The 72089-nt window shown below is 38.2% G+C and overlaps 2 protein-coding genes and 1 pseudogene across 2 annotated transcripts; 1 reads left to right on the forward strand and 2 right to left on the reverse strand.

The window, feature by feature from the left end:
• Window positions 1-6699: 6699 nt before the first annotated feature.
• Window positions 6700-10521, forward strand: LOC113283977. The gene is made up of 3 exons (XM_026533359.1): window positions 6700-6846; window positions 7891-10009; window positions 10139-10521. Exons 2-3 carry the CDS (start codon window positions 8010-8012, stop codon window positions 10341-10343), a joined length of 2205 nt encoding a protein of 734 aa, XP_026389144.1. The 5' UTR covers window positions 6700-6846; window positions 7891-8009; the 3' UTR covers window positions 10344-10521.
• Window positions 10522-10671: 150 nt separating this feature from the next.
• On the reverse strand, window positions 10672-14025 carry LOC113283976 (probably inactive leucine-rich repeat receptor-like protein kinase At3g28040). Its single transcript, XM_026533358.1, has 2 exons — window positions 12331-14025; window positions 10672-12233 (listed from the first exon to the last, which is right to left on the reverse strand). Exons 1-2 carry the CDS (start codon window positions 13818-13820, stop codon window positions 10754-10756), a joined length of 2970 nt encoding a protein of 989 aa, XP_026389143.1. The 5' UTR covers window positions 13821-14025; the 3' UTR covers window positions 10672-10753.
• Window positions 14026-18063: 4038 nt separating this feature from the next.
• Window positions 18064-54589, reverse strand: LOC113280336 (annotated as a pseudogene).
• Window positions 54590-72089: the final 17500 nt, after the last annotated feature.

Here is a 72089-nt window from a genome sequence, read left to right on the forward strand (position 1 = left end):
GTTCATGATCAAAGATATTTAACTTTCCAACTAAGGTGTTTCCGGAAAGTGTTCCATGATGGCGTGTTTCTTAGACTTGTATCTTCCTGGTAATGATCAAAGAATTTTCATCACAGTGTCTATTTGGGAGAATAATCTCCCCTAACGCATAGCATGCATTAAAAATTCCAGATATTTTTGATTAAACTCATCAAACGAATCTTTATCATACATACAAATATTTTCCCCTTCAGAATTTAGGTTTTGAAGCCTAGCTTCTTTTTCTGAGATATCTCATTCGAATACGATTTCTAAGATATCCCAAGCATCTTTAGACTTAGTGAACGAAGTCATATGGTGCTGAAGATCTTGGCTTATGGCGTGCATAATAGCATTTAATCCTTCAAAATTATGCTTTGCAACACTTATCCCGGTTTCACTATATTCTTCTTAATCTTTCTAAACAATGTTTCCGTCTACAACAGATGTCCGAGGATTGTATCCTATAACCACAAGTTTCCATGTCACGGGATTGTAGAAAGAAACGCATAGAAATCTTCCACCATAAGTATTTTGTGCCATCAAAGGCTGGAGGTACGTTTATTGAGATTGCACTCTTGTCCATATAGTCAAATTGCTTCAAACACAAACTTATTAGTTCTTTTGAGTGTTTGCCTTCTCTGATACCAATTGAAAATACGGGGGTACCAAAATACACCACGAACCTTTTCTTAGGCAATCTGTATTGACTAAATTTAAATACAATTCCGAGTGTTACAACTTAATGAATCTCAATCAGGAATTATATGAAGAGCTTATATCTCTTTCTTTCACAATCAGAATGTAAACAAAGACAAGTCCGTGAACCTGATTATTCCGTGAGAGTACTTGGATGATTCCAAAGTGAAAAATAGAGGGTCTAACAACCACACCCAATATTTCCCTTAGCAATCTGTATGGACAAACTCCAATATACTTTTAAGAGAATCAACTAGACAGTCAGACTCAATCTTAATGAAAGTATATCAAAGAGTTATATCTCACTTTCTCGATTCAATACTTACTCAAATAAATAGAAATCTACGAGTCTAATTGAATACACGAGAAATCACTTGAACGGTACCAAAGACCAATGTTCAAGGATCAATCAATTTCAATCAACAACCAAAGGTTGGATTTCTCAATTGATCGATTCAACACACAACCTGTGATATTTCAGTTATATAACAAAATATAATGCGGAAAATAAATAACACAGACACCAGAAGTTTTGTTAACGAGGAAACCGCAAATGCAGAAAAACCCCGGTACCTAGTCGCTACAGAAACTAGCCTACTACAAACTAACTTCGGTCTGGACTGTAGTTGAACCCCAATCAATCTCACACTAATCCAAGATACAGTTGCGCTCCTTGCATCTCTGATCCCAGCAGGATATTACGTACTTGATTCCCTTAGCTGATCTCACCCACAACTAACAGTTTCTACGACCCAAAGTCGAAGACTTTAATAAACAAATCTATATCACACAGAAATGTCTACGGTAATAGATAAATCTGTCTCCCACATAAACACCTACAAGTTTTTGTTCCGTCTTTTGATAAATCAAGGTGAACATGAACTAATTGATAACCCGGACTTATATTCCCGAAGAACAGCCTAGAATTATCAATCACCTCACAATAATCTTAATCGACTAGCGAAAGAAGATATTGCGGAATCACAAACGATGAGATGAAGATGTTTATGACTTCTTTTATATCTTGTCCATCAGAGAAATTAATCTCAAGCCAATCTTATAATTGTACTCAAACACGATAGAAATAGTAAGATCAGATCACGCGACTAAAGAGAAAATAGTTGGGTCTGGCTTCACAATCCCAATGAAGTCTTCAAGTCGTTAACCTACAGGGTCTCGATAGAAACCTAAGGTTAAAGGAGAATCTACTCTATATAATACAACTAGTATCACACAGAAGGTGTGGGGATTAGGTTTCCCAGTTGCTAGAGTTCTCCTTTATATAGTCTTTCAAATCAGGGTTTGCAATCTAAGTTACCTTGGTAACAAAGCATTCAATATTCACCGTTATATGAAAACCTGATTAGATTCAAGCTAATATCTTTCAATCGTTAGATCGAACTTAGCTTGCCAAACACAAATAAAATGCACGTTTATTTAGGTTTGTGTAACCGTACCCAAACATGTACACTTAGTTGGTTCAACAGTAGTTAACCAAATGGTTAGCCATATGATCACTTTCATATCAACCATATTCATTTTCACCATAACTAGTTCAAATGACTCAAGAGAACTAGTTAGAGAGTTGTTCAATTGCTTAGATCTCATAGAATTATACAAGACACAATTGAAGAAAAAACTATTTGATTCACTCGAATCAATTCATGAACTTTATAGCCACGGTTTGCAAGTATGCATTCCTTAGTTTATATAAGTTTAAGTTCACGAATAATCGTTTTTAGAAACTAACCCACTTAAGTACGCATACTGGTACGCGGACTTAAGTACCCGGAATAAGTTTGTTTTCAGTTCACAAACTCCAGCAGAAATTCACGGGATGTGAACTTCCGACAGTACGTGTACTGGTACGCGGACTTCAGTTCCGGTTTTCATGGGCAGCAAAGTACGCATACTTTGGTTCAAGGAATAAGGACATACACATGTATGAGTTATCACACAATGTTTATATCCTTTCAAGGTTATATGTTAAACTCTCATTTCAATTATTGAAATATTCTTAGAGGATGTTATATAGTTGTTGTTCATAAGCTATTTTTTGTCAAAGCGATTTTCAAGTAATTAAAACTAATATGACATTGTCACTCGTAAAGATGAACTTGGCCAAAGCGAAAGCTTACTAACACATATTTCGAGAAATAGATAAGCGAGATAAACTCCGCTCGAAATAGGAAATGTGTATAATCATCGTCTATATAGCAATACGACTTTTGTCTCAAGATAGGAGATAGAGTGATAGACTTTTGAGTGATAGATAAGTTTAAGTCTCCACATACCTTTTTGTCGATGAAGTTCCACCAGTTCCTTGAGTAGTTCTTCGTCTTTGTATGATGATCGCCATGGATTCTAGAGCTCAAATACACTTTCTATCCTAGTCCGAGACTTAGCTATGAGTAGAATAGAAATAAAGACTTATAGTTTTGGCAACTAAACTTGACAACAATCTTGTGATAGCAACGCTTGCGAGTTCGACCGAGCAGTGATCTAACACAAAGATCAATCAAATCATATCTAACAATTTCTATGGAATTATCTACTTGAATTGATTTTACGTACAACCTGAATTATAAAGATAAACAATATAATGCGGAAAAGAAATAACACAAACACCAGAAATTTTGTTGATGAGGAAATGCAAATGCATAAAAACCTTAAGATCTAGTCCAGATTTGAACATCAAACTGTATTGAGCCGCTACAGACTCTAGCCTACTATCAAAATTTCGGACTGGAATGTAGTTGGGACCATCACAACGATTCAGTTTCAGTTGCGCTCCTTACGCCTCTTGAATCCCAGCAGGACTCCACGCAATTGATTCCCTTACCTGACGTCTTTTATAGCCTAAGAGTTGCTTCAACTTAATTGAAGGCTTTAAACCAATCTGCCTTCCAATGATAAGCCTATATGTGATTTTGTTCTGAGCAAAGGTCAAGGTGAGGCTAGAAATGCAAGACTTTTAGAGGATGGAAATATCAGTGGGGGTTTTCAAATAATTGTATTTGAAGAATGGTGTGATCCAGTAACTACACATGCACCTTATTTAAAATTACCCACTTCGCTTGACATTCCATAAAATGTCATACGAGAAGAAGTAGAGTTTCAATACTTGCCACTTAGTGAAGAGACAGCCAGAATGGAACCTGGAATACAACATATTCAAAATGAAAATATTGAGATTCCAATAAGAAGATCCTCAAGAACATGAAAATCTGCAATACCCTCAGACTATGAAGTGTAACTTCAAAAATGTGACTATGACATCGGAGTTGAGGATGATCCATTGGTGTTTTCACAAGCTGTTAATGGTGGTAAATCCAAACTTTGGATCAAATCCATGAAAGACAAAATGGATTCCATGGCTAGCAATCAAGTTTGGGACCTTGTAGAATTACCCAAAGGAGTTAAACCTATTGGTTGTAAATGGATCTTTAAGACCAAAAGAGACTCCAAAGGTAATGTTAAAAGATACAAGGCTATACTAGTATCTAAGGAATTTACTCAAAGAGAGGGTATTGATTACCATAAGACTTTCTCTCCAGTTTCAAAGAAAGACTCATTTCGAATAATCGTGGCACTAATAGCTCATTTCAACTTAGAGTTACAACAAATGGATGCGAAAACTTCATTCCTCAATGGAAGTCTAGATGAAGAAGTGTACATGGTGCAAACTCAAGGTTTCTCTGTAAGTCAAAGTGATCATCTAGTTTCCAAATTAAGAAAATCAATAGATGGGCTTAAACAAGCGTCATGCTAATGGTATATAAAATTCCATAATGTGATTTCTTCACTTGGTTTCGTAGAAAATATTGTGGATCAATGTATATACCTCAAGGTCGGTGGGACAAAAATAATCTTTCTTATCCTATATGTTGATGATATTTTTTTGGGTAGTAACGATCTGGGACTGTTACATGAAGTTAAACAGTTTCTTTCACAAAACTTTTAAAAGAAGGATATGGGTGAGGCCTGTTATGTTATTGGAATTGAGATTCATAGAGACGGGTCCCAGGAGACATTATGACTATCTCAAAAGGCCCACATAAAAAAAAGTTGTGGGACAGTTCCAAATACAGAATTATGCACCTAGTATATCAATTATTCAAAAGGGAGATAAGTTATGTTCTGTAATGATCTAGAAAGACAAGTGATGGAAACCATTCCATATGCATCGATCGTTGGAAGCTTAGTGTATGACAAGTCTCTACAAGACTTGACATTGCTTTCGCAGTTGGAACGTTGAGAATATTTCAGAGTAACCTTGGTGAAACCAGGGTTTGTAGAATATTACGAAGCAGTTTCACAAGCTATATGGTTACAAAATTTTATCACAGGGATAAGATTGTGGATTCTATTTCTAAGCCGTTAATGTTGTAATGCGATAATTCAGCTGCACGTTTTCTACTCCAACATCAATAAAAGTGGGAGTAAGAATTAGCATATCGATATCAAGTAGCTTTTGTCAGAAAATGTGTCTAGTTAAATCACGTGACTAAGGAGCACATTAACACTGAATTTACAATTGTAGATCCATTGACAAAAGATTATATCCTCAGTTATAGGGATCTAGTTAAGCATATGGGTCTGATCAACCTTTGATGTGTATTATGTATTGTGCGTTTAAACACTTTCTGAATTATGTGACTTGCGGCATTTAGGAATACAATTTCTATATTTTCCATTCAATTTGTATACATAAAGTCTTGGAAATTTAGAAATGTCTTATTGGAGATAACAGTTGGACCTGAATAAGTAATCGGTACTTACTCATAAAGCCATTATGATGGAGCTATTTGTAAAAAAAAATAATGTTATCATGATACATGGAAGGAATTTCTCACTAATAGAGTTTTAACCGCCATGATTCGTACACTAGTTTTATTTGCGGGTTCATCCTATTGAGAACTATCACTGGCCATATAAAGAATATTCCAAGTTCACTTGCTTATAAAATGAAGGGAAATGCCTGTTATGAGACAAATTTGTGTCACCTGGGCCAAGTGGGAGAATGTTGGAAAACAGTGGTGTGTCTCCTGTGTCACATCATCATATGAAGCGGTTTCATCTGAACGACATGTCTCTACGCCTAGGTTTGTGTCTTTTCCCTTGAAAATTGGTGTCTTTTGGAATTAGTTCTCATGCATGTTGACTCTTGATGGAAGAGTTATTTAAGTAGATACAAAAGGGTCCCTACTCTCACTGAAAAATAATCTCTACATTCTGTACCATCAAACAGAGAGATACAAGGAAAAGTAAGAGAGTAGACAGATCCTGTAGTAATTACTGTTACTTCGTTTTTGTGTGCTCTACTGATCATGGAAGCGACTGAAATTCGTTCTTCTTTGGGTCTTCTATATTGGTTCTTTCAATCATTAAAATAAAATCAACGATGACCAGAGATATTGATCCATCTTATTTCCACATAAAGATCGAATTCTAACAGAGTTACCATGATATTGGGAGATTTTATTTGAAACTTTTTGTGAAGATACTGATAACATCAATCATCGTGATAGAGACAAAAGGTCGCTTACTGTTATTAAGTACATTTACTAACATCAAATGTAGAATATAAGTATTCTCTACGTATGTTTTCATCTTTATTCATTAAATATTTTGGGACAAGAACTCTACCGGAAGCTTGAGACGACTTTTGTTGTGAGCCATTGTCGCTCAACGACCTTCTCTTCGCCGCCCAACTAAATCTGTGTCCGGTGGCCCAGGTTATCTCGCGTGACACCTCCTACAGTTCAATTTACAAACATTTATTTTTGTTGGCTTGGTTACCCATTTCTCTTGTTTTCTTTTTTTGTTTTGTTTGTTTAGCTGATAGCCCATATAGGGCTATTAGGTTTGCGCATCCAATTCAATCCATTTTTGTTGTTTGTTCGTTTCATTCCATGGTGTGCGCAAAATCCAGAGGAATTGCCCTAGACTCTAGAGGATAAAAATGTAATTTCGACGTGTCATTATCCCAACTAGTGCCCGCTAATAAGAAAGTCGAGGAAAAAAAAATACTGGTAACAGAATCCTCTTCTTCTTCTTCAGTGAGTCAATTTTGAAACCCTAAATCCCAACTCCAACCATCAATTTCTCCCATTCTACAATACATCTGTAAGTCTTCAAACCCATTAGAATTGATTCATTCTGTGATCTCTACATAGTTTTAACTGGATTGATTGATTTATTTGAGTTTTCTCTATAAAACTTAGAAGATTTCTTCTTCTAATCTTTGTTGGATATTCTTGATTTTGTTGCCAATAACCTTGAATATTTACTTTACTTAAATAGTTATGAATTATATGTAGCATTTTATCCAATTTTCATTAAAGTTGATCAAATTACAGTGATTTTTTCATGCTGAAGATTTGACCCAGCAGTAAGTATGTTTCAAAGAGTTTAATTTTAGATGTGGGGTTTGATATATCTTTTTATGGTTCTCATTAATTTGTTCTAGGAGAGTATTAGGCATTGATAGTTCCGATATTGTTACAATCCATATGGTTTAATGACAGAACTAGTGTATTCTTTAGCTGTGCAATGTTAGTACCTAGTAATAAGTTTTCCTTGGATTTTGTGGAGTGGTGGAACTTGGATTGCAATACGCGTAGGAAGCCAATGTAGAAAACTTTTCGAAGTTGTGGATAGTTGATATAAGAATCTTGCTAGTTACCTTAACACAATGTAGTGTATCACAAAAGTGTTTAAATCTTGACTTTAGAAATATTTCTTCAGAATTAGAAAGTCGGACAAACTCTCTTCATAAGATTTGAGTCTGCTTTTCTCGAGGCCAAATGGTTCTTTCCTTAGTTTGTTTGTATTTCAGGAGTTTCATTGAGTGATGATTATGTCTTTTGAAAAAGATGACTGTAATATGTTTATGTCATATACCTAGTCTATTCATTATACAGATCCTCTAATCTATAGTGGTTTTCAGTCTTTGTTGAATTTATGGATAAGAGTTCGCTCGCTGGACCTCCACAACAAATGAATCTTTCAATTGTTGCCTACTGTTCTAAGACATGTTGCATTTGTATGAGTAACCATGTTGGATACTTCGCAAAGTATTTTGTTTATATTGTTAGAAATCAAGCTTGATTAACTTTTGCTAAAGATTTTCCGTGAATATTGAACCATTACAGCTTGATCATTTTGCAGGTATAAGCAGTCGAAAGTGATTTACATGTTATACGAGTAGACGGATCTGCTCATGTTTAACAAGTGGAACATTTGTTCACCTGTATGCATCTCTTTCAGGATTAGTTTTTAGTTTATTCATGGGTACCCCATCCGGGAAAAATATAAGTATGACAGGATCAAGTGACCAGGATGGGAGTACTGTTAATGATGCCCCTTTGTGGAGACATGTGGTGAAGTTAGATAAATCTCCTGGTGGAGGAGGGAATAGATCTTTCAGATGCAACTTCTGCAATATTGTATATAATGGGTCATACTCGAGAGTGAAGGCGCATTTACTTAAGGTTAAAGGGCAAGGGATCAGAATCTGTCCAAAAGTTGATTATGAGTCGCTTAAAAGTTTGCACAAGGAGCACGCAAGCTCAGATCAAAAGAAACTTGTCTCTACAAGCACTTCCAGTATATATGAATCTCCGTTGCCTATATCAAGTCATTTTATGCAAGTGAAAAAGAGAAAGACGGAAGATGAAGAAATTTCTCCTACGATATTTGATTCTGCCGGTAGAGATGAATTAGATAAGAAAGCTGCTAAGTTGTTCTACTCTAGTGCCCTGCCATTTAACTTAGCCAGATCACCTTATTGGAGAGACTTTGTTGCATCTGTTGCTAACAGCAATTGCAAAGGCTATTCCCCTCCAAGTTACGATCAATTGCGGTTTAATCTACTGAAAGATGAAAAGACACGCATAGAAAGAATGCTCGACAAGGTAAAATCATCTTGGGACCAGACAGGGGTTTCTATTTTGTGTGATGGCTGGACAGATCGAAATCAGGGATCCCTTGTTAATTTTATGGCAGTATCTTCGAATGGGCAGTTCTTTTTGAAGGCCGTCGATGCTTCCGGAAAGGGGGAGGACTCAAAGTTTTTGTCTCAGCTCTTAGCGGAGGTGATAAATCAGGTTGGTCCTAGTAGAGTTGTTCAGATTATAACCGACAATGCCTCTGTTTGTAAAGCAGCATCTTTAAGTCTAGAGGCAATGTATCCTCATGTTTTTTGGACTCCTTGTGTAGTTCATACTCTGAATCTTGGACTTAAAAATATATGTAACCCTGAATACAGCATAGGAAACACCAAAAGATATGAAGTGCTTAAGTGGATCCCTGATATTGAGAGCGATCTTGAGAATATTCGAGATTTTATAGTTAGCAACGAATATTCTTCATCATTTTACAACAAGTATGGTCAGCTGAGGTTGTTAAAGGTTCCTGAAACAAGGTTTGCTACAACAATTGTGTTAGCGAAGAGGGTTAAGGAGGTCAAGGATGCCTTAATGAAATTGGTATATGATATTGATTGGGAAATTTACAGTACTAGCGACAAGGAAAAAGCTCAAATTTTCTCTACTAGGATAAAAGACGACTCATGGTGGGGAAAAGTCGATTATCTTATAGAGTTTACAGAACCAATAGTTAATATGATGGTGATTGCAGATACAAATGAAGCCATTCTACACAGAGTTTGGGAAATGTGGGGACTTATGTTGGAACAAATACAATCCATAATTTTCAGGAATGAGAAAAAGGATACTCTTGTTGATAACTCTGACTTTTGTAACACAGTTCAGTCTGTTTTGGTTGAGAGATGGGATAAAAATGATACCGCTTTGCTATGCTTGGCGTACTCACTTAACCCAAAATATTACAGCCATGCATGGCTTAAAGGTGAGTGGGGCACACGTCAATGCTTAGCACCCCATCAGGATCCAGAAATAGCTGATAAGAGGATACTTTGTTTCAGGCGACTTTATGATAATCCTTACCTACTGAGACAAATCCAGAATGAATATGGAAAATTTGCGACGGGATCTGCACCTTTTGATCAGATGGAAGCTTTGCAATTAAGAGATGATATTGATCCAATATCATGGTGGGCTAACTTTGGATCTGGTACACCTCTCCTACAATCCCTTGCATTAAGGCTTCTTTCACAGCCAGCTTCATCCTCATGCTGCGGAAGAAATTGGAAGACATACTCAATGATTTACGATATTAAGAGTAAATCTGCTTCAGCTCGGTCTGAAGATCTAGTGTATGTTCACTCAAACCTGAGGCTCATGTCCCATAGGACAGAAGATTATACGTAAGTTTAGTGATCTCTCTCTCTCCATGTCAGTTGAATTCATGAATTTCTTTTGATATTGTTTTCAATATTAACCTATCCAAACATAGGAAGTTAAAGATACTGACTGCTTTTTGTATGGAATTATAGCAAAGGACCGACGAAGTTTTGGGACATAGTGGGGGAGGACAGTGATCTAGAAGGGCAGCCAGAACTTGATTTGGCCAATTTGTCTCTAGATGACCCGGTTCTGGAGCCAATGATGTTTGATGAGGAAGAAGATAATGGGATGGAAATGTTGAATCCAATTGGGACATCGGGTTCATTTGTTGCAGGAGATGAAGAAACAGATTAATGATGGACGCTTAGAAATTTGAACATCTAAATACATATGTTTTTCCAGCTTGCAATATACTTATATGATTTTTGTACTATGCTGCAACAAGCGCTGTTACTAACTGTATAAAAATGACCACGATGAAAGATCTGCAAGGGTTTAATAATTTATACAAGATCATCCTCAGGGTTTGAAGTTCAATTCTTTCTCTTTTTTTCTTTTTGTAGCGACTCAAACTGAAGTATTGCAGGAAATCTTAGTCATGCTGTGTTCAGAGAATCAAATTTTCAGCGTTGGTTGGAGCTAAATCACTTACACGGGAACTTTTTCATCGAAAAATACAATGGCGAATGCATTACAGTAAGATACAAAAAAATTAGACAGCTTTTTAATAACACATTGTTACTACAGCTCTTGGTTTGTTTTCCTCAGAATGCTTCCATGTGCTGTGGGATTGGGGTCTTAATAACTTGTAATATTTGCACCACATCTGACATTGATGGTCTGCTAGAAGGTATCTGAGATGTGCAAACTAAACCCAATTTGAGAACTGGCAAGACTTCTTCCTCTGGATACTCATTCATACTCGGATCAACGCAGTCCAGCATATTCCCTTGTTCAAGAAGAACTCTAACATGGTCACTGAGCACTACTACGTCATCTTCTCCGTACTCTACTGGTCTTCTCCCTGTCACAAGCTCTAAAATCATCACACCAAATCCATAAATGTCGCTTTTCTCATTGATTCTTATGCTTTGACAGGCTAACTCTGGCGCCACGTAGCCTAATGCACTCTGAAATCTACTACTTATTACGTGCTTATCGAGCTTTGTAAGTAATCTTGCTAGTCCAAAATCTGATAGTTTTGCATTGTAATTCTCGTCCAGCAAGATGTTGCTCGGTTTCACATTGTAGTGTATTAGCGGCTGATGGAAAGCTTCATGCAGGTGAGCAAGTCCCTTTGCAGTTCCTAGAGCAATCTTGAATCTATTGGCCCATGATAGACAAGGACTAGATGGAGATCTCTCATGAAGTTTCGAGTGCAAGCTTCCGTTTGGAGCGTAATCAGCTATCAGAAGCTGCAAGCGAGGTGTCCAATAATAACCCTTCACTGTCATCAGGTTTGGGTGCTTCATTTTTCCTAAAATTCGAACTTCTCTATCGAAATCTTCTGGATTTTGAAGTATATTTGATGTCACCAGCTTCTTTATGGCCACACTCCTTCCTTGTCCACCTATTGAAGCCTTGTAAACTGTCCCAAACACTCCTCTTCCGATCTCAGAAGCTTTGTTAAGTAGTGTTTCAGCATTATGGTCCCAGTCTTCAGATGATTTCGAGTCGAACAGAACAAGTTTACCAGCTGAACTAATATCTGATGCTTGAGAACTTGAGCACATACTTTCCAGCGCAGTATCAACAAATGCTAGCCTTCTTCTCATAGAAACATTAAGTAGAGTTATCACAACAACACCAAGAATAATCAGTAGAGCAGCGGATATCGCAATTATGGCAGAAACACTGAAGAATCTATGTTGCCGGGATTGTGCAGACTCAGAAAATCTTGGTCTCGAGTTACCAGCACCACCCATTTGATTGTTGTAAGAATTTGGGTCAAGGACTAATGGCTTTGAGACATTCATCCTACAAGGTCCCTTCAACAGTGGTGAACATATTCCCAAGTTACCTTGCAGTGAACTTCTCCCTAGATTCGTGAAAATTCCACCGGTAGGAAGCCTTCCAGTAAGCCTGTTATATGAAACATTCACTGCAACAAGATTGTCTAAGCCCCCGAGCTCTTGTGGAATTTCACCGGTTAATTCGTTTAGTTCCAAGTTGAGAACTGCAAGCTTCTTCAGCTTCGACAACGTCTTTGGAATTGAACCCTGCAAGCTATTGTTTGACAAGCTCCTGCAAGTAACGGTGCAATTCATTTGTGTAAATCGGCATTTCACAATTAAGTTAAACTATTGAAGAATGTGCAGTGAAGGTTTAGCAAAAGACTTACAGCAAGTAGAGCGACGAACAATTCCCAATTTCTTCAGGTATTGAACCTGTCATAGAGTTTCCATCCAGCTGCAGGATGGCTAAATTTTTGGATTGACATAACTCTTCAGGAATTGACCCATATAACGCATTGTTACGCAGGTCCAACATGGATAAATCGGGAAAGTAACCTTGTTTAAGAGCCAATGTTGAATGAAGCTCATTCCAAGACATGTTCAAGTACTGCAAATGTGAAGATAGACCAATCTCAACAGGAATAACTCCTGTTAACTTGTTCTGCGAAAGATCCAGTGCTAGAATAGAATCGAACATTCGGCTTGAACCAGGTGGAATTGAACCAGTTAATTTGTTCCGCGACAAGTAGACTTCCGTCAATCCCAGCTCAAACAGACTCTTCGGAATGCTCCCAGAAAGTTGATTATCTGATAAACTCAAGTAATTCAGCGATTGAAGATCACCCAACGACGCAGGTATGTTTCCACTGAAAGCATTGCTGGAAAAATCCAAGTATTGAAGGCTGTACATGTTACTAATCCACTTCGGGAAACCGCCCGTTAGCTTATTATTCGATAAGCTGAAAAATGTAGCAGATTTGAGCCTTTGAAGTAAGGTTGGAACACCTCCAGTGAAGAGATTATTGCTGAAATCCAAATGAGTTAAATGTGGACATAACCCGAAATCTCCAGGTAAAGAACCAGAGAACTGATTTCCCTGCAAATGCACTTCTTTCAAGATGTGAAGAACATAAACACCATTCGGGATGAACCCTGAAAATCCATTGTTTGAAAGATCTAATGTTCTCAACTTCTTCAGCATCCAAATCCCATTAGCAAACTCCACACTACCAGAGAGATGATTGTTGGAGAAATTGAGATTCGCCAAGGACACACATTTTTGAAGAGAGTAAGGAATTAAACCTTCAAGAAGATTATCACTCAATGAAATGTAATTCAAAGAAAGACAACCATTTTGAAACAAAGCATCCGGGATTTCCCCGGTTAACGAATTACCCGAAAAATCAAGAAACTTGAATGAACTCAGATTGAACTCCGCAGGAATTCTCCCAGAAAACTTGTTATTACTAAGATCAAGATTTTGAAGAGAAGCAATATGAGAAAGTTGAGGACTAATATTACCAGTGAAGTTATTATGAGCTAGAGATAGAGATTGCAAATTCTCCAACTTCTCTAATCCTCTATTCAACTTTCCTGATAACCCTAAGTTATCTAATGAGACACCAATGACTTTACTATTTGTTGAATCATCACATTTAATGTAGTTCCATGAACATGGGTTCACATCATCTTCATTCCAAGATATAAGATTTGAAAATGGGTCATGGAGATCTGATTTGAGTACTATTAAACCCAATACATCATCATTGAGTTTTAATGAGACTTCACTGTTATAACTTGTTGATTGTTGCAATAAAGCCATTAATGTAAATGAGATGAAGAACAGTTGCAGACCCATTGCAGCAGGTAACTTCATTTTGCTCGCTCTCACTCTGTGTGTGTTATCCTGCCATGAATGGATGAAGAACAGCAGTGAAGTGATAATAAGTATATACTACTAATAGTCCTACAACAAGAAGACACGGTAACCAAATAATTCTAGTTGTGATGGCCGTTAAATATTACATACTGTTTGTACTGTACTTGTTCAAGAATAACTGTGAATCTGTGACCACTAGCGATTGAGAAATCTATTGACCAAACTAACCTTAAATTTCTGTAACTATATTTACTCCACTTCCATTTAATAAATACACGGATAGTTCCACTTCTTAGACTTTGACAGTTAAGTGTGTGTTCTTGGAGTGATTTTATGACCACCACGAAAAACCCAGATTTTCGGTCGCAAATTCTTTTTAAGGACGTGGCATTAAGTTGGTTCTGAAAGAAAACAGTTCAATTAATCCATGGTAAAAATCTCGAGATTTCTCTAAGTGGATTAATCATTTCTGTAAATTCTAACTTGTTACTTGTATAAACTACAACTTAGATATATTTTTCCAACAATCAGTAATCACCTGTACCTACTGCAGTTTTAGCAGCATTGCTGCACAGTTACTCTTATACAGTTCCAACTTTGTACTTCTACTGTTCCACGTATTGACTTGCCAGCATAAGTATCCAGGAACAGGCCATGGTAAAAATGTCAAAGGCAGGAAATATGTCACTGCTGCATATCTCTTGATCTAATGAGGGTCAAATGGGTATTTCCAGTATACGACGACAACCGACGTGCATGAAATCGAATCTTATCTTGTTTAGAGGTTTTTTTTCATTTTTTTTTTTGCATCACCTCAATCTTATAGGAAGCATTTAGTGTTGGAGACAGAAACAAGAATAGGACCAAGTTGGCTCACAACCCATTTCCAAGAACTTAATTTGTCTCACAATTTCGCTGGCTGTAGCTTGACCGTGCATCCCTTGGTTTGTCATCCACATTACTTATCCTTTGTCCCATTGGTGCCTTATCATTTTCTTCATCTGTTTTTACCATTTGAGAATTTTCTAAAAATAGATGAATAAAAATGTAAAAATTTCTGTATTTTTGATCATTATTTAAGGTGGTTCATGGACTAGTTTTTTTTTCTTTTTTACTACTGCTACTGCTTTACATGTGAACTCTGACTTTATATAAAATCCGTCCAATATTTGTCTCATTTTGCAACAGCTACTGTTCAACTTTTTAAATGTTCCACTACTTTTGGATTTCATTGTTCATCAAGATCTTAGCAAAATTAGTTCTTATAATTGATTCAGAACCAACTATAATAAACACAAGGGACATTTCTTGCCCACTGAATTTTATACAATATGGTTTAGTTTTCAACCAGTCGGCAATCCGTGCAGCAAAACAATTACTCAAAGGTACCATTATGATTGTACCTTGTTATAACCCCGTGAACCGTCGGCAAACTTTTAACCCATTATTGGTATTAGTTCAGTTTTAACCGCCTGCAAACTGAGGTTGTTCTTTCTTTTCCCTGATGGCCATCGAAACTTATGATGCTAATATTGACAAGCAATTATTTTAGTGATAATAATAAATCATATGTAAGTGAACTTTAACAATAATATTTCTTATAATACTCAAGAACTTTTTGCAAGATCAGTCGGAGTTGCTAATTTAATCGAGAGGACAAACAAATATCAAAACTGACACTCCTCCACCCCTTTCTGTAATTTTTTAAACTTTATTTTTATTTTTGATTATTTTTATCATTAAGATGCATGCAACAGAATATAGAACTGCAAGAAGAACGTGAAACTTTTATACAACACTGAAACAAATGTTTACCATTTTTCTGTTTTTGAAGCATAAGAAAATATGAGTTTAACACTGAAAATCTACCGTCAGCTCTAATCCGGATTGAAAAACGACTGTAAATCAGAATGTTCTCAGTCATTCTCGCTAGAAACCACAAGGAAGTTACGTGTTTTCTTGCTTTAACACGATCAGCAGCGGTGTCATCTTGTCCTAGCTTATGTCCTTGCTTATATTTCCATGATTCCATTCTGTCTTCCAAAAGTACGTCGTTATCATGACATGAGTGACTGACCGCTAAGAAAGAAAGAAAGAAAAAAAAATGAAGTTTTGATTCACGTGATTTGAGGACGATAGGACGATCATTTGTTTCCGTGAAGAAGAAGAAGAAGCCCCATGGTATAATTTCTTTTTGTTCACTTCTTGTGATTTTCTTTTGGATCCTTTCCCTTGCAACTATTTCACTTTACGAATAGTTCTCTACCATGCACTGCAGCAGTAGTACCATGTTGCATATAGAGTATTCCCCTCTTAAACCCTAGTCCTATAAGCTTATCTCTATGATATTTAGGCTCAGCGAGTCCGTTAGAAACAACTCTGAAGGTCAGATCAGCTTTAGCCAACCTCTCTCGAAGTGACCTGAATAAAGGGGTATATGAGGTATGAGGTCCTTTAATTCATAGGCTTCTCGTGTGTCTTGACTAGATCTGCTGTTGTGGTGTCATGTGTGTGATATTGGAAAAATGAGACCCACTTTAATATTCTCTCAAGGTGGGAATGTAAAGGAAGTACTGTGTTGGGATGGAAGGGAAATGTATAGACAAATTTGGGTGGTGGTGTGGTGGTGTTGGATTTTTTGGATTAAATTTTGCTGGATGATGTTCATGTCTTCTCATTATCATCCTTGTGATGTGATGATCAACCTCCAAACACACATGCATGATATGTACAGGACAACTTTCTCCCATTCTTCATCTTTGATGCATGGGACCACCACTTATTTAGCCATCTTCTTCTGTGGCGGTGGTGGACCTAGTTACTGTGTGCTCCGAAGAACATGACCTCCCAGTAAACCGGTTCTGTGAAGCTAGAGTTACAGTGTCGTTGGTTCTATAAACTTTGCAATGTGTTTGGATTTTCTTTGAAGCAATACAATTGGTTTTGGAATCGACGTCGAAACTGAAAGTCACGGTTTCATTCGCTGTAGAGGGGAAACTCCGGATATCATGAAAGCATTGGATGTTTTCTTGAGCTGTTACCATGCATGTCCAGAAGGCGTCGAGTAGGTCCGGAACAAACGATATTAAGAAGCAGAAACAAAGAAAGAGACAAAGGATGCAAATAATTTCTCATCTCCACGATGGGTTTGTCCCCCCAACTCAGCTAGCCGAACAACGGACTGAAACGGGCAATTTTTATAGCGCTTAATGGTTTTTGGATGTAGCTAGGCATGCATTATTTCCTCATGAAGGACAGAAAGGCATTGGCAGCAGTTTGGGCCTTCCAAAACACTTTCGGTAGGTGAACTTTGATTATCTCATGAGCAATGCTAGATCTGGATTCCATGAAGCCCAGGGCCAACGTAATTTGCTAGTTATGCGATGTGTATGCCTTTTTGATTTTATCTAACCATGGCTTCACATAGACCTGCACAAGCTAAAGACCGACCAGAATAGTCGACCAACACAAGAACTTTCAATGTTGTTAAGAGCTAGCTTGCTTCATAAAGTCACCCTAAACCGATAAGGTCTAAGTCTAATCTTGAGTCACCGGTGAATCATTTTATGGACAAGAAAGAGCCTGAAAGTGTATGAGCTGTTTGAATGCCGGTGTTTCAGCAAAGGAGACTGATGAGACTCCTCTTGTGGGATGCAGGGCAAGACTACCATATATCGCAAGAAGCAGTGACCAAGATCTTTGGCAAGAGGCAGATTGCGAAGAGGTGAAGAAAATGAGCAAGATAAAGATGTCAGGAGTCATATGATAATGATAGTTGCATTTCGGACGGGATTCACAACGGCCAGATTTCTTTAATTGGTTTCTCGAATTTGTGACATTTCCGGTGTTCACAAGATCACTGAACCACGACGTTGTTGTGAGTCTAAGCCGTGCATAACAGAGTTGGATCCATGCGTTGCAATTCGGACTAGTATCATCTGACTTCAGGAGATGTGCTCCTTGGATTGCTTAATTGGACTGCTGATTCAAACCTATCCATATATTGTAGATCATCCCTCATAAGAGTTACATTATGCAATTACATTATATCCAAAATTTTGATTAGTTTTGCTAATTTCATGATAATTATCTTGCTGAAAAATATTCTATTCGGGTAAACATATAATAAGAGCTAGAGCCAACATGGCATAGTATGATTATTACCGTGTTGTGCCATACTGTGTATTGATTTTGACTAAAAAGCACAACACGCCTTAAATTCCGCACGACACAAAGCATGCTAGACATGATTATCCATCAACAACAAATCCGTCCGCTCACCACTCAAAATAGCAGCTTGCACGGCAGCACCATATGTCACAACTTGGTCTGGATCAACGCTTCTGCTGAGTTTCTTCCCATCAAAGAAATCCTGCAATAGAGATTGAACTTTTTGGATTTTAGAGGATCCACCAACTAGCACAACTTCATGGACACTGCTCTTGTCCATCTCAGAATCCTCCAAACAATTCTCAACAATTTCAATACATCTCCTGAACAAATCCATGTTCAAATCTTCGAACTCCGTACGAGTAATGGACGTATGAAAATCGACATCTTCATACAAAGAATCAATCTCCATGGTTGTCTGAGTAGTAGATGAGAGGGTCCTCTTTGACCTCTCACATGAAGTCTTCAACTTCCTAAGAGCACTTGGGTTTTCGCTAATGTCCTTGTTATGTTTTCTCCTCAACTCTTGAACAAAGTGATCAACCATCCTACCATCGAAATCATCTCCTCCGAAATGGGTATCTCCAGCTGCAGCCCTGACTTCAAAAACACCGTCTTCAATGGTGAGAGCTAGAAGATGATATTTGGGTGAAATACTTCCACACTTGAAACTGTGGAGTAGAGTTCTTATTTATACTCAAAAGGTATTGTGAAGCAGTTACATAAGTTGTTACAGACTCTATTCAAAAACAGACCGTAAATATAGCCTAAGAATACTTCATAGTTGATTGCTCTGACTGACTCAATGAGACCCGGTGATAGTGCTTATCTTGTTATTGTTAACAAGGTGCAGCTGAGTCAGTATGCTTATTAACACCCTCCCTCAAGTTGAGCTGGAGTTTACGGATGTTCAACTTGTCACGCAAAAGTTGAAACCTAACGGAAGGCAGGCCCTTAGTAAATAAGTCTGCTATTTGATCCCTTGAACTAATGAAGTGCACCTGCAGTTGTTTGCGACTCGTTCACGGACAAAGTGATAGTCGATCTCAATATGCTTTGTCCGTGCATGGAAGATAGGGTTTGCTGTCAGATAAGTGGCCCCCAGATTGTCACACCATAAGGAAGGCACAGAAGTATGAACCCCTAATTCACGCAACAGAGACTGAATCCAAATAAGCTCTGAAGTTGCAATAGCAATGCCACGATACTCTGATTCAGTGCTTGACTTCGAAACTGTCTTTTGTTTCCTGGCACTCCAAGAAATAAGATTCCCCCCAAAGTAGATACAGTAGCCACTAGTGGAACGCCTATCATCCAAATTACCTGCCCAATCTGCATCCGAATAAGCATTGAGAGAATAGTTCAAGGCTGGTGAGAAAAACAAGCCGTAGTCAATTGTGTGCTTCAAATAGCGTAAGATTCGTTTAAAAAGTTCCCAATGCTCCAGATAAGGCTCATGCATAAACTGATAGGCTTTGTTAACAGCCACTGCTATGTCAGGCCGGGTGATGTGCAGATATTGCAAGGCTCCCACAACTCTTCTGTAAAGAGTGGGATCAGCAAACAACTCAGCACCATGGCGACGAATTTGGAGGTTAGTAGCCAGTGCAGTGCAAACCGGCTTAACCACATCTAGTTTAGTGCGATGGAGTAAGTCTGAGATGTATTTCCATTGTGAAAGCACTAAGTTGCTTCCTTGACGTAAAACTTCAACACCTAGGAAATAAGAAAGAAGACCCATATCTTTCACAGCAAATGCAGTGCCTAAATCAGTCACCAGCTGATCTATCAAGTCAGACGAAGAGCCTGTCACAATTATATCATCAACATATATCAACACATATGTTGTTGAATTACCAGAAATTCTGATGAAAAGAGATGAGTCCGCCACTGACGCCTTGAACCCCAACTGGAGAAGATGACTGCTGAGACGAGAAAACCATTGATGAGTGCCAAATATTGTATATATTTATCCCTTTTTGTTGGCATTTAACTCATCTTTTGTGCATTAATTCTACATTTTATCCCATATTCTGTATTTTCTTTGTTTTCAAGAATAAATATTTTTATTAATTAATTTTGCATTTTTAGGTAATAAATAAAGTTTGGATGAATAGCGGAGCGGAAAAGAGCAGAAAAGTAGTGAAAAGCCGAGAGGAATTACACAAGGAAGCCGCGAAGAATGTTGTGCACAAGACCAAAAGGCTAGAAGTGGGCTTGAAGAAGAAGAATTGTCCTTAAAGAAGATATGGGCTTGGCATACCCAAGGCCCAAAACCCTTACTCAAACACATTTCCACTATCCAAGCCCGTCTCGGATTTCAGCCGTCAGATCGAAGCATTTCAGCATCCTACGGTCGCTCCATCATCGCACATCAAATTCCGAAGCCCCCGCTTTACATCGCAACGCCCATCTCCATCTTGGGTCGTCCGTTTTGCTACATCCCTTCATCCGACGGTCGCTCCACGCTTACCTCCGTATCGCCGTTGGATCCACCTACCATCTTCCCATCCATCGCTCCTTGTCGCAGATCATCAAACTCCGCTGCACCTGTTTCACACCCTAGCAACCGAACACCTACACCCCAAACAAACAGACCCTAATCCCATTTCCATCGAGTTCTTCCCCTTCTTCCCAAAAATTTGCAGAGCTCTGCAACTCCATCACCACCATCTCTTCCATCTCCACCTCGAACACCACCACTACCACCTTCCCCCGACAAACTCAGGAGTCAATCACCACCCTTGTCTCTCCCTTTCTCGTCTGTAGCATCGAGTCCTGATGCTGCAAACTCGACAGTGAGAGAAGCTAGGGTTCACAGAAGTCTAGGGCTAGGCCAACAGCGCAACAAGAGCTAGAGGAGGAGCAGTAGAACATCAAGAAGCATGGGTCAGCGCTCAATTGCAGAGGAGACAACGAATTCAGAGGGTACGGTGAGTTTTCCCCAATTTCCCAAGAACCCTAATTTTATCAAATTTGGGGGAAAACATTGTAAACCCTAATTGAATGTTTTGGGTATAAATAGAGATGTAGGATGAGTGTATAAAGCATCTCTGGGCTAGCCGGTGAACAATATTTGCAACCAATTTTCATTATCCAAATTCCTTTTTAGCTACAGTTGATTGTGTGCAATTTTGTGTGTATGTTGTATCTTAATTTAGCTTATTTGATGAATGCTGTAGTTGTACTCATGTCTAGCATGAGCTAATTCACTGCAACTAAGGCTCTGATGAAGCCTAGTGCACTGTTAGATGATGCATGGTTAGGATAGTTTTCTTGATGCCTGTTTGCTTGAGCAATGGGAAGTACTCAGTGCTCTGGCATGCCTGTGATTGATTGTGCTGTCAAAAGACAGTCAATGCTAGGGGCATATCAGTGAGCAAGCTGATTTTCATCCCATTCTAGATGTATGCATAGGATTTCCAACTCAACCTAGATTGCATTGCTTGATTAGGGCACAAGGTGGATTCAATTGCCTTAGTAACTTCACACAGTTCTGCATCTTTCTCCTTTTCTGTCACTGTTGCTCAATACCTTTGCCTTAGGCTGCTGCCTTTGTTTCACTACCACTGTTACCTTGCCTTGCTCACTGCTATAGTGCTTTTCATCCATTGATAGCTTAGGATAACTTCTTGTATGATCCCACTCCCTGTGGACAAACCCCTACTCATCCCTATACTATAAAATTTGGCCTTGTATACTTGCAAGAGTTTTGTGTGCTCCCCATTTTCACACCAAGTTTTTGGCGCCGCTGCCGAGGAGCTGGCTGCCATATTTTTGAAGTTTTCATAGCTGTTGTGGCCTTGCTGTGCTTGCGGAGTTTTCTGAGATCATTGTTATCTTGTTCACTTGCAGGTGCTGCTGGAGCTGTGCAGTATTTTTGCTGCTGTTGCTGCTGCTGCCAAGCCAAAGCAACTGGGCTGCCAACTGAAGCTGCTGGGCTCTTCCTTCTACTGGTGGGCTTGTACTTCTCTGAACTGGGCTTCACCAACTTCAACTAAACTGGGCTTGCCAAGTGCTGCTGGGCTCTGCCTTCTTTGTTGCTGGGCTCGTGGTCTTCTGTGAGCTGGGCTTCGTTGCTGCTGCTGCTGGGCTCGAGCGTGAGCTGCTAAGGACGATCCTAAAGCCCAACTGGGCTGTGCAACTAAAAGGGAACAAAAGCCTAACTGGGCTTCCCTCCTTAACCAAGTAAGCCTAAACCATGAGTAACCCACTTGGGCCTCATTAAATATTCAATTTGGGTATGTAATAATTAATTTATTTTTAATTTGGGCTTGTAATAATTATTTTTATTTTCTTTTATTTTCTTTTATTTTATGGGCTTGTAATTATTATTATTGTTTTTATTTTCTTTTATGGGTTGTGCTAATTTATGCTAGGTTTAGTTCAAAAACTTTTCCAAAGCCCAATTTTAAACCAAAAACAAAATCCCTTATTAAAACAAAAACTCCACTCCTTAAAACCAAATTCCACTTAACCCTTTCAAAACCAAATCTTCATAAATCCTTTTGGGCCCTGTTTTCTCCCTTATCTGTGGGCTTGTTATTTCATGAGTGGGATATGATTGTAACCTTTAGAGACCAATCAAATAGACTAGTTAGAGTAAATCAAATAGACCCAATTGACATACCCACAACTTCTGAGGAAAACACACCGGACCAATCTGAAACAATGGGAGAACCCCGTACCCTCAAGGATTATATGTACCCAACTAGAGCCAGTCAACCTTCTTGTATTGTGCTACCCGAGGCTAATGGCCATTATGAGCTGAAATCGAGCACAATACAGATGCTTCCTATTTTTAGAGGTGTTGAGAATGAAAACCCGTACCACCACGTGAGAGAATTCGAGGAAATTTGGAACTCTGCGTTTCACTCAAATGTCCGACGAAACCCTAAAGTTAAGGCTTTTTCCTTTCTCCCTGAAGGATAAGGCAAAGGCCTGGCTTTATGCTTTACATCAATCCATCATGACATGGGATGACCTCATAAAGGAGTTTTTCAAAAATTTTTCCCAATCACAAGACTGCGACAATTCGTCAAAGTCTAAATAGCTTTGTGCAATTAGAGGGTGAGACCTTAGCTAGATACCTGGAGAGATTCAATGAATTATTGCTCCAATGTCCCCATCATGGTTTTGAAAAATGGAGACTTGTGCAAATTTTGTATGAAGGTAGATGTGTCCACCCGAACAACGGTTGAGTCAATGTGTAATGGTCTATTCGTAGACAAAACTGCTGATGCGTCTTGGGACTTCTTGATTGAAGTAGCTGAAAAGACGCAACAGTGGGAATCCATCCGTGAACCCAGAAAGACTACTTCCGAAGCTAAGGCTTTTAGGATTGAAGCAGATTTCGAGGGAAGAGCAAACATGGCATCAATAGTTAGGAGATTAGAAGAGTTAGAACTACATAAAAATTCAAAACCTTCCACCACTACTCTCCGAGAACATGTCGCTTCGTCTGTATGTGCCGCTTGTAACGATCCCAACCATCAATTCCAAAATTGCCCCGATTTGCTTGCAGTCCAGGAATCTAGGCTTGAACAGGCACATGCCATGTTTCAAAAACAAGAGCATAACCCCTATTCACAGACCTACAATCCAGGATGGAGAAACCACCCTAACTTTTCATGGTCCAAAGGACCCACTCAGGGAGGACCATCTCAACCCAATCAGAGCTATCAAAACAATCAGGGATCTCAGAACAATCAAGGTTATCAATATCCTAGGAACCCTCAACAACAATCGAACTCTCAACAATCATATCCTCAACACAATACCGACAAGAGATTATCCACCCTAGAGGAGATGGTCCAGAGTCTGGTGCAAGGTCAGAAAAATCTTGATCAAAAGATGAGTCAAATGTGCGATTCCATGAGCGAGAGAGAAAAGGGTACACTTCCTAGCCAACCCCAACAAAATCCAAAGAGGATATTTCAAACAGGCACAACATCCTGCACTGAAACCTCACCCGATCAAGTCCATGCCATTACCACCCTCCGAAGTGGTAAAATCATCGAGAACAACGTGGGCGAACCTAATGAATCTGATACAAATTCCACGCTGTCTCCACAACCCCAGAAAACCAAAGAATCTGAGCAAGTTGGAAAGCCTGACAATTCTACTGCTGTGAATGTCCCTTTGCCAACTCATTCTCCTGTTGCCCCATTTCCTCAAAGATTGATCTATCAACAGAAAAGTACCCATTATAATGAGATGTTAGATCTGTTCAAGAGAGTCAACATCAACATTCCTTTTCTTGAAGCAATTAGGCAAATCCCCATATGCTAAATTCCTCAAAGACTTGTGTACTCAAAAGCGCAAGCTTAATGTGCAAAAACGTGCTTTCTTAGCTGAACAGGTGAGTTCCATCATTCTGAACAAAACTCCACCCAAGTTTAGGGATCCAGGATGTCCAACAATTTCTTGCACTATAGGAGAACACACGGTCAATAAAGCGTTATTAGACCTAGGTGCAAGTGTTAACCTTCTGCCATATTCTGTTTATGAGCAGTTAGGTCTTGGGGAGTTGAAGCCAACATCTATCACTCTACAACTGGCAGACCGATCTGTCAAGATTCCTCGTGGAGTGGTCGAAGACGTTTTGATCAAGGTTGACAAATTCTATTTTCCCGTAGACTTCATTGTCTTAGACACTCAACCTGTACAAAACCCAGACTGTCACATTCCTGTCATCTTAGGACGTCCTTTCTTGGCTACGTCCAACGCAATCATTAATTGTCGTAATGGAGTGTTGAAACTGTCTTTTGGCAACATGACGGTAGAATTGAATGTGTTCGATATTAGTCAACAACCTGTGAATCTTGATGATGATGATGTGCATGAAGTTAATATGATTGAAGGATTAATACAAGATTCGTTGACTAACATTCTATCCGTCGACCCCTTTCAAGCATGTATGGAGAACTTTAACTCAGATTCCTATGATGATGCATACTGTAGTGACGTCCTATCTCTGCTCGAATCTGTACCTCAAATGGACGTCACTGAAAGAAGATATGAAGTGGAACCACCCTTACTCTCTGATTCCAAGCTCATTCCATCCATTGTTGAGCCACCCAAGCTTGAATTAAAAACATTGCCTAGTACGTTGAAGTACGCATTCCTAGGTTCTTCTGATACTTTACCTGTCATTATTTCATCATGTTTAGACACGGAACAGGAAAGTAAGCTCTTAGAAGTACTTAAGGAACACAAAGAGGCTTAGGATGGACCATCTCAGACCTCAAAGGAATAAGCCCCACCATTTGCATGCACCACATTAATCTCGAAGAGAATGCCAAACCATCTAGGGAAATGCAAAGGAGACTTAATCCTAACATGAGAGATGTAGTCAAAGGAGAAATCCTGAAACTACTTGATGCGGGTATCATATACCCAATACCAGATAGTAAATGGGTTAGTCCCATTCAAGTTGTGCCTAAGAAGTCAGGCATTACTGTAGTTCAGAACGACAAGAATGAGTTAGTCCCTTCACGTACAACCACAGGATGGCGAGTATGTATCGACTACAGAAAGTTGAACACAGTAACTAGGAAGGATCACTTCCCGCTCCCTTTCATAGACCAAATGCTAGAACGTGTGTCTGGACACAGTCACTACTGTTTTCTAGATGGCTTTTCCGGTTATAACCAAATCCACATTGCACCAGAAGATCAGGAAAAAACTACGTTCACGTGTCCCTTTGGGACATTTGCTTATAGACGCATGCCCTTTGGGTTGTGTAATGCACCTGCTACTTTTCAGCGATGCATGATGAGCATTTTTCTGGGCTTCGTTGCTGCTGCTGCTGGGCTCTGTTCCACCTGTTGTTGCTGGGCTTGAGCGCGAAGCTGCTAAGGACGATCCTAAAGCCCAACTGGGCTGTGCAACTAAAAGGGGACCAAAAGCCTATTTTTGGGATTCCCTCCAAAAATCAAGCAAGCCTAACCCATCAGTTAACCCACTTGGGCCTCATTTAAATTCCAATTCGGGCTTGTAATAATTAATTTAATTATTTAGTTGGGATTGTAATAATTTTTATTTTTCCTTTATTTTCTTTTTCTTTTTCTTTTTCTTTGGGACTGTAATTATTTTTTGTCTTTATTTTTCTTTTATTTTTTCTTTTTCTTTTTCATTTTCTTTTCTGGGCTTGTCTTAATTATTATTATTGTTTTTATTTTCTTTTATGGGTTGTGCTAATTTATGCTAGGTTTAGTTCAAAAAAAATTTCCAAAGCCCAATTTTAAACCAAAAAAAACCAAAATCCCTTGTTAGTCCAACACCCATTCAAAACCAAATCTTCGTAACCCTTGTGGGCCAAATTGTTTCCGATTGCTCTGTCTGACCAACATGTTAGTTGAGGTACCTACAAGGACATGATTGTGACCTATAGAGACCAAACAAACAGACTTGTTAGAATTAATCAAGAAGAACCTATCGAAATTCTGAGTTCTGAGGTAGACAGCCCAGATCAAACCGAAACAATGGGAGAACCCCGTACCCTCAAGGATTATATGTACCCAACTAGAGCCAGTCAACCTTCTTGTATTGTGCTACCCGAGGATAATGGCCATTATGAGCTGAAATCAAGCACAATACAGATGCTTCCTATTTTTAGAGGTGTTGAGAATGAAAACCCGTACCACCACGTGAGAGAATTCGAGGAAATTTGTGGAACTCTGCGTTTCACTCAAATGTCCGACGAAACCCTAAAGTTAAGGCTCTTTCCTTTCTCCCTGAAAGATAAGGAAAAGGCCTGGCTTTATGCTTTACAGCCTCAATCCATCATGACATGGGATGACCTCATAAAGGAGTTTTTCAAAAAGTTTTTCCCGAATCACAAGACTGCGACAATTCGTCAAAGTCTGAATAGCTTTGTGCAATTAGAGGGTGCCTTAGCTAGATACCTGGAGAGATTCAATGAATTATTGCTCCAATGTCCCCATCATGGTTTTGAAAAATGGAGACTTGTGCAAATTTTGTATGAAGGTCTAGATGTGTCCACCCGAACAACGGTTGAGTCGATGTGTAATGGTCTATTCGTAGACAAAACTGCTGATGCGTCTTGGGACTTCTTGATTGAAGTAGCTGAAAAGACGCAACAGTGGGAATCCATCCGTGAACCCAGAAAGATTACATCCGAAGCGAAGGCTTTTAGGATTGAAGCAGATTTCGAGGGAAAAGCAAACATGGCATCAATAGTTAGGAGATTAGAAGAGTTAGAACTACATAAAAATTCAAAACCTTCCACCACTACTCTCCGAGAACATGTCGCTTCGTCTGTATGTGCCGCTTGTAACGATCCCAACCATCAATTCCAAAATTGCCCCGATTTGCTTGCAGTCCAGGAATCTAGGCTTGAACAGGCACATGCCATGTTTCAAAAACAAGAGCATAACCCCTATTCACAGACCTACAATCCAGGATGGAGAAACCACCCTAACTTTTCATGGTCCAAAGGACCCACTCAGGGAGGACCATCTCAACCCAATCAGAGCTATCAAAACAATCAGGATCGAAACAATCAAGGTTTCAAATCCTAGGAACCTCAACAACAATCAAACTCAACAACAATCAATATCCTCAACACAATACCGACAAGAGATTATCCCCCTAGAGGAGATGGTCCAGAGTTCTGGTGCAAGGTCAGAAAAATCTGATCAAAAGATGAGTCAATTTGCGATTCCATGAGCGAGAGAGAAAGGGTACACTTCCTAGCCAACCCAACAAAATCCAAAGAGGATATTTCAAGCAGGCACATCATCTTGCAATGAAACCTCACCCGATCAAGTCCATTCCATCACCACTCTTCGAAGTGGTAAGATTGTTGAGAACAATGTAGGCATACCACAATCAAATGAATCTGAGCCAAACATATCATTGCCTACACCACCACAGAAAACCAATGAGCCTGAGCAAGTTGGAAAATCTGACAATTCTACTGCTGTGAATGTCCCTTTACCAACTCATGCTCCTGTCGCCCCATTTCCTCAGAGGTTAGTTTATCAACAGAAAAGAACCTACTACAATGAGATGTTAGATCTGTTCAAAAGAGCCAATATCAACATTCCTTTTCTTGAGGCAATCAAGCAAATCCCGGCATATGCCAAATTCCTCAAAGACTTGTGTACTCAAAAGCGCAAGCTTAATGTGCACAAACGTGCTTTCTTAGCTGAACAGGTGAGTTCCATCATTCTGAAAAAAACTCCACCCAAGTTTAGGGATCCAGGATGTCCAACAATTTCTTGCACTATAGGAGAACACACGGTCAATAAAGCGTTATTAGACCTAGGTGCAAGTGTTAGCCTTCTGCCATATTCTGTTTATGAGCAGTTAGGTCTTGGGGAGTTGAAGCCAACATCTATCACTCTACAACTGGCAGACCGATCTGTCAAGATTCCTCGTGGAGTGGTCGAAGACGTTTTGATCAAGGTTGACAAATTCTATTTTCCCGTAGACTTCATTGTCTTAGACACTCAACCTGTACAAAACCCAGACTGTCACATTCCTGTCATCTTAGGACGTCCTTTCTTGGCTACGTCCAACGCGATCATTAATTGTCGTAATGGAGTGTTGAAACTGTCTTTTGGCAACATGACGGTAGAATTGAATGTGTTCGATATTAGTCAACAACCTGTGAATCTTGATGATGATGATGTGCATGAAGTTAATATGATTGAAGGATTAATACAAGATTCGTTGACTAACATTCTATCCGTCGACCCCTTTCAAGCATGTATGGAGAACTTTAACTCAGATTCCTATGATGATGCATACTGTAGTGACGTCCTATCTCTGCTCGAATCTGTACCTCAAATGGACGTCACTGAAAGAAGATATGAAGTGGAACCACCCTTACTCTCTGATTCCAAGCTTGTTCCATCCATTGTTGAGCCACCCAAGCTTGAATTGAAAACATTGCCTAGCACTTTGAAGTACGCATTCCTAGGTTCTTCTGATACTCTACCTGTCATTATTTCATCATGTTTAGACACGGAACAGGAAAGTAAGCTCTTAGAAGTACTTAAGGAACACAAAGAGGCCTTAGGATGGACCATCTCAGACCTCAAAGGAATAAGCCCCACCATTTGCATGCACCACATTAATCTCGAAGAGAATGCCAAACCATCTAGGGAAATGCAAAGGAGACTTAATCCTAACATGAGAGATGTAGTCAAAGGAGAAATCCTGAAACTACTTGATGCGGGTATCATATACCCAATACCAGATAGTAAATGGGTTAGTCCCATTCAAGTTGTGCCTAAGAAGTCAGGCATTACTGTAGTTCAGAACGACAAGAATGAGTTAGTCCCTTCACGTACAACCACAGGATGGCGAGTATGTATCGACTACAGAAAGTTGAACACAGTAACTAGGAAGGATCACTTCCCGCTCCCTTTCATAACCAAATGCTAGAACGTGTGTCTGGACACAGTCACTACTGTTTTCTAGATGGCTTTTCCGGTTATAACCAAATTCACATTGCACCAGAAGATCAGGAAAAAACTACGTTCACGTGTCCCTTTGGGACATTTGCTTATAGACGCATGCCCTTTGGGTTGTGTAATGCACCTGCTACTTTTCAGCGATGCATGATGAGCATTTTTTCTGACATGATAGATAGTTTTCTCGAGATCTTCATGGATGATTTCTCCGTGTTCGGTTCTTCGTTTGATAAATGTTTAAGACATCTTACCCTTGTGCTGTCCAGATGTAAGAAAAGGAACCTTGTTCTAAATTGGGAAAAGTGCCATTTTATGGTGAATTCAGGAATAGTTCTAGGACACATCATCTCGGAAAAAGGCATTGAAGTAGATAAAGCTAAAGTAGACCTCATCCGACATTTACCAAAACCCCGCTCTGTGAGGGAAATTCGATCATTTTTAGGTCATGCTGGTTTTTACCGGCGATTCATCAAAGACTTTAGCAAAATCTCAAGACCTCTGTGTAGTCTACTCGCCAAAGATGTTACCTTCAATTTCGATGATGCTTGTGTGAAAGCTTGGGAGGAATTAAAAACTCTTCTCACCGCCGCTCCTATAGTCCGACCACCCAACTGGGAACTACCGTTTGAACTCATGTGTGATGCCTCTGATTATGCTGTTGGTGCTGTTTTAGGACAGCGTGTTGATAGACTACCATACGTGATATACTACGCTAGCAAAACCCTTAATGATACTCAACTCAATTACACAACTACCGAGAAGGAATTGCTTGCTGTCGTTTTCGCATTAGACAAGTTTAGATCTTATCTCATAGGATCTAAGATCATCATATACACTGACCATGCGGCTTTGAAGTATCTTCTTTCCAAGAAGGATGCTAAAGCTCGCCTTATTCGATGGATACTCTTATTACAGGAATTCGATCTCGAAATCCGTGATAAGAAAGGTTGTGAGAATGTGGTTGCTGATCATTTGTCTAGATTAACCATTGAGTCTATTGATGAGTCCATGCTAATCAGAGAATCATTTCCTGATGAGCAATTGATGTCTGTGTCAACCTTCCTTGGTTTGCCGACATCGTTAACTACCTTGCTGCAGGTAGGATGCCCTCACATTGGTCGAGACAAGACCGCTATAAGTTCTTGGCTGAAGTTAAACATTTCCTTTGGGATGACCCATATTTGTTTAAGTACTGCCCGGACCAAATCATTAGGAGATGTGTCCCCAACACTGAACAGAAAGATGTGATATCTTTCTGTCATGACCAAGCATGTGGAGGCCATTTCAGTGCCAAGAAAACCGCTGCAAAGATCTTGCAGTGTGGATTCTATTGGCCATCATTGTTCAAGGATTGCCATGATTATTGTGTTGCTTGTGAACGCTGTCAAAAGCTAGGAAGCATTTCGAGGAGAAACATGATGCCATTGAACCCCATTTTGATTGTGGAGATTTTTGATGTTTGGGGGATCGACTTCATGGGTCCATTCCCTATTTCTGACGGTAGATTGTACATCCTAGTCGCAGTTGATTACGTTTCTAAGTGGGTAGAAGCCATAGCAACCAGAACAAATGACCACAAGGTGGTACTTTCATTTCTAAAGGAAAACATATTTGCACGTTTTGGTACCCCTAGAGCTATCATCAGTGACGGCGGTTCACATTTTCGTAACAAGTACTTTGAGTCTTTAGTACGCAAGTATGGCATAACTCACAAGGTTGCTACTCCGTACCACCCTCAGACGAGTGGACAAGTAGAAGTTTCTAATAGGGAAATTAAGCACATTCTGAGAAGACGTCAACCCGTAGGAAAGATTGGTCATTAAGATTGAATGATGCTTTGTGGGCCTATAGAACAGCTTATAAGACACCAATTGGCATGTCCCCCTATCGTCTAGTGTATGGAAAGCCGTGCCATCTACCTGTGGAATTAGAACATCGTGCCTACTGGGCAATCAAAGAGCTGAACTTCTCTCTGGACGAAGCTGGAATTCAAAGGAAACTTCAACTCAACGAGTTGGAAGAATTGAGAAATGAGGCTTATGATAGTGCCAAGTTATATAAGCAGAAGATGAAGATGTTTCATGATAAGCGTATTCTGCGCAAATCCTTCACTCCTGGTCAGAAAGTTTTGTATGACTCCCGGTTACATCTTTTTCCGGGAAAACTGCGTTCCAGATGGAAGGGTCCGTTCCTAGTACGCACAGTTTACCCTCATGGAGCTGTGGAGCTAGAAGATGTCTCCAACAAGAACATTTTCAAAGTCAACGGGCAGAGATTGAAGCCATTCCTTGAACCATTCCACCCGACATTGAAACAACCAACCTGGAGGACCCGGTCTATGTGGACTAAACTGGTCCACTCTTTCCCTAAATAACCAAAAAGTTTTCCAAATGTTTCCCTAAAAACCAAAATTTTTCTTTTTCCCATCAAAACCAAATGTTTTTCTCCCATAAAAACCAAAGTTTTCCAAATGTTTCCCTAAAAACCAAAATTTTTCTTTTTCCCATCAAAACCAAATGTCTCCCGACAAAACCAAATTTTTCCCAAAAAGTCCAATCCCATTAAAAACCAAATTTTCTTGTAGATAATGTGTTAGTTAAATTTCCTTTTGTATATATTTTGTGCTCATCCATTGTGACTCCTAATATGTTGGATTTTGCCTTGGATAACGGAGTTTTAATCGAGCTTTCGCCGTACAATCGGGTATTCTCTCCTTTTACTCTACTCAGCATGTTCCTCTTCATATATTGTTTTTAATTCTTTCCATATTTTGAAACATTGAGGACAATGTTTAGTTTAGGTTTGGGGGTATAGAGTAGATACCACGATAATATGCCATAATTGAAAACAAAACTCCATCTTTTTGAAAAAATTGAAAAATTCAAAAAAAAATTAAAAAATTAAAAAATCATAAAAATGGAGCTCATTTACCTTGAAATGTTGACTCTTGTGCAAATATGTAATTATTAGGAGTCTTAGTCTAGATATTTAGGCACCCTGATTCTAGCACAATTCACATAGTGATAAGAAATTTGCACGCGCACGATCTACCAATACATGTATGGCCTCGATCTTCAAGGTGTTTGATAGGAAGTCACGATTGCCAATCACTTTAGAATACTGAACGAAACTTGACTAGCTTGTTCTTTGGTTGGTTGGGATAGAAGGTGGAGGTTACATTAAGAAAGACAACCATCGAATTTAACTGGGTGCATCAAAAAGGGCTACCTCTTGCAAAGTGTCATGTAATTTTTTGTTTCTTTTTGTTATGTATCAAAAGAGCTACCATATGTAAAAATCAATTTCAAGTTTTGTGCAAAAAAAAAAAAAAAAAAAAAAAAAAAAAAAAATCAAAAAATATAAAAAAAATCAAGTATTTATCAATTCCATCTCTCTTGTTCCAAAAATAAAAGAGTAGTCAATGTAAATAAGAGTCATGTAAAGAGTCATCTTTGTTTTATTGTAATAAGCAAGGAGGGTGTATGCCATTGATGTACAACGCGAGTAATTGTGAAATACCTCCAACTCATTCACAATTCTCGTAAAGTCCGGACAGCTAGCTAGATTTCGACCTTGGTTCTTAGCCTGAGAAACTATCTCTTGGTGATTAGTAGTCATAACATCCGATCTTTCTTTACACATGTGTAGATACACTTTACACTCTTATCACATGTCTTTATTTGTTATCAGTGCTAGGATTGTGCCTTCGATAGCTAGATTGACATCTCCATTTTGCTGTGAGCTTAACTGACTTGCACATGTCACATTTGATGGAATCTGAGCTTATATTTTGACCTAGAACTTTGTAGGTACGTTCTAAGCAAACCTTCACGAGACTTCAACTCGTCCACTAGGGACACTTAGTGGTTTAAAAGGCTTAGTGCATACGCTAAATGCATTCGAGAGACCAGCGACAGTGGTATAGGTAGGATTTCCTTAGTTTTGTTTTACTTGAGGACAAGTAAAATTCAGGTTTGGGGGTATTTGATGAGTGCCAAATATTGTATATTTATCCCTTTTTGTTGGCATTTAACTCATCTTTTGTGCATTAATTCTACATTTTATCCCATATTCTGTATTTTCTTGTTTTCAAGAATAAATATTTTTTAATTAATTTTGCATTTTTAGGTAATAAATAAAGTTTGGATGAATCGGAGCGGAAAAGAGCAGAAAAGTAGTGAAAAGCCGGGAGGAATTACACAAGGAAGCCGCGAAGAATGTTGTGCACAAGACCAAAGGCTAGAAGTGGGCTTGAAGAAGAAGAATTGTCCTTAAAGAAGATATGGGCTTGGCATACCCAAGGCCCAAAACCCTTACTCAAACACATTTCCACTATCCAAGCCCGTCTCGGATTTCAGCCGTCAGATCGAAGCATTTCAGCATCCTACGGTCGCTCCATCATCGCACATCAAATCCGAAGCCCCCGCTTTACATCGCAACGCCCATCTCCATCTTGGGTCGTCCGTTTTGCTACATCCCTTCATCCGACGGTCGCTCCACGCTTACCTCCGTATCGCCGTTGGATCCACCTACCATCTTCCCATCCATCGCTCCTTGTCGCAGATCATCAAACTCCGCTGCACCTGCTTCACACCCTAGCAACCGAACACCTACACCCCAAACAAACAGACCCTAATCCCATTTCCATAGAGTTCTTCCCCTTCTTCCCAAAAATTTGCAGAGCTCTGCAACTCCATCACCACCATCTCTTCCATCTCCACCTCGAACACCACCACTACCACCTTCCCCCGACAAACTTAGGAGTCAATCACCACCCTTGTCTCTCCCTTTCTCGTCTGTAGCATCGAGTCCTGATGCTGCAAACTCGACAGTGAGAGAATCTATGGTTCACAGAGGTCTAGGGCTAGGCCAACAGCGCAACAAGAGCTAGAGGAGGAGCAGTAGGAGCAAGTGGAAGCATGGGTCAGCGCTCAATTGCAGAGGAGACAACGAATTCATAGGGGACGGTGAGTTTTCCCCAATTTCCCAAGAACCCTAATTTTATCAAATTTGGGGGAAAACATTGTAAACCCTAATTGAATGTTTTGGGTATAAATAGAGATGTAGGATGAGTGTATAAAGCATCTCTGGGCTAGCCAGTGAACAATATTTGCAACCAATTTTCATTATCCAAATTCCTTTTTAGCTACAGTTGATTGTGTGCAATTTTGTATGTATGTTGTATCTTAATTTAGCTTATTTGATGAATGCTGTAGTTGTACTCATGTCTAGCATGAGCTAATTCACTGCAACTAAGGCTCTGATGAAGCCTAGTGCACTGTTAGATGATGCATGGTTAGGATAGTTTTCTTGATGCCTGTTTGCTTGAGCAATGGGAAGTACTCAGTGCTCTGGCATGCCTGTGATTGATTGTGCTGTCAAAAGATAGTCAATGCTAGGGGCATATCAGTGAGCAAGCTGATTTTCATCCCATTCTAGATGTATGCATAGGATTTCCAACTCAACCTAGATTGCATTGCTTGATTAGGGCACAAGGTGGATTCAATTGCCTTAGTAACTTCACACAGTTCTGCATCTTTCTCCTTTTCTGTCACTGTTTCTCAATACCTTTGCCTTAGGCTGCTGCCTTTGTTTCACTACCACTGTTACCTTGCCTTGCTCACTGCTATAGTGCTTTTCATCCATTGATAGCTTAGGATAACTTCTTGTATGATCCCACTCCCTGTGGACAAACCCCTACTCATCCCTATACTATAAAATTTGGCCTTGTATACTTGCAAGAGTTTTTGTGCTCCCCATTTTCACACCAACCATGCACGCGGTGCCTGTTTGAGACAATACAAAGATTTATGGAGCTTGCATACGTGATCAGGGAAGTTAGGATCGACATAGCCAGCAGGCTGCTTCATGTAGACATCCTCTTCCAAGACACCATGCAAAAATGCATTTTCAACATCAAGTTGACGCAACTGCCAGCCATTCATCACTGCAATTGAAAGCACAAGTCTGATAGTGCATGGTTTGATCACTGGTGAGAAAGTTTCTCCATAATCCACCCCCTCTTGCTGTGTAAACCCTTTAGCAACCAAGCGTGCTTTATAGCGCTGTATAGTACCATCTGGGTTGCGCTTAATCCGAAAGTGATGAGTGCCAGATATTGATATATTTATCCCTTTTTGTTGGCATTTAACTCATCTTTTGCGCATTAATTCTACATTTTATCCCATATTCTGTATTTTCATTGTTTTCAAGAATAAATATTTTCTTACTTAATTTTGCATTTTTAGGTAATAAATAATGTTTGGATAACTTGCGGAGCGGAAAAGAGCTGAAGAGTGGTGAAAAGCCGGAAGAAATTACGCAAGGAAGCCGCAAAGAATGGTGCGCACAAGACCAAAAAGCTAGAAGTGGGCTTGAAGAGGAAAATTGTTCTTAAAGAAGATATGGGCTTGGCATACCCAAGGCCCAAAACCCTCACCCAAACCCATTTTCTATATCCAAGCCCGTCTCGGATTTCAGCCGTCAGATCGAAGTATCTCACATCATCCTACGGTCGCTCCTATGCCTGTGCATCAAATCCCGATGATTCCGCTAAACACTACAACACCTAACCTAATCTCGCACCGTAGACTTCGTTGTATCTCAGCATCTTACGGTCGCTACAAGATGCTTCTTTCTAGCCGTCCGATCCACCTACCATCTCCATATCCAGCGGCTTCAGCTCGTGGTACACACATCTTGATACACCCGCCTAACACACTAATACTCGAACCCTATGACCTAGCCAAACAGCTTCCTACCCTAACCCATATCGAGCTCCACCACCTTCTTTTTCCTCTCCCCCTCTCTGCAACAGAACACCATTCCACCACCATCACCTCCACCTGCTACTTCCATCATCCATCGCTCCTGTCACCACCATCACCTCCACCATCTCCATCATTACCCGACACGACCCATCCCCCTAATTCGAACGCTTTAACCTCTCTCACCAACTGACCTAGGTGAGGGTTGATAAAACACCTCAAATTAGGGAGCAATTGTAGCAATTGGGAGCAGGAGAAGAACCGAGAGAGGCAGAGAAGACATGGGGCGACGTCAATTCAAAGTTTGGTGAGTAAATTTTGATTTCTATTTCACAACAGAAAACCCTAATTTTACAAATTGAAGATTTTTTGGGAATTGTTGATTGTAACTAGAAATAGCAGAGTGGGTGAAGATAATTGAGTAAAATCAGAGCTGTTAGGTGAGTCAATTTGTATTTTACCAAACCCTAATTGGACTGATGTGGTCCTGATTTTTGGGGATTTTGTTTAGTGATATAAATAGGGGGTGATGAAGAGGGGTAGAAGGGGATGATCTCTGGACTAGCCAGAAAAAACACTTTGTTCTGTTTTATGTCACAATTTCAATTTCAGTTATTGCATGACAGTTGATAGTGAATGTTATGATGTTTTGATTTTTATCTTGAATGTTGATTATTGTGTTTAATTTATCATATAAATAATGTTATTGTTATTATCATGTGTAGTATGAGCTAATTAGCAACAAGCTAAGGCTTTGATGAAGCCTTGGTGCACTGTCAAATGGTAAATTGCTAGGATAGGATGCCATATGCTGTTTTTCTTGTGCATTGGAAGAAAGCAGTGCTATGATTGCTTGTGATTGATTGTGCTGTCAAAAGACAGTCAATACTAGGGGTATTTCTGTTAGCAAGCTGTTTTTTTCCTTTCCTTCTATTGTATGCATAGGACTCAACTCAACCTAGGAAATGCTATTTGATTAGGACACAAGGTGGAATCTAAGCCTTAGCTTAGCCACAATTCCTTTCTTCAGTCATTTACAATTCCTGCTCTGCTTTTATTCACTGCTTAGTTTACCTTCCTACTGTTTTGCTTAGTTCTTGCATTTGAAGCCTATTGTGCAACTGAAGTCATGCACAAACTCACCTCTGCCCTTGGCTTCCAAGCCTTGGTTCTTAGCTGTTTTCTTGCTGCTTTGCTTTACCTTGCTGCTTTGGTTCTTACTTCTGCCACTTTGTATCCATATTACTTTGTCTTGCCACTGTCTCCATGTTAGCTTAGGTTTCTCTTATAGTGCTCCCACTCCCTGTGGCTTTCCCCTGCTTTCCTTCTATTCTATAACTTGGCCTTGTAGACTTGCAAGTTTCTGTGTGTTTTCCATTGGCACACCAGAAGACCCACTTAGACCCCACTACATGCATGCCAGACACAACTTACAGTGAGTAAGTTCCATTTCGTATGAGGCATTTATCTGAGTGTCCATTGCGTCTCTCCATTCTGGAATTTTGCAGGCTTTAGAGTAGAAAGTCGGCTCCATAAAAAGCTTCGTCATGCAGAGGATATTTAGTGGCGGCAAGACACGATTTATGAATTGGTTTGGTAATGCCTGATTTTGCACGTGTGACCATCATGTGACCCTGTTGCACTGGCTGAGTAGTAGGTGAATCTCAGAAACACCAGGAGCAGTAGAAAAGTCATTCATTGCAGACACTTCTGAAGCTGCTGGAGAAATATCTGGAGAATTTGGACCAATTGCCTGAGACTGCAGCTCTAATGCTGGTGTCAGCGGCTGCTGTAGCTGTAGCTGATCAGGAGATGATGGGCTGAAAACTGCAGAGCTAAGAATGTCTGTGCATGATGCAGGAATCAGCTGATAAACGGCAAGAGCTTGCTGCTGTTGAGGAGAGAATGGGAATGTGGTTTCTTCAAATCTCACGTGACGTGAAATATACTGCCTATTGGTTGGTAGATGAAGGCAAATATAGCCTTTATGCGCTGAACTGTATCCTAAAAATACACAAGGAAGTGACATGGGTTCTAATTTGTTTGCATTGTATGGCCTTAGACAGGGATAAGCCAAGCAACCAAACACCCTTAAAAAGGTATAATCTGGTTTCTTTTTGTACAGCAATTCTAGAGGTGTTTTTGAATCTGATTTAGGTTTAGGTACCCTATTGATAAGATAACAAGCAGTTGTAAAAGCCTCTGACCAAAAGTCTTTAGGAAAGTGAGCATGAAATAGAAGTGCTAGACCACTTTCTGTGACATGCCTTATACGACGCTCTGCAAGGCCATTCTGAGCCGAGGTGTGAGGGAAGGAAAATCTATGTTGAATGCCTGAACTATTTAAATAGGAGGTAATTCTTTTGTACTCAAGAGCATTGTCAGATTGAAAAACCTTGATTTTGAAACCAGTCAAATTTTCTACTTGTTTGTGAAAGTGAACAAAGATATTGTAAGCATCAGAACGATGAACCATTGGAAATACCCATGTGTAATGAGAGAAAACATCCATTAACAACAGGTAATAACGAAAACCATTCCTTGATAGTTGTGGAGAAACCCAAATATCAGAAACAATCAAACTTAATAATTAATTGCATATCATTGCATACTTACCCATGTGTAATGAGAGAAAACATCCATTAACAGCAGATCATTGCATACTTGCCTGCAATCATTGCACTGCAATGATTGCACTGTGATCATTGCAGGGTTGGCCTGACTATCTTTGCACTCTGTGATCATTGCAGGTACCACCTTGGCTGTGCTGCTGCTGCTGGTGCCTTCTCTGCCAAGCTGTGATGTGCTGTTGCTGCCAAGCCAAAGCCTGCTGCTGCCGGGCTCTGTTCCAACCTTTGTTGCTGGGCTTGAACCAACTGAGCTGGGCTTGCAACTTCTGCTCATGGGCTTGCCTTTTTCTGCTGGGCTTCGCTGCAGATTCTGCTGGGCCTGTGTTGCTGAGTCACTTCAATTGCTGCTGGGCTTGGACGTGAGCTGCTTAGGACGATCATAAAGCCCAACTGGGCTGTGCAACTAAAAGGGGACTAAAAGCCTATTTTTAGGCTTCCCTCCAAAAACCAAGTAAGCCTAACCCATGAGTTAACCCACTTGGGCCTCATTTAAATTCAAATTCGGGCTTGTAATAATTAATTTAATTATTTATTTGGGATTGTAATAATTTTTATTTATTTTCTTTTTCTTTTTTTATATTTGGGACTGTAATTATTTTTTTTTTTTTTTTGTTTTTTTTTTTTTTTTTTTTTTTTATTTTTTTTTTTTTCTTTTTTTTCTTTTATGGGCTTGTCTTAATTATTATTATTGTTTTTATTTTCTTTTATGAGTTGTGCTAATTTATGCTAGGTTTAGTTCAAAATTTTCCAAAGCCCAATTTTAAACCAAAAACAAAATCCCTTTTAAACCAAAACCCATTCAAAACCAAATCTTCATAACCCTTGTGGGCCAAATTGTTTCCGATTGCTCTGTCTGACCAACATGTTAGTTAAGGTACCTACTAGGACATGATTGTGACCTACAGAGACCAGACAAACAGACTTGTTAGAATTAACCCAGACGAACCTATCGAAATTCTAAGTTCTGAGGGAGACAGTCCAGATCAACCAGAAACAATGGGAGAACCCCGTACCCTCAAGGATTATATGTACCCAACTAGAGCCAGTCAACCTTCTTGTATTGTGCTACCCGAGGCTAATGGCCATTATGAGCTGAAATCAAGCACAATACAGATGCTTCCTATTTTTAGAGGTGTTGAGAATGAAAACCCGTACCACCACGTGAGAGAATTCGAGGAAATTTGTGGAACTCTGCGTTTCACTCAAATGTCCGACGAAACCCTGAAGTTAAGGCTTTTTCCTTTCTCCCTGAAAGATAAGGCAAAGGCCTGGCTCTATGCTTTACAGCCTCAATCCATCATGACATGGGATGACCTCATAAAGGAGTTTTTCAAAAAGTTTTTCCCGAACCACAAGACTGCGACAATTCGTCAAAGTCTGAATAGCTTTGTGCAATTAGAAGGTGAGACCTTAGCTAGATACCTGGAGAGATTCAATGAATTATTGCTCCAATGTCCCCATCATGGTTTTGAAAAATGGAGACTTGTGCAAATTTTGTATGAAGGTCTAGATGTGTCCACCCGAACAACGGTTGAGTCGATGTGTAATGGTCTATTCGTAGATAAAACTGCTGACGCGTCTTGGGACTTCTTGATTGAAGTAGCTGAAAAGACGCAACAGTGGGAATCCATCCGTGAAACCAGAAAGACTACATCCGAAGCAAAGGCTTTTAGGATTGAAGCGGATTTTGAGGGAAGCAAACATGGCATCAATAGTTAGGAGATTAGAAGAGTTAGAACTACATAAAAATTCAAAACCTTCCACCACTACTCTCCGAGAACATGTCGCTTCGTCTGTTTGTGCTGCTTGTAACGACCCCAACCATCAATTCCAAAATTGTCCCGATTTGCTTGCAGTCCAGGAATCTAGGCTTGAACAGGCACATGCCATGTTTCAAAAACCAGAGCATAACCCTTATTCACAGACCTACAATCCAGGATGGAGAAACCACCCTAACTTTTCATGGTCAAAAGGACCCACTCAGGAGGACCATCTCAACCCAATCAGAGCTATCAAAACAATCAGGGATATCAGAACAATCAAGGTTATCAAACCCGAGAAACCCTCAACAACAATCAAACTCTCAACAACAATCATATCCTCAACACAATACCGACAAGAGATTATCCACCCTAGAGGAAATGTTCCAGAGTTTGATGCAAAGTCAGAAAAATCTAGATCAAAAGATGGATCAAATGTGTGAGAGAGAAAAGGGTAAACTTCCGAGCCAACCCCAACAAAATCCAAAGAGGATATTTCAAACAGGCACAACATCCTGCACTGAAACCTCACCCGATCAAATCCATGCCATTACCACCCTCCGAAGTGGTAAAGTCATCGAGAACAACGTGGGCGAACCTAATGAATCTGATACAAATTCCACGCTGTCTCCACAACCCCAGAAAACCAAAGAACTGAGCAAGTTGGAAAATCTGACAATTCTACTGCTGTGAATGTCCCTTTGCCAACTCATTCTCCTGTTGCCCCATTTCCTCAAAGATTGATCTATCAACAGAAAAGTACCCATTACAATGAGATGTTAGATCTGTTCAAGAGAGTCAACATCAACATTCCTTTTCTTGAAGCAATCAAGCAAATCCCTGCTTATGCCAAATTCCTCAAAGACTTGTGTACTCAAAAGCGCAAGCTCAATGTGCAAAAACGTGCTTTCTTAGCTGAGCAGGTGAGTTCCATCATTCTGAACAAAACTCCACCCAAGTTTAGGGATCCAGGATGTCCAACAATTTCTTGCACTATAGGAGAACACACGGTCAATAAAGCGTTATTAGACCTAGGTGCAAGTGTTAACCTACTGCCATATTCTGTTTATGAGCAGTTAGGTCTTGGGGAGTTGAAACCAACATCTATCACTCTACAACTGGCAGACCGATCTGTCAAGATTCCTCGTGGAGTGGTCGAAGACGTTTTGATCAAGGTTGACAAATTCTATTTTCCCGTAGACTTCATTGTCTTAGACACTCAACCTGTACAAAACCCAGACTGTCACATTCCTGTCATCTTAGGACGTCCTTTCTTGGCTACGTCCAACGCGATCATCAACTGTCGGAATGGAGTGTTAAAACTGTCTTTTGGTAACATGACGGTAGAATTGAATGTGTTCGATATTAGTCAACAACCTGTGAATCTTGATGATGATGATGTGCATGAAGTTAATATGATTGAAGGATTAATGCAAGATTCGTTGACTAACATTCTATCCGTCGACCCCTTTCAAGCATGTATGGAGAACTTTAACCCATTCCTATGATGATGCATACTGTAGTGACGTCCTATCTCTGCTCGAATCTGTACCTCAAATGGACGTCACTGAAAGGAAATATGAAGTGGAACCACCCTTACTCTCTGATTCCAAGCTTATTCCATCCATTGTTGAGCCACCCAAGCTTGAATTGAAAACATTGCCTAGTACGTTGAAGTACGCATTCCTAGGTTCTTCTGATACTTTACCTGTCATTATTTCATCATGTTTAGACACGGAACAGGAAAGTAAGCTTTTAGAAGTACTTAAGGAACACAAAGAGGCCTTAGGATGGACCATCTCAGATCTCAAAGGAATTAGTCCCACCATTTGCATGCACCACATTAACCTTGAAGAGAATGCCAAACCATCGAGGGAAATGCAAAGGAGACTTAATCCTAACATGAGAGATGTAGTCAAAGGAGAGATCCTGAAACTACTTGATGCGGGTATCATATACCCAATTCCCGATAGCAAATGGGTTAGTCCCATTCAAGTTGTGCCTAAGAAGTCAGGCATTACTGTAGTTCAGAACGACAAGAATGAATTAGTCCCTACTCGTACAACCACAGGATGGCGAGTATGCATCGACTACAGGAAGTTGAACACAGTAACAAGGAAGGATCACTTCCCGCTCCCTTTCATTGACCAAATGCTAGAACGTGTGTCTGGACACAGTCACTACTGTTTTCTAGATGGCTTTTCCGGTTATAACCAAATTCACATTGCTCCGAAGATCAGGAAAAAACTACATTCACGTGTCCATTTGGGACGTTTGCTTATAGACGTATGCCCTTCGGGTTGTGTAATGCACCTGCTACTTTTCAGCGTTGCATGATGAGCATTTTTTTGACATGATAGATAGTTTTCTCGAGATCTTTATGGATGATTTCTCTGTTTTTGGTTCCTCGTTTGACGAATGTTTGAAGCATCTTGCCCTCGTGATATCCAGATGTAAAGAAAAGAACCTTGTTCTAAATTGGGAAAAATGCCATTTTATGGTGAATTCAGGAATAGTTCTAGGACACATCATCTCAGAAAAAGGAATTGAAGTGGATAAAGCTAAAGTTGACCTCATTCAACATCTACCACAACCTTGCTCTGTGAAGGAGATCAGATCATTTCTAGGTCATGCTGGTTTTTACCGGCGATTCATCAAAGATTTCAGCAAAATCTCCAGACCTCTGTGCAGTCTTCTCTCCAAATGTTGCCTTCAATTTCGATGCTGCTTGTGTGAAGGCATGGGAGGAATTAAAAACCCTTCTCACCACCGCTCCTATAGTCCGACCACCCGATTGGAAGCTTCCGTTCGAACTTATGTGTGATGCCTCTGATTATGCTGTTGGTGCTGTTTTAGGACAGCGAGTTGATAGACTACCATATGTGATATACTATGCTAGCAAAACCCTTAATGATGCCCAACTCAATTATTCAACTACCGAGAAGGAATTGCTTGCCGTCGTTTTCGCATTAGACAAGTTTAGATCTTATCTGATAGGGTCTAAGATCATCATATACACAGACCATGCGGCTTTGAAGTATCTTCTTTCCAAGAAGGATGCTAAAGCTCGCCTTATTCGATGGATACTCTTATTACAAATTCGATATCGAAATCCGTGATAAGAAAGGTTGTGAGAATGTGGTTGCTGATCATTTGTCTAGATTAACTTTAGAGTCTATTGATGAATTGAGCTGATTAGAGAATCATTCCCAGATGAACAGAGTCTATCTCAGACCTTCCTTGGTTTGCTGATATTGTTAACTACCTCGCTACAGGTAGGATGCCCTCACGTTGGTCGAGACAAGACCGCTCTAAATTCCTGGCTGAAGTCAAACATTTCCTTTGGGATGACCCATATTTGTTTAAGTACTGCCCGACCAAATCATTAGGAGATGTGTCCCCAACACTGAACAGAAAGATGTGATATCTTTCTGTCATGACCAAGCATGTGGAGGCCATTTCAGTGCCAAGAAAACCGCTGCAAAGATCTTGCAGTGTGGATTCTATTGGCCATCATTGTTCAAGGATTGCCATGATTATTGTGTTGCTTGTGAACGCTGTCAAAAGCTAGGAAGCATTTCGAGGAGAAACATGATGCCATTGAACCCCATTTTGATTGTGGAGATTTTTGATGTTTGGGGGATAGACTTCATGGGTCCATTTCCCATGTCTGACAGCAAGTTGTACATCCTAGTCGCAGTTGATTACGTTTCTAAGTGGGTAGAAGCCATAGCAACCAGAACAAATGACCACAAGGTGGTACTTTCATTTCTAAAGGAGAACATATTTCACGTTTTGGTACCCCTAGAGCTATCATCAGTGACGGCGGTTCACATTTTCGTAACAAGTACTTTGAGTCTTTAGTACGCAAGTATGGCATAACTCACAAGGTTGCTACTCCTCCGTACCACCCTCAGACTAGTGGACAAGTGGAAGTGTCTAATAGGGAAATTAAGCACATTCTGGAGAAGACGGTCAACCCGTCCAGGAAAGATTGGTCATTGAGATTGAATGATGCTTTGTGGGCCTATAGAACAGCTTATAAGACACCAATTGGCATGTCCCCCTATCGTCTAGTGTATGGAAAGCCGTGCCATCTACCTGTGGAATTAGAACATCGTGCCTACTGGGCAATCAAAGAGCTGAACTTTCTCTGGACGAAGCTGGAATTCAAAGGAAACTTCAACTCAACGAGTTGGAAGAATTGAGAAATGAGGCTTATGACAGTGCCAAGTTATATAAGCAGAAGATGAAGATGTTTCATGACAAGCGTATTCTACGCAAATCCTTCACTCCTGGTCAGAAAGTCTTGCTGTATGACTCCCGATTACATCTTTTTCCAGGAAAACTGCGTTCCAGATGGAAGGGTCCGTACCTAGTACGCACAGTTTTTCCTATGGAGCTGTAGAGCTGGAGGATGTCTCCAACAAGAACGTTTTCAAAGTCAACGGGCAGAGATTAAAGCCATTCCTTGAGCCATTTCCACCCGACATTGAAACAACCAACCTGGAGGACCCAGTCTATGTGGACTAAACTGGTCCACTCTTTCCCTAAATAACCAAAAAGTTTTCCAAATCTTTCCCTAAAAACCAAAATTTTCTTTTTCCCCCAACAAAACCAAATTTTTTCCAAAAAGTCCAATCCCATTAAAAACCAAATTTTCTTGTAGATAATGTGTTAGTTAAATTTCCTTTTGTATATATTTTGCTCATCCATTGTGACTCCTAATATGATGGATTTTTGCCTTGAATAACGGAGTTTTAATCGAGCTTTCGCCGTACAATCGGGTATTCTCTCTCCTTTTACTCTACTCAGCATGTTCCTCTTCATATATTGTTTTATCTTTCCATATTTTGAAACATTGAGGACAATGTTTAGTTTAGGTTTGGGGGTATAGAGTAGATACCATGATAATTGCCATAATTGAAAACGAACTCCTCTTTTTTTGAAAAAATTGAAAAATTCCAAAAAAATTAAAAATCAAAAAAAAATTAAAAAATCATAAAAATGGAGCTCATTTACCTTGAAATGTTGACTCTTGTGCAAATATGTAATTATTAGGAGTCTTAGTCTAGATATTTAGGCACCCTGATTCTAGCACAATTCACATAGTGATAAGAAATTTGCACGCGCACGATCTACCAATACATGTATGGCCTCGATCTTCAAGGTGTTTGATAGGAAGTTACGATTGCCAATCACTTTAGAATACTGAACGAAACTTGACTAGCTTGTTCTTTGGTTGGTTGGGATAGAAGGTGGAGGTTACATTAAGAAAGACAACCATCGAATTTAACTGGGTGCATCAAAAAGGGCTACCTCTTGCAAAGTGTCATGTAATTTTTGTTTCCTTTTGTATATGTATCAAAAGTGTTTCCTTAAAAAAAAAAAAAAAAAAAAAAAAAAAAAAAAAAACGATGTATATATCAGAAAAAAAAAAAGAAAAAAATACAAAAAAAAAAAATCAAGTATTTATCAATTCCATCATCTCTTGTTCCAAAAATAAAAGAGAGTAGTCAATGTAAATAAGAGTCATGTAAATAGTCATTTTGTTGTTTCATTGTAATAAGCAAGGAGGGTGTATGCCATTGATGTACAACGCGAGTAATTGTGAAATACCTCCAACTCATTCACAATTCTCGTAAAGTCCGGACAGCTAGCTAGATTTCGACCTTGGTTCTTAGCCTGAGAAACTATCTCTTGGTGATTAGTAGTCATAACTTCAGATCTTTCTTTACACATGTGTAGATACACTTTACACTCTTATCACATGTCTTTTTTGTTATCAGTGCTAGGATTGTGCCTTATAGCTAGATTGACATCTCCATTTTGCTGTGAGCTTAAACTGTTTTGCACATGTCACATTTGATGGAATCTGAGCTTATATTTTGACCTAGAACTTTGTAGGTACGTTCTAAGCAAACCTTCACGAGACTTCAACTCGTCCACTAGGGACACTTAGTGGTTTAAAAGGCTTAGTGCATACGCTAAATGCATTCGAGAGACCAGCGACAGTGGTATAGTTAGGATTTCCTTAGTTTTGTTTTACTTGAGGACAAGTAAAATTCAGGTTTGGGGGTATTTGATGAGTGCCAAATATTGTATATATTTATCCCTTTTTGTTGGCATTTAACTCATCTTTTGCATTAATTCTACATTTTATCCCATATTCTGTATTTTCATTGTTTTCAAGAATAAATATTTTTCTTACTTAATTTTGCATTTTTAGGTAATAAATAGTAGTCTGGATGAATTGCGGAGCGAAAAGAGGAAGAGTAGTGAAAAGCCGGAAGAAATTACGCAAGGAAGCCGCAAGAATGGTCGCACAAGACCAAAAGCTAGAAGTGGGCTTGAAGAGGAAGAATTGTTCTTAAAGAAGATATGGGCTTGGCATACCCAAGGCCCAAAACCCTCACCCAAACCCATTTTCTATATCCAAGCCCGTCTCGGATTTCAGCCGTCAGATCGAAGCATTTCAGCATCCTACGGTCGCTCCTATGCCTGTGCATCAAATCCCGATGATTCCGCTAAACACTACAACACCTAACCTAATCTCGCACCGTAGACTTCGTTGTATTTTACATCCTACGGTCGCTACAAGCTGCTTCTTTCTTAGCCGTCCGATCCACCTACCATCTCCATATCCAGCGGCTCAATTGCAGAGGAGACAACGAATTCATAGGGTACGGTGAGTTTTCCCCAATTTCCCAAGAACCCTAATTTTATCAAATTTGGGGGAAAACATTGTAAACCCTAATTGAATGTTTTGGGTATAAATAGAGATGTAGGATGAGTGTATAAAGCATCTCTGGGCTAGCCAGTGAACAATATTTGCAACCAATTTTCATTATCCAAATTCCTTTTAGCTACAGTTGATTGTGTGCAATTTTGTATGTATGTTGTATCTTAATTTAGCTTATTTGATGAATGCTGTAGTTGTACTCATGTCTAGCATGAGCTAATTCACTGCAACTAAGGCTCTGATGAAGCCTAGTGCACTGTTAGATGATGCATGGTTAGGATAGTTTTCTTGATGCCTGTTTGCTTGAGCAATGGGAAGTACTCAGTGCTCTGGCATGCCTGTGATTGATTGTGCTGTCAAAAGATAGTCAATGCTAGGGGCATATCAGTGAGCAAGCTGATTTTCATCCCATTCTAGATGTATGCATAGGATTTCCAACTCAACCTAGATTGCATTGCTTGATTAGGGCACAAGGTGGATTCAATTGCCTTAGTAACTTCACACAGTTCTGCATCTTTCTCCTTTTCTGTCACTGTTTCTCAATACCTTTGCCTTAGGCTGCTGCCTTTGTTTCACTACCACTGTTACCTTGCCTTGCTCACTGCTATAGTGCTTTTCATCCATTGATAGCTTAGGATAACTTCTTGTATGATCCCACTCCCTGTGGACAAACCCCTACTCATCCCTATACTATAAAATTTGGCCTTGTATACTTGCAAGAGTTTTGTGTGCTCCCCATTTTCACACCAACCATGCACGCGGTGCCTGTTTGAGACAATACAAAGATTTATGGAGCTTGCATACGTGATCAGGGAAGTTAGGATCGACATAGCCAGCAGGCTGCTTCATGTAGACATCCTCTTCCAAGACACCATGCAAAAATGCATTTTCAACATCAAGTTGACGCAACTGCCAGCCATTCATCACTGCAATTGAAAGCACAAGTCTGATAGTGCATGGTTTGATCACTGGTGAGAAAGTTTCTCCATAATCCACCCCCTCTTGCTGTGTAAACCCTTTAGCAACCAAGCGTGCTTTATAGCGCTGTATAGTACCATCTGGGTTGCGCTTAATCCGAAAGTGATGAGTGCCAGATATTGTATATATTTATCCCTTTTTGTTGGCATTTAACTCATCTTTTGCGCATTAATTCTACATTTTATCCCATATTCTGTATTTTCATTGTTTTCAAGAATAAATATTTTTCTTACTTAATTTTGCATTTTTAGGTAATAAATAATGTTTGGATAACTTGCGGAGCGGAAAAGAGCTGAAGAGTGGTGAAAAGCCGGAAGAAATTACGCAAGGAAGCCGCAAAGAATGGTGCGCACAAGACCAAAAAGCTAGAAGTGGGCTTGAAGAGGAAGAATTGTTCTTAAAGAAGATATGGGCTTGGCATACCCAAGGCCCAAAACCCTCACCCAAACCCATTTTCTATATCCAAGCCCGTCTCGGATTTCAGCCGTCAGATCGAAGTATCTCAGCATCCTACGGTCGCTCCTATGCCTGTGCATCAAATCCCGATGATTCCGCTAAACACTACAACACCTAACCTAATCTCGCACCGTAGACTTCGTTGTATCTCAGCATCTTACGGTCGCTACAAGATGCTTCTTTCTTAGCCGTCCGATCCACCTACCATCTCCATATCCAGCGGCTTCAGCTCGTGGTACACACATCTTGATACACCCGCCTAACACACTAATACTCGAACCCTATGACCTAGCCAAACAGCTTCCTACCCTAACCCATATCGAGCTCCACCTTCTTTTTCCTCTCCCCCTCTCTGCAACAGAAACACCCATTCCACCACCATCACCTCCACCTGCTACTTCCATCATCCATCGCTCCTGTCACCACCATCACCTCCACCATCTCCATCATTACCCGACACGACCCATCCCCCTAATTCGAAGCGCTTTAACCTCTCTCACCAACTGACCTAGGTGAGGGTTGATAAAACACCTCAAATTAGGGAGCAATTGTAGCAATTGGGAGCAGGAGAAGAACCGAGAGAGGCAGAGAAGACATGGGGCGACGTCAATTCAAAGTTTTGGTGAGTAAATTTTGATTTCTATTTCACAACAGAAAACCCTAATTTTACAAATTGAAGATTTTTTGGGAATTGTTGATTGTAACTAGAAATAGCAGAGTGGGTGAAGATAATTGAGTAAAATCAGAGCTGTTAGGTGAGTCAATTTTGTATTTTTACCAAACCCTAATTGGACTGATGTGGTCCTGATTTTTGGGGATTTTGTTTAGTGATATAAATAGGGGGTGATGAAGAGGGGTAGAAGGGGATGATCTCTGGACTAGCCAGAAAAACACTTTGTTCTGTTTTATGTCACAATTTCAATTTCAGTTATTGCATGACAGTTGATAGTGAATGTTATATGATGTTTTGATTTTTATCTTGAATGTTGATTATTGTGTTTAATTTATCATATAATATGAATGTTATTGTTATTATCATGTGTAGTATGAGCTAATTAGCAACAAGCTAAGGCTTTGATGAAGCCTTGGTGCACTGTCAAATGGTAAATTGCTAGGATAGGATGCCATATGCTTGTTTTTCTTGTGCATTGGGAAGAAAGCAGTGCTATGATTGCTTGTGATTGATTGTGCTGTCAAAAGACAGTCAATACTAGGGGTATTTCTGTTAGCAAGCTGTTTTTCTTTCCTTTCTATTGTATGCATAGGACTCAACTCAACCTAGGAATATGCTATTTGATTAGGACACAAGGTGGAATCTAAGCCTTAGCTTAGCCACAATTCCTTTCTTCAGTCATTTACAATTCCTGCTCTGCTTTTATTCACTGCTTAGTTACATTCCTTTACTGTTTTGCTTAGTTCTTGCATTTTGAAGCCTATTGTGCACTGAAGTCAGTGCACAAACTCACCTCTGCCCTTGGCTTCCAAGCCTTGGTTCTTAGCTGTTTTCTTTGCTGCTTTGCTTTACCTTGCTGCTTTGGTTCTTTACTTCTGCCACTTTGTATGCCATATTACTTTGTCTTGCTCACTGTCTCCATTGTTAGCTTAGGTTTCTCTTATAGTGCTCCCACTCCCTGTGGACTTTCCCCTGCTTTCCTTCTATTCTATAAACTTGGCCTTGTATACTTGCAAGTTTCTGTGTGTTTTCCATTGGCACACCAGAAAGACCCACTTAGACCCCACTACATTCATGCCAGACACAAACTTTACAAGTGAGTAAGTTCCATTTCGTATGAGTGCATTTATCTGAGTGTCCATTGCGTCTCTCCATTCTGGAATTTTGCAGGCTTTAGAGTAGAAAGTCGGCTCCATAAAATCTTCGTCATGTAGAGGATATTTAGTGGCGGCAAGACACGATTTATGAATTGGTTTGGTAATGCCTGATTTTGCACGTGTGACCATCATGTGACCCTGTTGCACTTGCTGAGTAGTAGGTTGAATCTCAGAAACACCAGGAGCAGTAGACAAGTCATTCATTGCAGACACTTCTGAAGCTGCTGGAGAAATATCTGGAGAATTTGGACCAATTGCCTGAGACTGCAGCTCTAATGCTGGTGTCAGCGGCTGCTGTAGCTGTAGCTGATCAGGAGATGATGGGCTGAAAACTGCAGAGCTAAGAATGTCTGTGCATGATGCAGGAATCAGCTGATAAACGGCAAGAGCTTGCTGCTGTTGAGGAGAGAATGGGAATGTGGTTTCTTCAAATCTCACGTGACGTGAAATATACTGCCTATTGGTTGGTAGATGAAGGCAAATATAGCCTTTATGCGCTGAACTGTATCCTAAAAATACACAAGGAAGTGACATGGGTTCTAATTTGTTTGCATTGTATGGCCTTAGACAGGGATAAGCCAAGCAACCAAACACCCTTAAAAAGGTATAATCTGGTTTCTTTTTGTACAGCAATTCTAGAGGTGTTTTTGAATCTGATTTAGGTTTAGGTACCCTATTGATAAGATAACAAGCAGTTGTAAAAGCCTCTGACCAAAAGTCTTTAGGAAAGTGAGCATGAAATAGAAGTGCTAGACCACTTTCTGTGACATGCCTTATACGACGCTCTGCAAGGCCATTCTGAGCCGAGGTGTGAGGGAAGGAAAATCTATGTTGAATGCCTGAACTATTTAAATAGGAGGTAATTCTTTTGTACTCAAGAGCATTGTCAGATTGAAAAACCTTGATTTTGAAACCAGTCAAATTTTCTACTTGTTTGTGAAAGTGAACAAAGATATTGTAAGCATCAGAACGATGAACCATTGGAAATACCCATGTGTAATGAGAGAAAACATCCATTAACAACAGGTAATAACGAAAACCATTCCTTGATAGTTGTGGAGAAACCCAAATATCAGAAACAATCAAACTTAAAGGAGTATCAAAGATAGTAGTACTGAGAGAAAAGGGAAGTTTTCTACTCTTGCTAACATGACAAGAGTGAGAAAAATCAAACTTCTTATGCAAAACAGGAAGAGAGAAATTCCTAATTATTTTTGAAACAGTTCCAAGCATGGGGTGACCCATGCGCTGGTGCCAAACAGGTAAACTGGCTGAGAGAAAAGACTGAGGTATTTTGGATGAATGAAAGTCACCTACGCTATCGAAAACATACAACCCATTCTCATTCCTTCCCCTTAGCAGCACTGCCCCTGTGCATTTGTCCTTCACAAGAAAAAAGCTTGTGTGAAATTCAAAAATCACATTGTTGTCCTTACAGAATTTAGAAACAGATAGAAGATTTGTTTTAATATTAGGCACATGATAAATATGATTTAATATTAAAGCAACGTGAATTATGAGTGAATGTTGCGTTACCAATATGTGATATCTCCAGACCATTACCATTACCTACACGAACTTGATCCGTGCCCTCATACTCATGTGGTATGCAGATGTTGTTCACATCAGGAGTTAGATGATGGGTCGCACCAGTGTCAGTTACCCATTGTCCATTAGTTTGACCACCTGGTAAGGCAATATAAGCCCCAGGCGTTTTTGCAGGTTGTTGAGCATCTCTGTCATAGCGAAACCAGCATCTATCTGCAGTATGGTTACGCTTTTTGCAAATCTGACAATAGACTGTACTATTACCAGAATTTCTTGGAGGCTGATGAGGGCGAAGATTATTGTTTGGCGGATTTGGTCCTCTCGGTGTATGTTGGACTCCTCTTGGTGCAGGTCTGCTTGCAGAAGATGAGGAAGAGCTGACATAATTTGTAACTAGTTCTTGCAACTGAGATAGTTGATGTTCTAACCTCATCTCAAATGTCAGAAGATGAGTGATGAAGGTGGATATGTCCATTGTTTCAGCAGTACTTAAAGTAGTAACAATAGGGTCATATGTATGGTTTAATCCATTGCAAATGGATTGCTTTTTCTCATGAGCTGGTACGGTATATCCTGTGGCTGCAAGCTGATCAAACAAACGCTTAGCATCATTTAAATACACCTTCAGAGTCTTATTACCTTTGTGCAGATTATGGAGATGTCTCTTTAAATTCATCTGGTGAGCAAATGTTTTTGGAGCAAACTCAGACTCCAAGGTGTCCCATATCTCTTGTGCAGTTTCAAGTTCTGCAACTACACTGAGAACCTCAGGAGTCAAGGTAGAATTCAGCCAACCAACGATCAAAGAATCTTGGTGCTCATATGCAGTGAACGCAGGATTAACATCCTCACTTTCTGGTAGATTTCTTGGTGGTTTTTCTTTTGATCCATCAATAAAACCTGTTAGGTCATAGCCTTTCAGTATAGGCTTGAACTGAGCCTTCCATAAAACATGATTAGTACCAGTGTGTTTTAAGGTAACAAGGTGATGGATTTGAACCTGGCGTAGAGTTGTTGTAACCTCTGCCACTGTTTGGATTTTTTGGTTGTATAGGTTTTAGAATAGGCGCGGAAGCTGGGTTTTGGATCTTGAGCCTGATACCAAGCTAGAAGATGATATTTGGGTGAAATACTTCCACACTTGAAACTGTGGAGTAGAGTTCTTATTTATACTCAAAAGGTATTGTGAAGCAGTTACATAAGTTGTTACAGACTCTATTCAAAAACAGACCGTAAATATAGCCTAAGAACACTTCATAGTTGATTGCTCTGACTGACTCAATGAGACCCGGTGATAGTGCTTATCTTGTTATTGTTAACAAGGTGCAGCTGAGTCGGTATGCTTACTAACAGTGAGTACCGAAACATCAAATGTACCGCCACCAAGATCAAAGATGAGAACATTTCTTGCACTGGTTCCCTTCTTTTCAAGACCATAAGCTATCGCTGCCGCCGTAGGTTCATCGATGAATCCCATTACATTCAGGCCCAGCAATGGTCCCAGCATCCTTTGTAGCTTGACGCTGCAAATCATTAAAGTAAGCGGGGACTGTGATAACAGCGTTCTTAACACCCGAACCAAGATAAGTCTCGGAAATTTGCCGCATCTTAATGAGAATCATGGATGAGATTTCCTCCGCTGAAAATCTTCTCGGCTTTCCCTTGTAAGTGACTTGAACAATGGGTCTCTCACCTCAACCGATAATCTTGAAGGGCCATACCATGATATTGCTCTGAACAGTGTTATCGCTTATGTTTCGACCAATCAAATGTTTCATATCTACAAAATAGAAAACGGAATCAGAAAACAATTTCATGACACAAATTTTAATAGCAGGATATCGAGGCCACCAAGCAACGTCTAAACACTTTAATAAGAGATACTTCCGAAATATAACATCATAAAAACTCTAGTAATGCATATTAGAGCATCTCCCATGGGACATCCTTGTCCTACATATATAAGGATGGATAAAATAAACAGCCTTTGCTGATTATTATTAAAACTTTTCTTAGATATAGGAAGTTCAAGAAAATCATCTCTAACCCCGTAAGTTTAGGACGAAGTGGTGTTACAGTTTTCTTATATTGATAGGATGGGCAGTTTTTTTTTTCTTTCGAGTGTAAAATAAAATTCAGTCCTGACAGATTATGAACAAATCTTCTCTATTAAACAAATAGTATACATATGAAAATTTTAGATATCAGAATTGGTTGTAAAGCAGCTTACCGTAAACAGTATTGAGAGGATTTATAGAAACTTGATTCTTAGCAGCATCACCAATCAAACTTTCAGAATTAGTAAAAGCAACATAACAAGGAGTAGTACGATTTCCTTGCTCATTAGCAATAATCTCAACATGATCATGCTACCATACTCCTACACAAGAATATGTTGTTACTAAGTCTATTCTTATTGCTGGCCCTTCTTCAGCCATTGGACTAGAAAGAGAAAAGGAAAACAAATATCGCAAAGAAGTCGAGATGATTAATAGTTCTGAATAATAGTTCTGAAACTAGACGGGAGATGGTTTATTTGTAGGTACACATATACATAGTGTTGCCTGAAAAGTATTTTTAGAATGTGGTTGATGTTTCCTAGTTCAGTCTGTTTCCTACTTTCTATGGGTTAAGGATTTTGAGATTCTGTCGTTGACGTCAGCATGTTTCCTACTCACTTCTATAGGACGTGGATTACGAGCTTCCATATACAGTGGAACTCGTATATATAAAGGCTTCTCTTAAATAAATATAGGCCATAGTTTTATTAACCATAACCCATATTATTTATAACCCACAAATTTTTTCCATTTATTAACCATAACCCAAATCATAACCAAAATGAGTTAGCATGCCTTCATAGCTAGTTGGCCAGAAAACTGATCCACGTATAACCCGTTTGAATCAAAACCCAAATATTATTCCATCTTCTTCTGCATCGTGAGCTTGCACCCTCTCCTCCTCCCATCTTCCCCAGAGATTCATTTACAGATACGTGATTCGTTGCATTATTAGAAGAAAATAATCTCTAGAGACTAGTTATCTTAGTCGTTGATAACATGAGGGCTATCTTACATTCATCATACTATAGAATCCAAAAAAGAATCGCTAGAGACTAGTTAAAGATACGAACAGTTTATTCGTTTATTTCTAGGACTAAATGGTATTTCCTACACAAAACTAATTAAGAAGCAAAACAACAAACTAAATCTTGATTTGATGAATTGGTGTATCTTGATTCTTGAAACCATAGACAAGTGTTTCATTAGATTAAGTCATTTTGTGCCGTTTTAAAGACACTTGTTAAATATGTTGCAACGACATCATAATATCATGTCTGCTTAAAATTATGATATCAGGTGGTTGATGAAGAGTTAGTTCTCCCTTGTAATTTCGATGTTATCAGTTGTTTTCATATTTTTGTGTTCTCTTCATTTGTTTTTCTTGTACTTTTCTGGTCAGTAGAAGTAAAGCATGTAAACAAACAAACAAATCCAAAACGCTTTTACTGAGTCACTGCTAGGTCACCGGTTTACCAACACAATATCTCAACTATCCAGTTACTCAGTGATTTACTGATCTAGTTTGTGGGCTATGGTTAATAATAAAAAAAGGTCAACCTTTAAAATATGACCAAACTCCACTGACCAAAATCAAATGACCTATGATTAATAAAAACATGAGCTATATTTAAGAGAAGACCTAAATAAATCCCCGATAAATTAATGATCATGATAAATTAAAAAATTTGTTGGTTCCGAGATAAGTTTAGAGTGCAAAAGTAATAATTCGTTAAATTATTAATTAATAAAATATTTAAACTTTCTATACGTCTTTTCGGATGTATAAATTAATAACTCTCTACTTTACATTATAAAATCAGTTTTATATGTTATGTTAATTTGGTAAAGATTAATGATTCAATTGTGATTTGTTTTTCTTATCTTTTTTTTTGTTTTTTAAATTTGTAGTCACATTGAATACTAGGACACTGCTGACATGGTGGGGAGGGTGGACCGAAAAAATACGAAACACCTCTGACTGCATAACGCGTTATACATCATTTTTTTTTGTTGTACTGTTATTTTTGAGGCATATACATCGTTTTAGTGGTTGTACAAGCAAATTAGTGGATGCATAAACCAAAATACGATTGTATAAATTGTTATGCATCCCTTGTGGTGGCTTCATAATTCGTTATACATCTTTTCTTTTGTTGGGATGATGTTTTTAGGCATATACTAACTTTGTTTAAGAAAAAAGAGATACTTTCACAGTTTCATTTTTGCCTAACATAGACCAAAAAATGAAAGTATCACCTTTCATGAAACGGGGTGAAAATATCACTTTTCCTGACAAGGGGTGAAAGTATCACATTTCCTGAAACGAGGTGAAAGTACGTGCACTTTTCCTGGCACGGGGTGAAAGTACCACTTTTCCTGAAATGAGGTGTAAGCATCATTTTTCCCGACACAAAGTGAAGGTATCCCTTTTCCCAAATCCAACCTTTTCCTGGTTACGTATTCAATTTTCAAAAACTATTCCATTTTTGTTGTATAGTCGGTTGAGCGGTGTTGGGTCTGGCTAGGTTCGGGTTGGGGCCTGGGTCCGACTTTCGCGTATAAAAGAAATTATTGCGTTTTAGAAAATTATAATAGAAGGAAGAGATGGAGGGGTATTATCATCAAGTAAGGAAAAATATGATACATAAGGAATTATGTGAAAAGGCTTCACCAAAAAAAAAAACACAACAAATCCAACTTTTTTTTTATCAAATTGCACATTTGCACTAGGTTTGATTTTACAAAAAGTGTCCATAAAACTATAAAAGGGACTCCCTCCCTTTGTAACCTTCATGTCGTGCGGTAGGTCAGCCCAATCATCTTGGATTTTCTCGACATTAGAAGAGATTTTTGTGTTGTCATTTGGTGATGGAATAAAAAAGCTATTCAATGTATTTATAGTTTTGATAACTTCTTTACATGAAGATGGCTCTATAGCAACAATTTCATCTTCGGTTTTCACATCAGCACTTTCCTCGCTTCTCATGATAATCTCAATTATTTTCTTGTCAGTCGAAAAACAAAATTAGTATTCTCTTGTAGAACCATTAGGGGTTAGCCCAATTGGCCAGGAACCTGCCTCTCAAATAGGAGGTCAGCGAATCGAGTCTCCGCTCCCGAGTTTGAAAATCTCATGAAATAATCATCTTAAGTTAATCTAATTTAAATTCCTAATGTATCTTCTTTCCTATAAAAGTAAAGTTCTTTTGAAGGTGATTCAAAAGGTATTTAACTGTCCAGTAGCGAATCCATGACAAAAATTCAATGGGGGCAATCTATTCTAGAGGGTTATAACTACAAGCGTTATCGATGAATAAACTAAATTAAACGCCATAAGTGTCAAAGTTGGTTAAACTAAGTTTAAGGTTCGTCCAAATATGTATATTCATCAGTCAAAATGACATAGAAATTAAGTAATTAACGAAGAAAAATGAAAAATCTAAGTACTTGAAAGTAAAAACCCTTGCTTGGGAATCGGATCCACACAAAAGCAAATTTATTAAGATGACAACTATGCTATGCAGACGTTTTATTTGGTCGATCTTCTTAAGCAAATATGAATGTCCGCCAAACGTTTTCCATAGTTCCTTTGCAAATTTCTCTTTTCACAGCATTAAGAAATACTACATGTAGCAATTATGGAAATTCTAAAGTTTATTATTTCATACGAATCAACATGGCAAAAGAACTGCTCAGCAATATTTTTTGAATGATGAACTTGAGAATTTAAGATCTTAATAACTTTTCTAGTTCACACAGCATGTTATGTTTGACTTTAGTATGAACTTATTGGACGAATTGAATACTTGTGTTAGATAAATTTGCAATGAACTTCGCCTAGTTGCTCCTTGGCATTCCTCCTTTTTACTAATAAGCATTTAACAATACAGTTAGTTTGTAGTATTTTCTTTTACATTTATTTCTAGTAAAACACAAAATTGGTCCATTAACCCAATAACGATAATTCCTGAATGAAAAAGACATGTAAATTTGATACTGTTTAAATGGACAAAAATGTAAAATTAGACAGGATGTAAATAGTTTCATTCTAACCATTTTCAAATATTTTTTTTATTTTTAATTTACATCAGGATGCCTCCAGTTTCATCATCGCTATTGTTTAAGTTTAAGTCAGGATGAATTCCGTTTCATCCTTACTATTTTTCTGGTGTCCATTTCACCCATACTAATTTTTATTCGTCCATTAGAACCATGTTTTAAAAAATATTTGGACAAAGCTAAATTTGGAAAAAAAAAATTGTAGTCTGTATTATTGGGCGGCGATATGGGAATAAGGTTGAAGTAGTTTATGTATACGGGTTTTTGTGGTAAATTCATGGGGGCACAGAGTTTATTTCCAATGAAAATTACATTGGATTATCTTTTTCTCAAAAGACGTATGAGCGACCCCACTGGCCCCGGTGTAGATTCTTCCTTGCAACCGTCCATTCCAATTTCATGTATTAACACAAACATTTATCAACTGAGTGACATCTTTGTGAATAATTTTTGGTTCCTCTTGATTATGGAGGACTTCAGGATCCATTTATAAATGAGTTTCGTAGGAGAAGCTTTCTCCTTCATACCATTAGACCACTCCCCATTTGGATACTTTGTTAAACAACTTTTCTCCAATTTGGAATGTCAGATCTTGTCTTCTCATTTACAAAGTCATCTCTCTTCTAAAATTTGGTCTTTTATGGGATGACCTTGTCGAGCGATAGGAAAAACTTGAACTATCATTATAATAATTCTTCTGCCTAAACTTTGGACAATAACGATCCGAGTTTTTAAGGGGAGCAATCTTAGCCAATTAGTTTGATACAAAAGAAAGTGCATGTTGCATCTTACGAATTTCGCATCCCCTTTGCAAGTGTCATTTACGTTTACAAATAAAACAATGCTTACCTTTTTGTGGAACCTCTTGCATTAGAGCTTGACCATATTTTTTCCCCCATCTTTGTTCAACATGCTTGCTTTCTTGACATTAGTAGACGTGCTTTCTTTGATAGATGTACTTGAAGAGTTTGGTTGAACATGAATCATACACATGACAAGTTTTACTTATTTACAACAAATATGAGTGTTTTTGATATCAGTGGAAGCTTCTGGTTGAGAAGAATTTGCAGCTTTGAATTTTTTTTACCTTTTTGCTAATATTTGAATCATCTATTTCATTATAGCCCAATCCTCGTGTATCACGATGATTTATACTTGCTTCTAGCATTTATGTTAAATTGTTTAACCTATCATTGTTCCTTTCAAGTTCAAAATTTCTTCTTCCAACGTCAAGATTTTATCAAAATCTAGCACCAATTAGATCATCCTCAAGGTGTTTTTGTCGAGAGAGAGATATATGCCCCTTATTTCTCTTCAAAACTCTTTTGTTGAGAGTTAATCCTTGCTTCAGACAACAAGTTTCCTTTTTAACGAAAAAAGGTATTTTCAAAGATTTTCACATTCTAATTTCTTAGAATTTAGATCTTTTGTACGATATATAAGAAGAGATTCAGTGATGCGAAAACCATCATAATTTCCTTGGAAATTTTTTCACAAACTTTTTGTTCTCTCGAAAAAGAGGACTTACGAGAACAATGAGATCATATATTTTAACTTTCTCTTTGTCAAAGGATCCAGAATCTTAGAGTATTATGAGATATCCTTATCAACATCCCGATCAATATCTGAGTCACCGTCATCGGAAATTTCCACCAATTATTTTTCTTGGCGTGGTTCCCAGTTATAAACAGTTTCTAAATCATTAACAAGATGAACTTGTCTAGTAGATTCTCTAGAGATGATTTCATGAATGTCTTCAGTTATTGATTCGAATGACATGCCATCATCAAGTGTTAATTTAAAACTTTTGATATCTAGTGTTACGTTAACTGAATCATTCTCAGGTTCTATCAAAACCATTTTAGATTCAAGTTTTATAGGTTGGAAAACGGCAAACATGGATTTTAAGATCTTTTTGTATTTGCCTGCTCTGGTACAAATTGAAATGACGAGGGTACCCAAATACACCAAGATATTTTCGTTTGACCATAACATATTCAAGACCCGTCATGTATAAACCTCAATATTCACTAAAGGAATACTTTAACACGGTGTCCACCTGGAACAAAGTTAGTCCGGACTGGCCTAAAAATGTGAGAAATTTAATCTAAGGGGGGAATCACAATATACCTTGTGTGATCGTCTATCGACACAAGATCGAGATAACACAATAAAAGTATGTTCACTTGATAATAGTTACGGTACAAGAAAGAGACACTATAGGATCAATATCAAGTGCCTAGTTAACGTACAAGTGTATATACTTTTAATTATAATAAAAAAAATTATGATTTTGGAAAGTAAAAGTAAATCATCAAGATTTTGTTAACGAGGAAACTACAAATGCAGGAAAACCCCGAGACCTAGTTCTGAAAAGATGAGGGAACCCAAATACACCACAATCTTTTTATTTCAGCTTATAAGTCCTCTACAGAATGTGATCATCTATATGGTCAGAGTCGAGACAATATGATAATTCGGTTCACACTTTGTGTGATCATATATGGATACGATATCGAGACAATACAATAACAAGATAATTTGTGTGATTGACTATGGATAAAAGATCAAGGCGATACGACAACAAAGTGTGTACTTGATAATAAGTTCGAAAAACCGAAACTCTATAGGATCAATATCAAGCATGCCGGAGTTAACGTAAAGTGAAATTTACTTTAATTATAATAGTTAAGTATGACGGAGTTAACGTAAAATGCAATTTACTTTAATTATAATAAAACAATTATAATGTGAAAAACAAAGTAAAATACAAAACAAGATTTTGTTAACAAGGAAACCGAAAAAGTAGAAAAACCTCGGGACCTAGTCCAATTTTGAATACTCTCATAATTAATCCGCCATACAAAATCAAATACCAACTTCGAATCCCTGTGAATCCTTATTTCATATTTACATAGATTTGCTTTCTTGGAATCGGTTATACCATACTTCCAAACAAGTTTAGAATTGGTTTTCCAGTATTCCAAGACTACCATGTGATTGGTCATACCAAATATCAATGGTTAGTTGTGATCGGTATTACCAAGTCACATACATGGGTTCGGACCGGTTATACCTAAATATGGTACCTACTTATGATCAGTCACACCAATCACTAGGATCGGTTACCCAATTACAAGGATCGATTTCATGTACACATGGTATCTACTTGTGATCGATCACACCAGTCACTAGGATCGGTTACAAAAATTACAAGTATCGGTCACACAACACTTATGATAGGTCACATCAATTACTAGGATCGGTCACACCAATTACAAGGATCGATCGTACCATCTCATGGTGATTACTTAAGATCTGTTACACTAATTACTAGGACCGGTCATACCAAATCATAAGTCTAGGATTTGTGATTAGTTATACCAAGATACATAACTTGATATGACCAAGTATAACACTAGAGCATCATATATAACCCGACATATTATGTTTTCAATCTTAAATGACTAAAAAAAATCGATAAACTAACCTCAAGTGGGAGGATGATGTTTTCGTTGTAGTCGTTACGTATTCACGTTCATCAGGTCTTCCGAGTAATACTTGTATATATCAACATTGCTATACTTTCTAGTCTAAGATAAACAAATTTGACTTTAATAGCTTTAATCAAGCAACTCTAATTAATTGAGTTTTGATACTTAAATATGACAACCAACATTGACATACCAACGCTTCATCTAAGGCACAACCTAAGAAAGTTGTTCAAATGCTTCATCATGTTACAACATTCTTAGTGTTGTATCTTTCACAATCAAAAAAGTTATGTTAATTGACGAAGTTGTATTATTAGATGGTTTTTGACTAGAACTTTATCTTTAGTTTCTATGGAAAAAATATCATCAAAAGTGGAGTTATCCCAGTTCCTTTCCTGAGATATTAGCTAATTTGAACCTTAGTTGGAATTAGTACTTTCCTATTCAATGGTTTTGGAATAGAAGATGAATTAGGAATACATTTATCTTTCCAAATTTGAGATGAACTATCATCTCGTATTTCCAGATGTAATTGTCTTTGGTTTCGACTAAGCTTTTTTGTATAGCCGTCCATACCTAGGATAAATTAGATTTCCTAGTAGATTTAAGAAAGTAATTCTCTTTCAAAATCTAGTATTAGATATGATTAGATTCTAGAATGAGTCAGCTCGTCAATTTATTTAGAACCGTTATATTGAAGTGGTGTGAATTTTTGATACCCAAACCAACATGGGATTTCTGCTTGTATACATCGAACTAAGCTTTAGCGTAACCTTCTTTTCTTTTGATTTATCTTTATTCTGACAGAAATCTTTTTGAATTCGGTCTAGCTGATCCATGGTGGATTTGGAAGACCAAGGCATTAATTGCATCTGGTAAATAAAATAAAATTATAAAATTGATTGGATAAGGATGGTATGCCCTGATTGAGAAAGTAGTTTTTGTTTCCACCTTTACGAAGTAGCATAATATTTATATTAAAGAGATTCAAAACTTTATTTACGGTTTTTGTAAAAGAATAGCGGGGTTTCAAGGTAATTATTATTCTTCATTAGAAATGAGACTTCAAGGAGTTTTTTTTATCATCTTACTATGCTTACGGTGCATCTAGGAGATGAAACAAATATCAGATTTTTGAAGGTTGATAATTTTCCCTGTTAAATATCCAAATCTTGTAAGATTTCCCGAAAGTTTTTGATTTCTCACATGTCCGCCTGAATTAAATAAAAAGCAATCATCGACAAAGAAGAATTGGGATGTAATCCGGTTTGTTTATTTTTAGACCAGAAATATTTTCCTCGAAGATTGCTTTTGAGAGGAGCCTTAAAAGGATATCCATGAAAATTATAAAGACAATTGAAGAAAGGGTTTCCCTGTCTAATTTCCCTCGAAGTAGAGAAACAAGGACCCGAATAGCCATTCAAAATAATAGCGAATAAAAATGATGAGGGATACATTGATTTATATTACCCACCCAGAATTCATTAAACCTGGAAGATAGAAGAGAAAATTTAATGAAAAGGCATTGCACTGTAACAAAAGTTGTTGATAATTCCAATTTCAAGGCACAAACCCGTATTTATTTTCCTTCCTTTGAGGTCTTCATGAAGTATAGGATCACCTGAGAAATTATTGTAGTATCCATAATTTTCTTCTCAGGTAGAAAAAAAGATTAGTTTGGAGAGATTAGCTATAGCTTATTGAGGAGTTATTTAATCCGATTAACAATAGTTTTCGAGATGGGTTTACCAATTTTGTTACTCAAAATAATGGGCCTGAAAAGTCTGAGGGGGTTTGAAGAGTAAAAATATCGTAATTAGAGTCATGAAAGTTTTGAATTCCAGTGGAAGGGAACACGTTTTTAAGAAATCTTGGATTGGTGAGTAAGTATCTGGTATTAATATTTTCCAATTAGCTTTAAGAAACATGGTTTAAAATGATCTCGACCAAGATCTTATCAGAGATGCATATTTGATAATTTACTTGCTTTACTGATTTAGTTACACATGGTATTCCTGTGTTTATCATGCGGTAACCATATAAAGCATGCGTAAATAAAGCAGCGCAGTTGTCTACTTCGCTTGGTCAGGACGACACATGAAAGGATAACCTGTTTTGCTATTTCACTTTGCACGTGTATCCGGTATGACCGATGTTAAAACATTAATCGTCCGAATTCACAAGTGTTGTTATCTCAATATTGTTTACAAATTTAGATGTCAAAATATCTTTATTTTTAGTCCACAACTATTTAAGTCTCGGTCTAGGATAAAGGTAGTTGAAAAACAAACCAGTCGTCATTTGCGTTCGACCGTTTGAAGGAAGATCAACCGAAGCTTTTGGAGAACTTCATCAACAAAAGGTAAGTGAAGACTGAACCACCTATTTCTCAAGTTATATTCGATTTTCTATCCTTGAGACGTTTGTCACGTACCTAATTAGAATAGCTTGCATAGACAAGAATTTCGAGCCGAGAACTAATTATTTAGTATACGAATTTCTCAAAATATAATGACTAATCTTAACAAACATTTGTCCATACTTGATCAATTTTGTTGGAGAAAATTTTATTGTTCGGAACCAAAATGATGATTCAAGTTTATCATTCGAGAATAACATGGAAGAATGATATGTGTCATTGGGGTTATTCGGGAATATTTCGAATTGATTTAGAGAAAAATATAGAACTACTATATTTGGAATACAAAACAATGTTATCAGTCTTACAAACTGAGATAACTGTTATACGTCTGAAGCCGTATTACATGTACTCGTACACATAACATAGTAGGTATATATCGACTTACATATTTGTGTGATATGCATATTCGTATGCACATTATGGGAAAATATGTTTGTTTCGTGATCCGGATAGGTGTGCATTTTTGTATGCATACCATTTTGGAATTATGGTAAGGGAACCGAGCTTAAGTATCCAAACCAGTATGCGAACCAATACAGTTATGTGTTCCTGAACCAGTTTAATACCCAAACCGTTACCCAAACTGAAAAGCACCTGTGGACTCCGGAACCGGTAAAGTCTTAGGGTTTGCAAATCGATTCGCAAACTAAAAAAGTTTTGTCAACTCCGGAACTCAGTTTTTGTACCAAACTTTGCAAACCGGTACGTGAACTGATTTTTTTTTTGTCATTCAGAACTCGGTTTGTTCATTAGTTTGCAAACCGTTCCGCGTTGAATGACTCAAACGATTCACAAATAACTCATCTGTTTGTACTTTATGTATTTACCAACTATGTCAATTATGATTCAACTGCGAATAAATTATTTCTGCGAGATAATTTGCATTTGATCAATTCTCTAAAAATACTAGACTTATTTGATCACATGATTGTGACTCAAGATCAATTTATTTGTTTTCATCAAAGTGAGTATTAAGCTTTTCAATTCAAACCGGCTAGTTTCATCTAACCATGTTGAACATAGTCTTGTACACTGTTCGGTTACGGTTTACCTAACCAGAGTGTATATCTTGTTTATGTGAATGAGATTCAAAGTTTTCATCTAACAGTGAATATTTGCTTGGTTCTAACGCTATCTTAGCTTAAACCTAAAGCGACATATATTTGATTGTCTATTTTGGGATCTGGGATCTTTGAATCCTGAACTACCTTTTTGTGTGTCCTAGTTGTATCTAAAGTCGTTCTCTCTTTTAGGGTTTAGCTACTATCAAAGACTTCATTGCGATTCGTGAAGACAGGTCCAGTTATCTTTTATCTTGATAACTCGGGTATACTAAACTTGTTCTATTGTTGATTTATCACTTGAACAAGATATATAGAAATCACAAAGTTCTCTTTGTCTCAACTTTGTGATTCCGCAAGTTTTATACTTGTGAGGTAGATAATAATCTAGGCTGCACTCCGGGTTGCATAATTTCGTATTTTGAGGATAACTAGATTTCTGTCAAATTGCTATCGATTTCCATCACCTGGATCCTATTTTGATTTGATCCTTAGTTTCTATCGTAATTAGAAAATCAATTATACATGCTTAATATGTGGGAGGATAATTTTGTTTAAAGTCTTCAATTGAGTGAATCAACTCTTAGTAGGAGTGACATCATCTAGGGGAATCAATTGCACGGAGTCCTACTTGAAAAAGTGGGGGACTAACAACCTGATCACCCAATATTTCGATTAGCAATCTGTATGGACAATATACTTTCTAGAGAATCAACTAGACAGTCAGACTCAATCTAGATAAAAGTATATCAAATAGTTAATATCTCGATCTCTCGATTTAATCTATACTCGAGCAAATAAAAATCTGCGAGTATTTATCAAATACTAGAGGATAACTTGGATGGTACCAAAGACAAATATCCAAGTGTCAATCAATTTAAATCAACAACCTAAGGTTGGATATTATAATTGATTGATCTTAACGCACAACCTGTGATATTTCAATTATATAACAAAGTAGAATGCCGGATAGAAATAACATAGACACCAGAATTTTTGTTAACGAGGAAACCGCAAATGCAGAAAAACCCCGGGACCTAGTCCAGATTGAACACCACACTGTATTAATCCGCTACAGACACTAGCCTACTACAAACTAACTTCGGCCTAGTTGAACCCCAATCAATCTCACATTGATTCAAGGTATAGTTGCGCTCCTTACGTCTCTGATCTCAGCAGGATACTACGCACTTGATTCCCTTAGCTGATCTCACCCACAACCAAGATTTGCTACGACCCAAAGTCGGAGACTTTAATAAACAAATATGTATCACACGGAAAAGTCTACGATAATAGATAAATCTGTCTCCCACAGATAAACCTAAGAGTTTTGTTCCGTCTTATGATAAAATCAAGGTGCATAGAACCAATCGATAACCTGGACTTATATTCCCGAAGAACAACCTAGAATTTTCAATCACCTCACAATAATCTAAATCTTATGGTAGCGAAACTAGATATTGCGGAATCACAAACGATGAGACGAAGATGTTTGTGATTTCTTTTTATCTTGCCCTATCGGAGATATAATCTCAAGACAATCTTATAGTTGAACTCGTATGATAGAAAATGGAAAGATCATATCGCACAACTATAAGAGAAGTAGTTTCGTCTGTCTTTAAAATCCCATTGAAGACTTTCATTTGTTAACCTACAGGGTCTCTAGAAGAAATCTAAGGTTAAAGGAGAAACGACTCTAGCAAAACCAACTAGTATCACACAGGAGGTGTGGGGATTAGTTTTTCCAATTGCTAGATGTCTCCTTTATATAATTTTCAAATTAGGGTTTGCAATCTAAGTTACCTTGGTAACAAAGCATTTAATATTCACCGTTAGATGAAAAACCTGATTTAACCAAGCAAATATCTTTCAACCATTAGATCGAAACTTAGCTTCTCACACACAAATGAAATGTATTTCATTTAGGTTTGAGTAATCGTACCTAAACGCGTACACTTAGTTGGTTCACAAATAGTTAACCAATGGTCATCCATATGAGAACTTTCATATTAACCGTATTCATCTTCTTCACAACTAGTTCAAATGACTTCAGACGAACTAGTTGTAGAGTTGTTCAATTGCTTAGGTTTTAATGGATAAATACAATTGAAACAAAATCGGTTTGATTCACTTGAATCAATTCATGAACAATATAGCCACGGTTTGCAAAGATTGCATTCCTTATTGATTTATTGTTTAAGTTCATGAACTTCCGATTTGAGAAATATAACCAGCTTGGGTACGCGTACGGGTACGTGTACCATAGATACCTTATTTGAGTTTAGAAACTTAGCAGAAATTTTCGGTTCGAAAACTTCTGTGGGTACGCGTACCTAAGGTGATTGGTTTAACAGTTCTCAAACTTACAAACTCAGCAGAAATATTCGGTGGAAAACTTCCGCTGGTACGCGTACCCAACCTGTCTCCTTCACCAATACAGTATGCACACATATGCACACACTTGGTTTCCGGCACATGGATTTATACACAATGTGCTAACACACTATATATGTTTATATCCATAGTTGGTTGTGTAATCTCAACTCTACATTTCAATCAATGAAACATTTTTCTATAATGTTATGACAGTCGTTATTCACAATTATCGTCATCAAAGTTATTTCAATATTAAAACTTCATCATGACTTTCGTCATGGGTTAAGATGAAAAGTGGTAAAAGCGAAAGCTTACCAACACATGTTTCGAGAAAAAGATAGGTGAGTAAACTCGGCTCGAAATAACAAATGTGTGTATGAAAACTATCATACTTATACGATTTTTCTCAATAATAGGAGATATAGAGGTAGACTTTTGAGTGATAGATAAATTCAAATATCCATATACCTTTTAGTCGGATGAAGTTCCACTGGTTCCTTGAGTAGTTCTTCGTCTTCGTAAGATGATCGTCGTGGAGTCTGGAGCTCAACTACACTTAACTTTCCTAGTCCGAGACTTAGCTATAAGTAGTCTAGAAATCAAGACATATAGTTTTGACAACTAAACTTGAAAAACATGCTTGAGATAGCAACGCATGCGAGTTCGACCGAGCAATTCTCTAACAATCTCCCCCTTTGTCAATTTTAGTCGCAAAACTATCAATACATGTGGATCACAAAATAAATAAAACTTTGTAGCTTCTCGTCCACATGCTTGATCTCCTTGGTGCTTCAACATTACTCGAAAACTTCGTCTTTTCCAAGTACTCCCATGATTCCATAGATGTTCAATTCCACATCATAGTTGTTGAAGATCCGTAGCCATAACAAAGAGAAAACAAAAGCTCTCGATCACTATTATACAGTTTCATAGTATTATTACACAGTATCAAAGTTCTTATATCACAACTTCGACAACAATACTTTGGTGATATGTATCACTCCCCCTTAGTCAATACTTTCATCTTAACATGAAAACCACTCCCCCCTTACATAATGATCTGTAAAACACGTAAACCATATGTATTTGTAGTGTAAACTACATATTAATTCTCCCTTTTTTTTAATAAAATTGGCAAAGGTACGTAAACGAGATCCTAATGAAATTTCTACGGAGATGCTTCAGGACCAAAGAAAAATACATATCTACTTTTTTAGATGCAATCATATAGCCGAAGCTAAATGCTTTCATCAAGGAGTTTATAAAGATACAAGATAACTCCTAAAATATTCCACAGCCGCACTGCCCACAAAGATATGAAAATTAAGCGCAAGTTCAAAAGAACTCTCCCCCATTTGATGTCATTCCCCAAAGAACAACAAGAGCGACCTTACTTTTACAAGAAAAAAAAAGATTTGATTGGACACCAAAAACCATAAGGAAATGATTTTGTATCCAAAATTCTCAATTAAACTAATCACGAGAACCCATGATTAATTTAATCGGAATACACAACCAAATTAATCACAAACGAATTCATGATTTGTTTAGTTGGAAATGCTCACACAAGAAGACTTATGGAGCCGCACAATATATACATAAAATATGGATCAGGGAAGATCAATACTGCGGAATATATAAAGATTCATTCTATCTTCATCACTATTTGCATAACGACATATAATATACATAATCTTTGTAAACAAAATATTTTAACCTATCTTCCATCAAAGAATTGACATAAAATGCTTAACTTTTGTTTGTCAAAAGTTCATCGATCTTTTATCAATACTCGCATATCGACATATGAAAGAGATAACTTTTGACATCGTATGGGAAAATAATAGTTCATGGACGCAAACACACATATCCCATAACATATTGCAATATATAAAACCATAAAGATTAATAGTGCAAACAATCATATTCCAAATTACTTTAGAATTTAAATAAATAAATCTAAAAACATTGCAAGATGAGAACGTTGGACATAGCTATGTGTACTCACAATAATGGCTATTCCAAATCCTAGTTATCCTTCTTAAACAAAAACAAGAATTAAAGTTCCAAACCCTAGTTATCCTTCTTAAAAAAAACAAGAATAAAAGAATAAACAAAAACAATAATGGTTATTCCAAACCCTAGTTTCCTATAAAAGAAGAAAATCAATTTTCTTTGATGATTTCATACCTCTGAAATGGTCCATCATAAAAACTATCACTGATATCCTTGATTTTCTTGACCATAAAAATACCATGTTCATGAGTTAGATCATTAGTTTTTCGGTCAACGATGCGGGAAAGGTGCATGGCTTTGACGCAATCAAGGATGACTTTCTTATGGTTCCTGATCAGGATGTTCTGATTATCAAAAATCTTTGCTTGTCCATCAATAAGCTGGTTTATATGCAATTGAAGGTTAGCAAGCTCGTTCTTCACCTCATTCTGAACGAGAATTAAATCCTTGACAAATTCTCCTATCTAAGAGTTATACTCTTTTCTTTAAAGAATCTTTTTCAGGATTAGATCTTGAGCTGAATCACATCCTTTGAAGCCTTCTTCCATCACAGTGTTCACTTCTTCTTGAGGATCAACAGAGGTTCCCATAAAAATAATTTTTTGGGAAGAGGATAAACACATACAAGAGGTATATATATGTGTTATCAATCAAAAGAGAAACACTTTTAGGTAAAAACCCTAGAGTTTCCAATAGAAGACTCGGACGTTCGTGAGCCCGAAACGGATACCAAAAGATAAAAAAAAAGAACCCAAGAGTAAATACATACTGTTTTTCAAAATGTGTACTTTCAAACAGGGCTCAATATCTAACCAGAATAGATAGAGCACAAGAGTACATTAAGTACAGAAATCTCAACCTGTAAAACAGACATCAAACTTGTAGAACAGATGGTAATCGACCTAGGACTTGAGCATCTCATAAACATACATCCTTGTAACTCTCAAGTTAGACACAAGGATGAGAGTACCTAAAGTCAGGTAGTCAGATGAGATATAATCTCACCATGAGTGCTGAAAGATGATTTGGGGATACAATCTGACAGTCTGATTTTTATATTTCTTACCTCTCTTTGATTGTTTTCAACTCCATAGGAATTTCTTACAGTCCTTCTTGAGAGTCCATTAAATGGATCTTTTTGATGACTAAGTCTAGGACCTCTAGAGGTAGGTTCTAGAGGATTTACTGAGATAGGTCTCCACCTTCCAGACTTAGGTTTACCAGTATTGCTCTCATAGACACTGGGAAACTGTATTTTTGTGGTGTAGTTTGCACCATGAGAATAAACACGATCCCTGTAAAGATTCTGAAATGAATGATCATTAAAATCTTTTTATGAGAGTTATGGTTTTCTGTGGGAGTGAAATCCATTGTTGATGCAGTCAGATGATTAACTCGGTTGACGGTAAATAGAAGAAGATTTCGAAGATCGGAGATCTGTTTCTTCTTATCAAAACAATGTTTAGCATTATGATTTCTTTCCCCACAGAAGGAACAGTTTCTTGGAAGAGAATTGTTGAAAGACATCTGTTTCAAACCCATGTCCCTTTTGGAAGCCTGCCGTTTAATTTTTGTGAGGGCTTTATTTGGTGAGTTTTTCTTCATGACAGGTAACTCACATTGAGAACCAACACGTGATATGAAATAATTTCTCACTATAGTGTTTTCCTCTGTTAAGGAGATCGACTGTTGTTAGGAAAGGTGAAGAGATGCAGAAATGTTCTCTGTTTCAACACGAAGCTTGTTCAGATTTGATGAATGTGTCTCAATCAAGAGTTTTTCTCTAATTGTCCCTTCTTTAACAGTATTCTCAAGGATACTAATCTTCTCTTGTTGAAGTATATTCTCCTGAGTGAGTTTTTTAATATTGTTAGAGAAGGACTCAATGATTTTGTAGAGTTCACGTTCTCGACCAAGAGACTTTTCAAATTCATCCAAGAGTTAATCATGATTGTGAAAGTCAATCGTCTCAGTTGGATTTTCTTTATTTCTAGTGACATTCCTTTCTACTTGTGACATCATGTCAATTGTCTCGTTTCTTTCTCGGGATCCGGAAGAATCAACTAAGGAGTTATCCTTTGAGGAAAAACCGAGACATTTGACATAGTTAAAAGTATTGGAAGACATAGAATATGCGTAGATAGGAGATACTACTTTGTCCACAGAATCATATTGCTACAAACACAGACTTTTGAGGTCTTAAACGTGTTTTGCTGCTCTGATACCAATTGAAAAAGCGGGGGTATAACAACCTCACCCAATATTTCGATTAGCAGTCTGTATGGACTAACTCTAATATGCTTTCTAGAGAATCAACCAGACAGTCCGACTCAATCTAGATAAAAGTATATCAAAGAGTTAATATCTCGATCTCTCGATTTGATCTATACTCAAGCAAATAGAAATCTGCAAGGCCTTATCAAATAATAAATATATAACTTGGATGG

This window comes from Papaver somniferum, chromosome 5 (genome assembly GCF_003573695.1).
Source record: "Papaver somniferum cultivar HN1 chromosome 5, ASM357369v1, whole genome shotgun sequence".
In the NCBI taxonomy this organism is placed as follows: Eukaryota; Viridiplantae; Streptophyta; class Magnoliopsida; order Ranunculales; family Papaveraceae; genus Papaver; species Papaver somniferum.

Bases quoted from the DNA above. Each gene is read 5' to 3' on its own strand.
- LOC113283977 (XM_026533359.1), top strand. From the start codon at position 8,010: ATGGGTACCCCATCCGGGAAAAATATAAGTATGACAGGATCAAGTGAC. The intron at 10,010-10,138 runs GTAAGTTTAGTG...ATGGAATTATAG, and splicing joins CATAGGACAGAAGATTATAC to CAAAGGACCGACGAAGTTTT.
- LOC113283976 (XM_026533358.1), bottom strand. From the start codon at position 13,820: ATGAAGTTACCTGCTGCAATGGGTCTGCAACTGTTCTTCATCTCATTT. The intron at 12,234-12,330 runs GTAAGTCTTTTG...CGTTACTTGCAG, and splicing joins TGTTCGTCGCTCTACTTGCT to GAGCTTGTCAAACAATAGCT.